The 61,088-nt window shown below is 32.1% G+C and overlaps 3 protein-coding genes across 4 annotated transcripts; all 3 read left to right on the top strand.

Annotated features, from left to right (window-relative positions):
* Window positions 1-8,033: 8,033 nt before the first annotated feature.
* LOC134707072 (uncharacterized) lies at window positions 8,034-17,901 on the top strand. The gene is made up of 8 exons (XM_063566558.1): window positions 8,034-8,214; window positions 8,634-8,810; window positions 13,729-13,847; window positions 14,233-14,359; window positions 15,512-15,622; window positions 16,942-17,013; window positions 17,193-17,271; window positions 17,766-17,901. The coding sequence occupies exons 1-8, from the start codon at window positions 8,160-8,162 to the stop codon at window positions 17,794-17,796; spliced, it is 771 nt and encodes a 256-aa protein (XP_063422628.1). The 5' UTR covers window positions 8,034-8,159; the 3' UTR covers window positions 17,797-17,901.
* Window positions 17,902-22,728: 4,827 nt separating this feature from the next.
* Window positions 22,729-32,549, top strand: LOC134705065 (uncharacterized). 2 transcript variants are annotated; one of them, XM_063563833.1, is made up of 8 exons: window positions 22,729-22,805; window positions 24,605-24,778; window positions 25,355-25,464; window positions 27,437-27,563; window positions 27,932-28,039; window positions 29,166-29,285; window positions 29,842-29,917; window positions 31,533-32,549. In XM_063563833.1, exons 1-8 carry the CDS (start codon window positions 22,802-22,804, stop codon window positions 31,546-31,548), a joined length of 735 nt encoding a protein of 244 aa, XP_063419903.1. In that variant the 5' UTR covers window positions 22,729-22,801; the 3' UTR covers window positions 31,549-32,549. The 2 variants fall into 2 exon arrangements, with proteins under 2 accessions (XP_063419903.1, XP_063419901.1); XM_063563831.1 differs by lacking the exon at window positions 22,729-22,805 and adding an exon at window positions 23,291-23,635.
* Window positions 32,550-35,511: 2,962 nt separating this feature from the next.
* LOC134707071 (uncharacterized) lies at window positions 35,512-45,173 on the top strand. The gene is made up of 8 exons (XM_063566557.1): window positions 35,512-35,775; window positions 38,792-38,965; window positions 39,627-39,736; window positions 40,913-41,039; window positions 42,325-42,429; window positions 42,714-42,836; window positions 43,599-43,674; window positions 44,280-45,173. The coding sequence occupies exons 1-8, from the start codon at window positions 35,736-35,738 to the stop codon at window positions 44,800-44,802; spliced, it is 1,278 nt and encodes a 425-aa protein (XP_063422627.1). The 5' UTR covers window positions 35,512-35,735; the 3' UTR covers window positions 44,803-45,173.
* The last annotated feature ends 15,915 nt before the right edge of the window (window positions 45,174-61,088 follow it).

Here is a 61,088-nt window from a genome sequence, read left to right as displayed (position 1 = left end):
TTAAATTTCCTTTAAAAATAATGGAGAGTTAAACTTTGTCTAATTGTTTACAGACTTTTCAAAATTTGGTCTTATTGTTTAAATACTTTTCTTTGGTCTCCAGGAAGAATAAAATGTGTAAACCTATTATTGTTAATATTATCATCATTACTGAAGTTTTCCAGCTTTAATATACTATATGGACAAGTCAAATAATTGAATTATGGTAAAAATCATTGCAAGAACATGAAAGCAGAAATGTACACATGTATTGTGTATTCTACAGTATAGTGTGGACTATTCAACCTGTAGTGCTGTACCACACAAGTAGTTCCTGTGAAATCAAAGTACTAGTAGGCTAACTGTGGAAGGTCTAAACACCATATATTTCTTAACATATAACATCTAAACACTTGTTGAAATCTAAACATGTTTAGATGCTAAACGCGTTTCAAAACGTACACAGAAAAAGTGTTTAGATAAGTGTTTACTAGGATCTAAAAACTGTTTTTACAGTGATATTTGATGATAATTTGATGCACACTGGACAAACAAGACTTATATAATTGATCTATAATTGGTCCCAGGTTGCCGAATCCTTCGATTCCTTTTAACATCAAATACTATCAGCTAATTTTATTCTTGAAGAAATTAAACATTAAATCATTATCTTATTGTAATTGCTTATAGTATTTCAAAAGTATGCGCAAAAGTCTTTAATGTGTTTTTCAAACGAATAAACCAATAGTCAGTTTGTGTCATACATGATTGTTATAATAAATGAAACCAAATGTGCTATTCTAGTTTGTTTACGTGCATATGCATGTACACGTGTTCACGATTCAAAGTATCAATTTTCATCAATCTAATTAAAATATTGATCTCTGATTACGTTATACTGATTACGTTATACTGCATATGCAGTATAACGTAATCAGAGATCAATATTTTAATTAGATTGAATTTTCATGTGAATAAAATTAACCCAATTATTATTGTTTAGCAGTTGACAGAGCTTATGAAGCCGGAACGATAGACTGATAAAAATGTCTCAAATCTGGTCGTTTTTAGCACAGATATTCAGCTAGGCCCAGCACCCGTCAGTCTACCGAAAGCAACCCCTCTGCTTTGTTTCTACTTTCTTAAGACAACAATTGGACTGATACGAAAGCCTGTCATTCTGAAATTGCGTAAATTTTGCGGAAAAATAAATTTTCTGTTTTCTGTTTCTCACTTGCCATTGGAGTCAGAAATAGAGGTTGTTAAATCCTTTAAGCAAGTGTCTTAATATCATAAAAGCTGGATCATTAAAGAAAATAATACTTTAACTAACCGTCCTTGTACAACTACGTTAAAATATAACGCTAAATTGTTTGTTGTTTTTCTTTATTTTTACAGATTAACAAAGATTATATTTAAATTGTTTTTATAAAGCAGCTATCCTTTTTTTATTTTAATTATCATCCTTACATTCATTGAGTTCCATTTCAAATATACCAGTTTAAACTTTAAATTAATCATTAATAAAATAGTATACCGTAAATGCAGAAATTCCTCACAATAAATCTCTCTTTTAAGTTTACTTTTAAATTTTTTGAATAATTTTGCTCTTAGATAAATCGATGAAATAGAAACTTGGATGTAGTTATACAATGTGTCGTTTAAATTACACAAAAGTTTACATGTACATGCATTAATAATATTGACATATATATACATGTAACTGTACACCCTGCATTCATTATCCTTTATCGTAAAGTACGATCGTGTCAAATTGCTAAGAGACCCATTAAAACAAAATTGAAAGACGTCATCCGTAACATCATCATACATGTAAACCCATGAGTGCGTCTTACAATGTCTCAGTTATATGCATTAGATATAGGCTTCTTATAACTGAATTGCTTCAGCGTCGAAGATGTGCAACGACTACATCTGATTTATTGAAGTAATGAATAAAAAATTAATATTTAATCTTTTATTTTAAGCTTGTTCTAAAAAGAGCAATTGATTTTGATAAAGCAGGAATAGCGTGACTTCCTCAAATCTTCCATATGCAGTAACTTTTACTCTTTCAGAAGATGACTTAATTTGTAGCTTCAGAATGACTTCTCAATTACGTCTATATTTCTGTCATCAAATTGTTTGCTTTCCTGTGGTAGTAGGAATTGCCGCCTTTGTCGGTTTTCTGGTTTAAATGCAAACATTCTGTTCATTATTATACATTAATAATATAAATGTTCAGTGGCGGATGCAGGAATTTTCGAAAGGGGGGGTGCTAGCCCAGGGCAAAGGGGGGGTGCAGGGGGGGGGTGCAAACATATGTCCCGATTCAAATGCATTGATCGGCCAAAATAAAGGGGGGTGCGGACCCCCGGAACCCCCCCTCTGGATCCGCCACTGATGTTGCACAGAAAACATGAACCCTACCGCCTACGTCTTATTTATAGGATGAAATATGCATGTAATAACAGCTCATATCATAATCAAGACGAATTCAATCCTAAAATACTGCATTACGGTAACAAATCCCATGAATAGCCTAGATATTTAACTCTTTAGTAAATTATAACGGTTTGTAGTCTCATCAATTCGCAGCTCATGTTCATTGTACTGTAATTTATGTGTTATGAATTTTAATACAATTTGTCTTTTTTCGTTAAACATTATGTAAATAACAGTTTTCGATACGTATTTGTGCAATACCGAAAAGGATATATAGATGAAAAATAGCATAGAAACTTGATATTTATGTTCATTGTCATTATAAAAATGTGTTTCAAAATTGATTCTTTTGTTGTGAAAAAGATTTTAAACTGATTGTTCTGATAAAAACATCATAATAGGGAACTGCCAGAAGAATGTAAATGTCTCCCGTGTGCAGTAATATAAGTTCTTCTTGATGACCTGGAGTATTTTGGTAACATTCCATCGTCAACTGCATCATCACTGACCTGTTCCATCGTCACCTACATTAACGTTGGCCTGTTTAATGGTCAACTGCATCAACTGTTTCATGTTCAATCGTCAACTGCATCATCAATGACCTGTTCAATCGTCAACTAAATCAACTCTGACATGTTCAATCGTCAACTGTATCAACTCTGACCTGTTCAATCGTCAGCTGTATCAACTCTGACCTGTTCAATCGTCAGCTGTATCAACTCTGACCTGTTCAATCGCCAAGTGCACAATCTCTGACCTGTTCAATCGTCAATTGCATCATCTTTGATCTGTTCAATGGTCAACTGCATCAACTTCGACGTGTTCCATGATCAACTTCATCAACTCTGACCTGTTACATGGACAACTGCAGTAACTCTGACCTGTTCCCTGGTCAACTGCTTCATCTCGAACGTGTTCCATGGTCAACTGCATCATCTTGGAACTTGCCCGTTACAGTTGTCTTTAAATTTAAACCAAGGACGTATATTAGTTATACGTCCTTGTTTAAACGAATGAAATCTTATGAACACGTGATGGTGGTCAGCAAACCCAAGCTTCGTGCCAAACTTAATGACACACACACATTCAGAGTTATCTCTCTTTATATATTTTGATTATACAATTTTATCTCAATGAACTGTATACAGTTGTATTGCTCGCCTTCTTTAATTACTGTATACCAGAGGTAAGCATAAGGATGATGCATGAAAATAAAACAGTTAAGTCAATTTAAAGATAACAAGGTCCTATAATGATTATACTGAAATGCAGTCGACTTTAGCGTTTGATAGTTCATTGATAACATTCTGGCGTATCACAAACAAACAACTTGTTACGTCTCATTTCATTGGCCGAAAGATTTAAATACAACAACAATGTAGTCAGTGTGCACGTGAATTGACACAGGTGACCGACAATGGAATTTACTATTTTACTACGAACGCCACGAACGTAAAAACAATGATTTGTATAGTTTTACAAACCTTTGGTCAAAATAAATAAATAAATGTTTTGTTAACTTCAATAGTGGGGTCGAAATATTATACTGATATTTTGTTTTAAGTAATATTCTAAGTTCTTTGCATGCAGCAACTCAATTATCTTGTACCCGGCATGATGAGAAATATATTAAAGGATAAAATAAAATACATGAGCCGCTTTTATACGGATGAATATATGAACCACTTCTAATTTCTTTCATACTGACGATAGGTTATAATCCTAACAATGTCGTAGTCACTTAAGTATCTCATAATTCTTATCCAATAATTAATCAGGGGTTGCACTGACATTCCTCTTTTATTATTTCCATGCTATAAAACATACACACAGTACAAAAATGTAGCTATAAGCGTACCATAAACGGAGAAAATTGTCCCCAAAAGATAGAAACAAAATAACTTTAATCGTATCATTGGTGCACCTGAATGAATTCAGTAAAGGCAGGTTGTTGTAATAAATTGAAATGTTACATCGGCGAAGATTATTTCTTATGCATGTGTGGACCTCAATAATAAATTAATACTTGTGAGAAATCGTAGTTTATAAGGAACAATTCTCTTGTTTGAATTCGGGGCCTTTTATAGCTGACTATGCGGTATGGGCTTTGCTCATTATTGAAAGCCGTACGGTGACCTATAGTTGTTAATTTCTGTGTCATTTTGGTCTCTTGTGGAGAGTTGTCTCATTGGCAATCATACCGCATCTTCTTTTTTTTTTTTTTTTTAAATATAAATGAACTGTTTTCGATTTTAAATGGATGAACATTTATCTTTCAATTTTAAACTGTAAGAATAGAGCTGTAAAACATTATTGAACTATCCGCTAAAGTATTGTATTCGTATTTAAAATGAAATACAAAACGAAACGTGTATGATAAACGAAATATCAAGAAATTAAGGATGACTAAATGCATGTACAAGAAGAAACTCACCTTTTTATCGATACATTACAATGATTTAATGAATAAACACTTTTTAAAAAACTGTTTGTTTCTATTTACATAGATATAGGAAGATGTGGTGTGAGTGCCAATGAGACAACTCCCCATCCAAATAACAATTTATAAAAGTAAACCATCATAGGTCAATGTACGGCCTTCAACACGGAGCCACTGAACAACAAGCTATAAAGGTCCCCAAAATTACTAGCGTAAAACCACTAAACGGGTAAACGGGAAAACCAACGGTCTATAAATATTTACAATATATAATTTACGTTCGTTTTTCAACCGAGAATAGCAAAACCAAATGAAGTATATCGTTGGAGTTTATAAACTACATTTAATCATCCCCTGTGCCATGATTGGCCATCTCCGTTTTTTCAGAACAGAGCATGTTTGGTTACATGTTATGAATTTACTTACAATTTCGGAATATTTTTTTTCTTCAAGTAAACGGAACTTCAGAAAAAAAATCGCTATCCTATGTCGAATACATAAAACTTGGAAAAATATATGAAAAGTGTTTGTAGAAAAGTACGGTTTTATTTTTCAAGTACAACGTTAAATCATCGAGTCCATTGAGTAAAAGAAAATGCAGGATAAGCAATTTGGGGGAGGGGGGAGTAAATGAAAAAAATATGTGATTTGAGTTTTTTTTATCCTACATTGAACTTTTAATGTCGTCCCTTGATCTAGAGGAGACATTTAAATTGAATATTTAGATGTGAAAACTGTTAAGATTTTACAATATAAAGTTTAAACTTTACTACCAATTGCAGAAAAACTATTAAACCATTAATAAATTTCACATGCACATTTATAAAAGCTAGAATTTTGATTGGAATCATGTATTAGAATGCGTCGATGGAAGCTTTAAACGACCTTGACCAGATACGTGAATATTAATCAGTCCATTCAACGTTATAGTATGTGTGTTCTATTTTCGAAGGTGTGAGGTCGAAGGTTTGAATTGACCAATGGAAACGATCGTTCCTTAGAGAGTTGATCTAATAAAGTTTGTTTGACTGATTACGTCGTACTACCTTTCGCTAAGCTAAACCGCATATGAGTATATACTTCCGTACGATAAAATTCTTTTGGAAAAGAACTAGACTAATGTATTACGTTTCTCTGTTAGAGCCTTTATATTTATATTCGTAAATGGATAATGGAATTCACAGTTTTGACACACTAACCTATTATAATTAAACTTTCAGGAACTCAATTTTCGGCTCTTCCTCGACACCATTTGGGAGTATGGTCTTGAGGAAACGATGATAGTCCGTCGGAAGGGGCCGATAAATGGCTGACCCATGTTAAGAGAGAGCCATATCTCTTGCACGTTAAAGACACTAGTAGATTTTGAAAAAGTGTAGGCTACAAGGCAGCACTCGCATCCGCAAAGTGGAAAGGGATTGATATAAGTTGCAAAACTTGTTTCCCAATTCACTTTAAATAAATATGTTTAAACTATAATTAAACTTTCAACTTTATACGTTTTCTAACTAATAGGATGTCCTTAAAAAAATGTTTCAACATTAAAGTGTATTTGGAAATGTGACCGTAGATATATCTTAGAGCATGACGGATGATGAAGGATTTTAAATAACTGTCCAGTTGACATGATTGTAACAGCAGTATATATATATGCATTGCACATTCAAAGTCAATATGATCTACCTCGGGCTGGAGAGTAAGTCTTCGGGCAGTGCACACATCAATAAGCAGATCCCACAATTTGATAAAAAGTGGAAGTAACGCAAATACAAGAGGAATGAGGTTACCAATTTACACCATTTACACCCATGTATCAAATAGTTAATTGTGCCATCTTTGAAATAATCACTTATTTCGTCACATAAACGACCAAAGACAATTCAAGTTGTTGAAACATAAAACTATAACGATTCCGACATCATCATCTTTCACTATTAAGGTGAAACTTTCATATTATTTTTTTATATCTAGCATATATTAGATATAAAATCAGAACCTTTATTGTATAAATATATGATAATCTATCTAACATATATTCAAATATTTAATGATTTACTACCAGATAAAAATCCGGAAAAGAAATAAAAACAATTTCTGGAAACGTATCTATAATACTAAAATTACGAGGTCCAATTTGTCAGCCGTCATCACGCAAAATCGACGAATCAAAGAATTCAACTTTATATATAAATAATATAGTACAAAGGTGTAGATTAAAAATTACACCACACCAGTCCCTTTTGTTTTCCACCTAATTAATATTACTAATTAATAAGAAGTTCCGGGTCGAGTCCGATACCAATACCAATAGTATATTTACCTGTTATCTATTACCTTATATGTACCTTCCGCATCTGACAGGCGCACCTCCAAACCGTGTATTCAGGATTAATATGCTATATACACGGGTCATAATCACAGGGTTGACACTACTAAATTGTCAAATTTTTACCTTTGGTAGTATTTTAAATCAGTAAGACCATGGAAGTAATATGGTAAGACATTCTAAGATAACAATACGAAAACTAAAAATCTGGATTAAAAATAAGGCGTATAGGTACAGTTTTCAATTTGTTAGCGGGTATGACGTAAAACAGCGAATCAAAGAAGTCAACTTTTTTAAAACAATGCTGTTGATTAAAAAATGCTCCATTCTAGGACCTTTTGTTTTCCAAAAAAATAATATTACCAATAATTGATAAGTTCCAGTTCGACGGGTTCAAACAGAAAGATTTGAAAGCAGAGAAAACTGTGTATCTTATTATCGGCATGACTTTATCAGATGACAATACTAATTCTAAAATAAGGCTTGCGCATAGTTATATACTTTTTTAATTCAGTCACGGCCCCGCGATATCACGGATGTGTTCTAGTAATAGCTTAACTTTCCGGAAACGTATACAGTATTGGAACTTTGAAAAATTAACGGAAATGCAATAAGCCCTTCCTAACACATAATAAAGATAGGAAAAAGTACTATCGTCACAGGTGTGTATTATATTTTTTTTTAAAGAGTTCAAAAATATCTTCGATTGTTATGACATTGAACACTTTAAATAATTCTATTAACATTATACAGAATCCTAATCTTGTTCCATCAGTACATTGTTTCTTTCATGAACCATATTGTTTAATGACTGATATTTATCAGATCCTGTGCGTTCCTGTCCTCAAGGGAAATATTTGACATTGATTGTGACAAAAACATACGTTAATGGTACGCAATTTACTTCAAAATTCACAAATTTTATTCGTTAGAGATGCAACAGATTTTGTTGCCTTATAAAATAGAAATATGGAAGGTGTCGTAAAGTGTTTTGTCTTCATGGTATTCATATTTCATACCAAAAGTGAGTTTTTTTGTTACTTTTTTTTAAACAACAACAATGGTCATTCTTATAGAATATTGGATGAATATTTAATCAATAAATGATATGTTAATTTTGTGTAATTACCTTTGGCTAATAAGATTTGTTATTCAACATACTAAATTCGGGAAATTTTAAATGTTTACATAGAATCATTCCAAATTCAAAACCGAAAATGCAAATCGGTTTAAAAAATAGCAGATAGATATCCAATGCTGAATACTATAATTATTTTTATTATTATATGAAAGCACATTGAAAAACGGAAAAGTACAAACTTAAATTAACTTGTGGATCAAATATTGTTTAATTAAACAAAATTTGTTTTTATCATTATCATAAATTATATCATTTGAACCGATGACTTGTCTGAGCACATCTTACTTATGTCATATTTTCAGATGTTCTCTCCACTGTATATTTTTCTGGAGAAATGGAAGAAACGTACCACAATAGTTCCAAGTATTGTGAAAATATGGGAGGAAAGCTCCTTGGATATGGAGAATTGCTTATTAAAATTGCAGAAACGTGTTCTTCACTGTCTAGTTGGACAGCAACTCCATGGTATAACCGTAAAAGTAAGCAAGTATAAATCGCTGATTATTTATATATATGTATAATAATATACAAATAAGTCTAGAAGATCTTGTATATAAACCAACGAGACAGCAACCCAAAGACAAAACAAACGTTAATTCAAACTGAAGAGAATTGGTTCTTCGCTGTTTTATTGAAACTTAAAAAAAATATGCCTTTTTCATTAAGATTTTACAATTTTTAGTCGTAAGTTGTGGTTATAAATTATTTAAATTTGCACGCCGTGATTTACAGGGTAAAATAACACATTTTCGAGCATATCGACAATACTTAGATATAGGAAGATGTGGTGTGAGTGCCAATGAGACAACTCTCCATCCAAGTAACAATTAAAAAAGTAAAACATTATAGGTTAAAGTACGGCCTTCAACACGGAGCCTTGGCTCACACCGAACAACAAGCTATAAAGGGCCCCAAAATTACTAGTGTAAAACCATTAAAACGGGAAAACCAACGGTCTAATCTATATAAACAAAACGAGAAACAGTCTTTAACCTGTCGAAGGACGCCCATTTACTTGTTTAATAAAAGTTACATCTGTATATGGAATAAAGGTTTGTTGCTAAATGGTCATATTCATGTCGTGTTGTGGTTGCTTGAATTCAAATAGCACAGAGGTAACGATATAAATATGCGACAGCAAAATACCGCTTTACTGAAAAAACAAAACAAAATTGTTATCCGTTGGGAGTACGTTGATGTACTGACCAAATACCACATTGTACTCGCCCTTTTTGAACACAATCAGACTGTTTGCTGTTTATACTCTTCAAGACATTGTTTCATAAATTGTCAAGAACAAAATCAAGTCATGTGTAGCTAACAAATTTCTTATCAAACACCGCATATTTTAAATATTCAAGAAAGTAAATACTTTTGAAAGATTTCCTTTTGAAATCAATAATAAAGATCTTGCAAACCTGAAAAACAAAACAAAATTAATGAAATTATACACAAAACAAAAACAAAACAAGTACTTAGTCTAGACTTAGTATTTAGAAACCAAGTATGAATGTTGGAACAAACTGTTAGTGACTTGTTTTACTTTGAAAAACCTTCTGTGGGACCAGTAAGCCGATTTTTTTTTTATTATTATACTTGTCATATTTACCCTATGTTTTTAGTAGATCTATTGCATTGAAGAAGTATTGTACTTTTGATTGCCTAGTAAACATAGATAAATAAGTTATGTTATACTTAAGGCAAAATAAGACCAAAGAATGTGAAAAATATATAGATAAATCTGACTACGGGCAAAACCTTTTAAAAACGTGTTTACTATTTAATAAATCTTTATGGTCTAAATAAATTACTGATAATGACACTAGAGTCATTTTTGGTCAATTTTCATCAGAATGATACATACTCAATTTTAAGCACTATTATAATAGCAATAACATTAACGGTACCAATTTTTCTGCACTAGAGTAGTACTTTTTACAACCAATCTCTGGATTAAATCTCTCAGACACCAAATGTTCATTTGTATGCACTTTACCGGGTAGCACGAACGGACGCCTAAAGGGTGAAAATAAAAGTTGTCCGTTGACAAAATTGTTATCCGTTGGGAGTCCGTTGATGTACTGACCGAATAAACGGACTTGTGATGAGATGATTGAAGCTATTAATTTTCTCCTTGACAATATTTATGTACGTTTCGGCAACAAAGTTTATCGACAGGTTGTAGGTATCCCCATGGGCACTAATTGTGCCCCTCTAATAGCAGGCTTGTTTTTGTACTGTAACGAATCAGTTTATGACTAAACTCAGTAAAGACCCGTCGAAATTGCATTTAATTGATAAATTCAACACTTACCGTTAATTTGATGATACTTAAGTTTGTTCATTAAATAATCAAGAATTTTCTCAATATACTGCTAAAATTTACCCCAAGGAACTTACTTTAAATAAATCAAATTTATTCGGTAATAACTGTCCTTTCCTGGATTAAGATATTTCGGTTTTAAACGGGAAACTCCACACTAAAATCTACGACAAAAGATACAATTTTTCGTTCCCTATTGTTAATTTTCCATTTTTAGATGGTGGTGTTCCTTTGGCACCATCTTACGGTGTTTATAATTTACAACTTGTTCGCTATGCCCGTGTCTGTTGTGGCGTTTTTTATTTTAACGAACGCAACCTATGTATTACTGGTAAATTATTAAACCAGGGATACCGTTACCATAAATTACGTTTTACATAGATATAAAGATTTGGTTTTGAAGTTTGGTTGTACCTGTAATAAACTTATTTCAAACGGGATAGCACATCCTTATTTTTACGGAAATGTTGTTAGCCGTGCCCGGAAATTTAGAAATGATCCATGTAAACTTGTCGTTCCTTTAAATATACTTATTCTAAAAGGTTGCCTAATCAACACTGTAATAAGATCATTGAATATTGTTTTATTGGTATAAATATTGATTTTGTTATCAGTAAATTAAAAGCTAATTAAATATTACTTGTATTTTATATACATATACATATTCATGGATCTATAATCTGTCGATACCTGTAACTTGGCATTGCACAAGGTCATGTTTTTCTCTGGCTGTTTATGACGTCTTTACACTAAATCCATTGGATGTTTGATGTGTACGGATTGATATTGTATTCTTAGATGCATGATTTTTTTTATTAGTTATTAGTGGCTTTGAACTTCCTGTCAGATAACTGCGAGTACTCGAAGATCTGTTCATTGTGTCTTTTTGTGTCGGGATGTATAAGTACCCGGCCACGTCCACTTGTAATTTTGTCCATTTGATGAGTTAAGCCTTTTTCGACTGATTTTTATAGTTCGTTCTTATGTTGTACTGTTATACCACTGTCAGGTTAGGGGAGGGTTGGGATCCCGTTAACATGTTTATCCCCGCCACATTGTGTATGTATGTGCCTGTCCCAAGTCAGGAGCCTGTAATTCAGTGGTTGTCGTTTGTTTATGTGTTACCTTTTTGTGTTTCGTTCATTTGTTTTACATAAATAAGGCCGTTAGTTTTCTCGTTTGGATTGTATACATTGTCTTATCGGGGTCTTTTATAGCTGACTATGCGGTATTAGCTTTGCTCAATGTTGAACACCGTACGGTGACCTATAGTTGTTAATGTCTGTGTCATTTTGGTCTTTTGTGGATAGTTGTTGATTGGCAATCATACCACATCTTCTTTTTTTTATATTGTTACGAATGCACAACGGACACACAACGGATATGCAACCTACGAGAAACGGAAACGTACCGGACAAAACGGATGTCGAACGCACATCCAACGGACGAGCACCGCATGAAACGGACACCTAACGGAAGCGTACCGGGAAAAAACGGATGAACAAGATATACGGAAATATTAAAGGCGACAGTAATAATACATGTTAATCGCATAAATATTCAAAATGTTTCTGTGTAACTGGTTTTTGGCTTGTTCTTCAAAATGCCGCCAAAGGGCAGTGTCTGGCCTGAATAAGAGCTGCTTGATTGTGAAGACGTGCCCTTACTCTAAGATCAATTATGAATGATAGAATTTCATGAACCTTAAGAAATCTGACTTGCCAATAATGAAGCATTTCTGACGCGAAAATTTCAATTAACACTTGTCCGTTTAAGATCCATTCATCGTCCGTTTTATCCGTTATACGTCCGGTAGAAGTCCGTTTCTCATTCATTCAACATCCGTTTTATCCGTTAAACGTCCGGTAGAAGTCTTCCAGACCACCAACGGATGTATAACGTACACGTAACTGGTACACAACAGAAACGAAACGGAAGAGAACCGTACAAAACGGACGCCTACCGGATGTTCAACGGACATTTCATCCGTTGGACGGACGTCATGCTCAAAATTTTCAACCGGACAGAACGGACGTCGACGGATAAAACGGACATGCAACGGATCTGGACGGACGTCTAACGGATAAGAACGGACGTCTAACTGATATGAACAGATTGAAAAAAAGTCATCCAATAGGCATCCGTTTGAGCTAGCCGTTAATGTGTGACCGAGACTTATTATTATATATAAAAAAAAGATGTGGTATGATTGACAATGAGACAACTTTCCACAAGAGACCAAAATAACATAAAAATTAAAAATTATAGGTCACAGTACGGCCTTTAACAATGAGCAAAGCCTATACAGCAGAGTCAGCTATAAAAGGCCCTGAAATGACAGTGTAAAACAATTCAAACGAGAAAACTAACGGCATAATTGATGTAAATAAAGGCAACAGTAGTTTACCACTGTTCGAAATTCATAAATCGATAGAAAAAAAACAAATCCGGGTTACAAACTAAAACTGAGGGAAACGTTTGTAAAAGTTGAACAAAAAACAAATATGAAACACATATTAAACAAATGACATTGTTCATAACTGTTCCTCACACTTCGTTCCACTATTAACGACAAGTAAATTGGGACATGTAGTATGTAACATATATCATGTTCACGAAGTCCCATTGGCATTCTAAACTATGAAAGAGTATAAAACGACTATAATAATCCTTTCGTAATCAAAATTTGACTATTGTTTTTCATGATCGATTGATGTGATTTTAAAGTCCAGTGGCAAATACATGTTTAGTTTATGCATATTTAGTTCGATAGCAAATTCACAACTGTTAAAAACTTGCCCGATGTGGTTTAAGTGGGTTGACTGTATAAAGGAAGGGATCCTTGTAAAACGAGGACGTGCGTTAACAAACCACTGTAAATTACGATGACGAAAAACAAAAATCTCCTGTTATTTCACAAATTTTATATTCCCTAATTATTCTATAATTATATATTATATATATAAGTCAAAATATTAAAAATAAAACCTATTGCAAAGTAAAACTCAATACAAACTGTTTTTAAATGACGGACAGTAAAGGTTACAATCTTCAATTATTGTTTTAAATTGCAGTTGGGTGTTTTATTGGAGTGAATATACTAAGAGAGACACAAGACGGAAAAGAAAATAAGCATTTGGCAATGTGTGCTGATTTCTGCGCCGATTCTAACTTTACATCTATTGGATTATGGGTAAGAATATGTTATAACAGGACGTAAACTCTTAACAAAATGTGAAAAACAATAAATACGTGTTATGAGTATATGAGCTAACTTCAGTATTATTTTGATTCGGATTTGTGATCCCATACAGAAAAAGTACATTTTTATCATCTTGAATTTTGAGTGAATTTTTTTTTGATACGTGTTCGTATCAGATACTGTCTCTGTTACAGTTTTATCTGTATACCGGAAAAAAATATCAAGTCTGTCAAAAGAGAAGTCGTAAAATTCTCATAGAATAGTCGTTGTCAAGATATATTCAAAAAAATTTATCTATTAACTCGATGTTTTAGGTATGGGTTGATTTATGTGATAGCTATATAATGACAATTTCCTTTTTTTCCCATTTAATAAGACAACAAAATGTCAATGTTATGGAGAAACCCAAATACTTGTACAATCAACATGCGACTCAACAACATGTCCAGCAAATGCAAACGAAAGATGTGCAGTTGGAGATGCTGGAGTCATTTATGAAAAAGGTAAACTACTTAGTATGTTATCTAATACTATTACTTGTGTTACTTTTATATTTTATATGTTTTGTAAGGATTTAGGTTTGTAATTTTCAAAACTTAATGAGCTGTGTTGGTTGTTCACTTTTATAGTTCTTTACTATTTGAAATACTTTTAATTGTTTGAGAGTTTTTTTCATTTTCTTTTCAATTTTCAATGAATTAATAAAGTACAAGAATATAAATCTTTATCATTAAGTTTCGGCATCCGACTTTATATGAATAAACTATAATGACCAAGATTCCTATCCATTAACTCAACACCCAATATTTCATACATAGGTCACATAATGAATATTACCTCATTACCCCAATGGTCACTCTTATAATTGTACCGTTAAAATCTTATTTTACTAGTTCGTGTGTTGAGGTACAAAACTACCGACTACATGTACATGAGTCAAAAGATATTTTCCGAAATTTGTGTATCATCCACATAGAGGAGGTCCCTATACATCTATGTTGGTGGTTTTATCTAGAAACTTTACTCTAGTAACCCAGTTAATCTTAACGTACATTTTAAGTGTATCTATAACTGGTCGGTTGCAGCCTTTGTGTTAGAATAGATTTATGTTACTTCCGATCAGTTTGGCATGTCATTGGTATTGGTATTACGTTGTTTCATATGCGTTTAGTTTATTAGTAGAAAAAATTGGCAATTATTTTAAACTTTGACTTTTGTACTCGAAAATCAGAGTGGTTTCCTCTCTTTCTTTAATTATTGTTGACAAAGAAAATTTAAATGTTGAAAGGAACTTTATGGTCATCATATAAACATGATAAACAATTAAAAGTTTAAAACTGATTGAATTATATGCTTTTTAGGAGTGTCATTAAAACAATTATCTCTGCTATTGTTCCCCTTTTCAGCAGGATTAAAAGATCGTGCCCTACTTTGTCATTTGAATTATTATATGTATACGTAGCTAGTTTTAGTATCTGCTCACTCCGGAAGACGGTTAGGGCCACTTTAAACAAAATGCTATGCTGTGTGTCGTGAAAAAAATGTCATACACACAAAAAATAAACACAATGTGGCACTAACTATCTTCACCAGTGCAGTTGATAAGTACGATAACAGTTGCATGTCTAATATGTTTTTTATGTTTTATTCCATAGTTGATAAATCTGGAGCGCTCTGTAGATATAGATCATTCAAGAAGGCTTCCGATGGAGGAATAACGCTAAAGTTTGCGCAATGTGAAGAAAAGAAACCCTTTATTTGTAAAGGTGTGTTTACACTTATCTGAAATATTTATTGATCTTATATAATTACTCGTATTCTCTAAATTAGATGTCTGCTTTTTGATGATAAATCCTATCAGACAACTTATATATCAACTTTATATTGAATCATGTTTGTCTTGTTTTAATCTTAACTCATGCATTATATTAATAATATTCAATACCATGTATTATTAAGTTGTATAATTTTGTACGTTTTACTTGTATTCTACTCTTTCTTCTATCAAAATTTAAACTATCAATGCGGTTCTTACATAGTACCAATTTGTTCAGAATAGAAGTCAATCTTAACAAATGTGGTCAGCTTCCTGCTTTACTTTGATTTGTACAGTAGTTAAATATTTTGTTTGGATATTATCCGAATGTCCTCACAAACATCTTTGATAAGTCAGAACCACAAATATTCGGCAAATCCTCCCCCCCCCCCTGTAATAGCTACATGTATGTTGCGAAACTTGTTGTCCGTTCGTTTTGTGTGTTTAAGTTTTTGATTTTACCATTTGATTAGGGACTTTCTGTTTTCAATTTTCCTCCGGGTTCGGATTTTTTTTTATTTTAATTTTTTCTAGATGCATAAAATTGAGAAAGGAAATGGTGAACATGTCAAAGCGACAACCACCCGACCATAGAGCAAACAACAGCCGAAGGCAACCAATGGGTCTTCAATGTAGCGAGAATTCCCGCACCCGTAGGTGTCCTTCAGCTGGCCCCTAAAATATGCATAATAGTACAGTGATAATGGACGTCATACTAAACTCCGAATTATACACAAGAAACTAAAATTTAAAATCATACAAGACTAACAAAGGCCAGAGGCTCCTGACTTGGGACAGGCGCAAAATTGCGGCGGGGTTAAACATGTTTATGAGATCTCAACCCTCCCCCTATACCTCTAGCCAATGTAGAAAAGTAAAAGAATAACAATACGCACATTAAAATTCAGTTCAAGAGAAGTCCGAGTCCGAAGTCAAAAGATGTAACAAAAGAAAATAAATAAAATGACAATCATACATAAATAACAACAGACTACTAGCAGTTAACTGACATGCCAGCTCCAGACCTCAATTAAACTGATTGAAAGATTATGTCTTCATCATATGGAGGTACAATCCCTGCCGTTAGGGGTTTAGTATCATACTATCATAAAATATATGAGAAGAACATAACCCGTGTCATGCCAACAACTGGTTTTTTTTACATGTATTAAAAGTTACTTCCTTTATTCAAGAGCAACACCTTACATTAATGTAACAATATAATTTGCTTTTAAGTTTTCCATTAAATATAATCTTTTACATTAACAGTTGGAGACACAGAAAATATACAATGTTCGTTTAACATGGGCGATACTGCAGGGATGTCAGCAGAAACACAAGGTAACATTATAAAAAATCATAATTCGAATACAATGATGAGTGATGTACTGGTATTGTTTTTACTTTTCCATTTTTCAGGAAACGATTTATAAGTAAAGTAAATAAATATTTATGTTTTTTAAGTTTTTCACATGCAATACCGTTTAATTGAGTTATAAATATTTTTAACTTTTTTTCAGGTGCCATTATCGGCGTAGTAGTAGCAGTTGTTGTCATAGTAGTACTTGTTATGCTGATACTACTTTTTCTTAGACACAGGTATTAACATCTATGTTTTGAACACTTTCTAATATTATTTTTTTTATTTCTGTTACGTGTGTATTTTTGAATAATTATTTTTTCTTTGTATTATCAAAGATAGTAAAATTTACTGGAATTCTATGCGAAAAATTATAGATTTAGCTAGCTATACAACCAAGTTTTCACCAATTTCTACATATGAAAATGCTTGTACAAAGTCAGGAATATGACAATTGTTTTCCATTCGTTTCGTGTGTTTGAGCATTTGATTTTTAGGAATAAAAATCATCTTAAAACCTATAAGTTACCATGATAATGTTGAAAATTTGTAATGACTGCATTTATGCGCATGCATATTTCTGATGACAAAATGCAAAATATATACATGTATGGTTAAATTGTTTACAAAATAAAGCTTTAATTATAGATACATTGTATACCAACAATAAAGACTTAGTAAGAGTATTTCCGAATACAATTATCATTCAAATGTTACTTCTTTCTTTTTTCAGGAGGAAATCTCAGAATAAATTTAGTGGATAGTAGACTTGATGATGGTTTCAATTCATGACATTTTATTACTAAATTGGATATTATCATCTGATATGTACCGAGTATAAACTTAAGAACAAAAAAAAAAAGAAACAAATTATATGAGTTTGCATCAGTCATCCACCTAGAGCACTATGACTAAACAGAGAGATCCTGATATTAAACTGCTACAATCGTTGAATCTTTTAAATTTGTATTTGATATAAAGATATAATCTATGAACTTATTTAAACATGCATGTGTATTTTATACTGTTAGTAAACTCGCTATTTCGTATAAGCACGGTACCAACTCTCACTGGTATAGTAATCTTGAGGTGGTAGAGGTGTCTGCCTCCATCTTGGATGGTAAAAAACAGAGAACCAATTTGAAAGGTCCAGACTTTCTATCAAATTAGCAAAATTTGATGCAGGAATGCAGATATTTAATGCGAATTTTTATTTAAATGAACCAATTTATAAGAATATAACTTATAACTATTAATATTTTTGCAAAATTTAATGTTGATTGTTTTTTTTTTATTTAAAAAAAAAATAATGTCATTTTAAGGGGAGGTAACTATAAAACAGTGAATGATTCTTCATGAAATTTTCCTATTTTGTATTTTCGACGGAAAAAACGTAATGTGACCATATATTTTCTTTTGATATTCTCAAAGCATTGCCTGAAAGCTATCTTAAGTATTTAACAATTCTACCATTATATTGTTTAGTTTCTAATCACAAGATGGTGTTTTTTCCTGTATAAATAATCCATACAAAATGTGTCATTTTATCACGTCCTGTAGCTTGAGAAAATGCGCGGTGACCTATCATTTATATTACATTTTTCAACATATATCAATAGATACTACGTTTTGGCAAAGTATGAACAAATTCTATTATTTTTATTTTAGACTCCCATACCACCTTGAATAGTAATGTAAGAGTAGATATACAATGTAGATAGCTTTCGTTGATGTGCCATTATCTGATAAAAATATGATAAACACATAGATTTATAAAAAAAAATACATTCTACAGTAATGTGCCCATTGATTTAACTATATTGAGAATTGGTAAAAAGAAAAATGTGATAACTTTGTGTGACTGTGTGACTGCATATTTTACACAAGGAGTTGTGGAGTATTCGTCAACGAGACAACAACACAATTGATGAAAAACCATGCATAAACAGTCTTCATCAAAATAAAGGTGTCTATAAAACATCTAGCTCTCTTGTCTGTACAGTTGGGAAATAAATCTAACAGATTTACAAGTACACGACCACGTGTCTATTTGTATTTTTGACCATCTGATGAGTTAAGCCTTTTTCAACTGATCCCGCTAACATGTTTAACCTCGCCACATTATTTATGTATGTGCCTGTCTCGAATCATCATGAGTCTGTTATTAAGTGTATGTCGTTTGTTTATGTGTTACATATTTGTTGTTCGTTCTTTTTTTGTACATAAATAAGACTGTTAGTTTTCTCGCTTGCATTGCTTTACATTGTCATTTAGTGGCCTTTTATAGCGGACTATGCTATATGGGTTTTTCTCATTGTTAAAGGTCATACAGTGACCTATAGTTGTTAATTTCTGTGTCAATTTGGTCTCTTGTGAAGAGTTGTCTCATTGGCAATCATACCATATCATCTTTTATTAATACCAACATATTAGTATTATACAAATCACTGATTTTTCTCTTTAAAGTATATTGTTTCATCTAAATGCGCTTGTTTATGTGTTCGTTAAACGTTTAATTCAGGGGTAGTTTTCACGAAGCTGTTCTAAGACATGTCATGAGATATATCTTAGAACATGTCTTATGATCCTCTTATGACTATCCTAGGATATATCTCAGACCTCGTCTCGAAGCTGTCTTAAGATGATCTTAGCAAAGATATCATTAACCTGTCACAAGTGCTTTAAATTGTCAAATATTAACATTGTTTTACGTAAAATCATGTAACTCTAGTATGTCTTTACCATAAATTATTATACGTATTGATTAATAAGCCGGATAGCCGGATAATAAGCAAAATAAACGTATACAAAATAAATGTACATCAAAATTATCTTAAAATAATACAACAATATACTGTAATATGAAATTTTTAATAAAATATTGAGAGAGAAAAAGAATAAAAAGATGACATGTTCTTGAACAAGAGAGTTGAATTCAATTAGCCACTGTATCGGTTATAAGAGATAAAAGGATAAAATCGTGCATTCTTGATAACAACACATCGAATGTTCATTGTTGACAAATCATGATAATCCGTCATTCTATGAAGATTTAAGTTATAAGCAGGAACAGTAGAATAGATAATTAGATAATAAATAGATTTGGTGTATTTACTGTCTTCTGATTGGTTAAAAGTAATAGTTTTATTTTCAATGTTGTCAATTTTTATGGTGACACGCCCACGCTGACGTTGTGTATTCATACGCCAACATGTGTGTACGTTGTTATTGTTAATATAAATAATATAAAAAGTAGGTTGAGCCTTATTTTTTATAGAAACTTATTTATAATTAATGGCAATTATTATCATTATTTAATGTAAAGAGTCAAAAAATAAATTTATGGTTCAATAAATTCAAAATAAATAATAGCCATTCATTGAATAAAAAGATAAATAGCAAAATTAATATAAAAAATGAGTATAATTTGTATAAATAAACGTTTGACTATCTTGTACGACCATCTTAAGACACCTCTCGGGAAGTCCTAACTTTATGACCAAATTTAAGAGATGTCCTTATTTAAGACCACTTTGTGAAACTCACTTAGGACTAAGATATGTCGTAAGACATAATTATCTTAAGATAACTTCAACATTTCAATTCCAGTTTTTTAACTATTTCAATGCGTGTCTTTCTCTTCAGTGCCGATTAAAGATGAATATTCAATATATACTACGATGAGACAAATGATGTACAAATGTATCACATATTTAGTATATTGACATCCCTAATCTTGTATGTTGTAAGCAAATAGATACGGGTTTTAATCAGTTGCATCACATGGACTTTTGGCATGCATGATATTCAGATTAAACCTGACAATGTCTCTTTTTCCATACTCATTCTTTGCAATCGGATACAGTCGAAATATACATGATTTCAATATGAATAAAAAAGAACTATAATGATAAACGTCAATGAGACAGCAAACCTTACAATAATAATCAAAGTATATCTAAAGATCAACACTTAGGCTTCAAGAAAAACAAATGCTTGAACAATATGCAAAGTTTTTTTTAATCCAGTATCTAAAAAAGCTGTGAATTATACATTAACAGAAAAAAAATCAAAGATCTGCCTACACACCCAATTTTCCTAATAATGAAGAACATTTAAAAACGACAAAACTGACGAGTTTTCATATTTGACACAAGCACATGTAGATCGAGTGAAGTTGACGTTCTAGTTTTTAGCAGATCTAAATCTCCCTTGTTTCATCTAAATCAGCAGATAGGTATAACATACACAACAAAATATACACAAAAAAAAGGAACAAGAAAAGCATTTAACAAAATATTTGAGAACTATAGCTACTGGTGAAGCATTGTGTTTTCAAAATCATGTTTCCAGTGGCAAGTATGTTAAAGTTGAAGGTTGAAAGTGTTTGCAAAAATGGAATCATGAAGGAACAAATGAAAAATAGTTTTGCTGAAAGGTACAATGTACAAATACTCTCCATGGAAAAGTATTGGAATAGAATAATCTTAGAGCAGTAGATCTAGAAAATAACTGTCTTCTTTGACACAGCTTGACAATAAAGACCTTGTTATCAGCTCTTTGGTCGGGTTGTTGTCTCTTTGTCATATTCCCCATTTTCAAGTTTACCTTTATTATGTCATGGCCTACATTAAATGTCTGTTCTCGTGATTCAACATGTACAGAGTTACAAGTACGGTTTTCTAAAAATGACAACATTTTAAACATCTTTTTTTTTTTTAATTTTAAGTGTTTGAAACATTTGACGTACATTTTCTATAATTATTTTCATTTATATGTTGTACTGTTAAATCAATCATTCTTAATCAGAACGATAATTGTATGTGTGAGTGTATGCGAGTGGGAGAGAAACGCTTTTTATTTTTACTTTATGTGATTACATGCTAGTTATGAGCCTGGGAATAAAATATCTTTATCTTATCTTATACTGTCCCGTCAAACCGCTGAGCTGTTGAGACCATCAAAAACTGACAGTCCATCAGCAGTGGTAGAACCTTCAATTATACGCTTATGTTTTTCTGTTATATAATTAAAATTTCATATAGATCTAGAAATTAAATAAATTTTCTACCGAGTACTCATTGTGTTCAGTCATATTTCGTATATGAAATGAAAGACAGAATATTCGGGTTTAAAATCAAATAAAGAACATGTCGTGTTTTATTCAAAGAATTTTATATTTAATCGGGAAAAGGATATATTCCAATGACAAAAATATTGCTTCTGTGAGTGATAGGACTGATAGCGAATGTTTATACAACAAAATATGTTGCTTTAATTTGCGATGATGGATTTCTGTTTTTTTTCTCTCTCCTGATTTTAACATTGAACCATATTTTAGGTAAAATTAGTCTCCACGTGCATGGTTTGCCTATCAGGTTAAATGTCTACAAAACATCTGTAAATGGAACTGATTGCTGTTTCTTTTACCTATATTAACTATCTATTTATTCATATGTAACAGAAGTTGTGAAAACGGTTTCACTTTCTTTTATAGAATCATTTTCATAACTGCGCGGAAAAGACATTTTTTGGCGCGCTCAGTCACAATCGTGTGTGTGTTGATTTAAAGTTGAACACTTAAACTTTCTGCTCGTGTATCTGGATGTAAGTTACTCTTCTATTTTATTAAATCCCAATTGAAAGGCCTCTGATAGACTGAGTGAACGCAAACTCACTGTTATCGATAGCCTGGAGGTAAATCGTTAGTATTATTACCAACCAAAGTATTTCGGTTGTCCACGCTTTTATGAAAATGATTCTAGTACGATGGGTAAGTCAAGTAAGGTTTCAAAATCTTACCACTCGTTGTCATTTTTATGCATGTGACAGGTCATCGGATACGACTTAAAATTGGGTATCATCCAACTGCACAGCGGAAATAACTACTAGGCATTCATGATTCCTAGTTTATTTCTAAAACGGAATAAGATACACCAACGGGTAATAAACACACGAATCTAAAATAAATATTATATATCAAATGAATATTGTGGTTAGCCTTTAGTTAGTTAAGAAATATTTATCCGGATCTGATAACATATACCTTTAAGACATTTAATGTTATTGTTGTTGTTGTTCTCTGCTTGTCCTTTCTTGTCACAATGCACGACATTGCAAGTTTTAATCTAATCAATCCAATCTATTTAAGATAAGACCTGAGATTCGATGTGCAAAAAAACACAGACAGGCTAGCAAGTCACGATAGATCTTTATTCTGTGAAAAATTGGCTTCAAACCACTTACAAATTTCTGCTGAATCAAAGAAGCAGTATATATATGCAACAGATAGAAAGTGACATAAAGTAAAATGTTCAATTAAATTAAGTGCAATGTTATAACTTTGACATATTTAATAGTGAACTTGCATTCTCAAAAAAATACTTTCTAATTGATAACATCTCAATTATATTGTCACAACGCAATGATCAAACAATACAGCCAAAAGGCAATTGCGCAAGATAGTTCTAACTAGTGCAAGTTGTGGACATAGTAGAATGTGTGAAATTATAGTAGTTTTTATGAAAGACTAATTCTGTTTATGGAACTTAACATTGATGATCATGATTAAATTATTAGTCCTACTTTTATTCGTACCAGAAGGTAAGCATTATGTTTGGTAATTCGAATATTTGAAGATTAATTCTGCTACAAAGACAAATCACTCGTTATATTTGATAAGTAATGGACTTAAAACTGAAAAATATTAACGAAAAAAAATATAACACTCAGAAATCCGGTCTTTATACATTTGTAACAGCCTCAAAATTTCCAGGCTCGTTATTTCATCGTAAAAACATTCCAGAGAAAAACGTAAAAGGATTGTTTTTGACAGTTGAAAAAAAATATGCAAATGAGTCTAAATAATTTATATGAAATTAGATATTTTAAAGCGTTTCGATCAACTAGTGATATAGGAAGGCGTCTTTTGGAATCAATTAAGATGTAATTACTTCGATATAGTTTTGTGCTGTAAGCGAGAAAATATGTTGTGTTAAATTGTTATTGTCATATTCGGCGAACTAAAATTGAAATGCCAGATCAAGATAACTAATAATCAGATACAGAAGTACACATCATAAACATCCACCTTCTATGTTGTTTTTTCTTTATTACATTATCCTCCTTCTGATTTGTTTTAAAAGTAAGAAGGAAGAATTTTATATATTTCTAAGGAAAATCACTAAAAATTATTTCGAATCCAAAAACTAAAACGTGTGCCAATAAGTATTTATTTATGTTCTGCGAAAGTTTCATTGAAATTTTGTTAGGGATATAAGAGGAGTATCAGAAACCAGGCGTTTATTATTCAGTGGGATTGCTTTATGGCATTATAAGTTTTCTACGGAGAACGTTTGTTTTTATTTATACATATTTGGCTTCTTAAAATTACCTTTTGAATACGCCCTTGATAAACGTTAGTCCAAGTGCACGTATCTGGATAACTTCAAATACTGAGTAGCAAAAGGTTGTTGCGCTATCTATGTCAGTTAATTTTTTGTTTTTTGGGTAAGAATTGTGATGTATTTTGTATAAACTTACAGCAGTTTTGCTTCAATACTTTTCTTGTAGAAATATTTTCAACTGTACGAGTTTATAAAAAAACGGACACGAAGAATAATGCTGAAGTTTATTGTGAGACCAATGGAGCTGTATTACTTGGTTATTCCAAAGAACTTATTGAAGCTTCCATATCTTGTTCTTTAACAGATGTATTGGTTAACAGACCATGGCTACAGAGAACAGGTAGGTTTACTCATTGTATGTACTGATCAATACACAATGGCTACCGAAAAAAAGTTTACTCATCTTAAATGTGTATGTTTTCTTTATAAATAGACCATGCCATCTACTGAGAAAAGGGTTTACAGACCTGAACTCAAGTAAAAAAATGTAGGTTTACTCGTCTTTAATCGGTTAACACACTATGGCTACTGAAACCCGATAGGTTTACCCCCTCTTATGTTTTAGTTGGCACACTATATGGCTGCTGAACACAGTTATATTTACTCATTTTATGTTAATTTTCTGTAAAAAAATGCAAGAGAAAATTCAACATGCAGATATAAACCTAAAATTGTCATCACATAATGCATGTACACATTATACTTAAGTAAACTGTTGCAACGCGTTTTAATTTGATTGAAGGTGGACAAGCTGAAGGAGAGATGTATGCATGACAAACAGATGCTTACTCTGTCCACGCACATGGTCTCGCTCGTTTTTGAGTTCATGCAATTCTCTCAATTTTTGTGTTTTACCTCGAGTTCGTTTATTTTAATCGATGTATGATTTATCTAAAATATGATCCATCTGTTGCAGGCTGTTTTATGTACAGGATGACAGCCAACAAAATGCAATTCCAAGACAATCATTTAGCCAACTGTGCTACGTTTTGTAAATCTGATACATTTACATATATAGGAGTTCAGGTACTCTATGCTACATGTACATGTATACTAGGTATTTTTTTGTTATATCCAACATGTGTAAATACAAACCAGTGAATAAGATTATAACACTTAAAACACAAGTGATTACTCATAGATCAGCAATGGGAAAATCAGAACTCGCTATAAAGTGTTTATTCTTTTTGTCAGAGAATCCTGAGTGTGTGTGTGTTAGGCCGTGTTCACACCAAACGCCGTGTAGAGTAAACATGTTTACAATTAGTTTAGTGTAGTGTACACTGGTTTCACATTACATTTGTTCACATCTATACACCTTGTTCAGCTACCTGTACATAAGATTTGTTCCCACTTGTAAACTATATGTCATTTAAATGTTCATTAGTTCATTACGTAAAACTGAATTCAAAATTCAAAATGTCGAGGTAAGGGAACAACCATTTGACTTCAAAAGGGGGGGGGGGGGGTGGAGGATGGGAATGAAAATATTCCGATCCCCCATTTGATAAAAAAAAAATATGGTCATACAGATGATAAACAAAAAAATTCTGAATCAAGAGTTTTCCCATACATTATAGTGTTAAATATTGAAAACAAAGTATTTGATCACCAGCATCGAAAAAAAGGAATACAAACGTACGCGCGAAAAAAAATCTGACTCAGATAAAAAAAAATTAACCCTCCCCCTTTTTTTAAGTTAAGTGGTTGCTACTTTATGAAAGCCATTTTTAAAATTTGCAGTAGTTTGAATATACTAGAGATGTCTCGATATCATAACGCATTAGAAAACTTTAGCTGCAACAGCGTCCTTACAGCCGAGAAAAAGGATTCAGATATTAGGGATCACTACATTTTTATCTTTTCTGTTCGTTTCAAATAGTATTTCTTCTCCAAGGAGTATTTGGTAAAGGAATAGGGTAACGTTTTTTTTATTTATTTTACGTGTTATTTAACGGATCTGAGATACTAGACAAACATATCATTTACCTCACACTTTTTTTAGTCATGCATTTATGCGTGAATCGTTTTTTGAGTAAAGACCAGTTGCGAATATTTCAAATGAATTAGGCAGCAACTATTTACTTCATTTTTTGTGGAGGGGGAGGGGGCGTGAGCTATTTATTTTTTTCAGGACAAATTTTGGTGACAAGTCGAAATCAATTTTAGAATTATATATAGTGGCAGCTGAGGGTGAAACAAACAATGTTTTTTTCAGGGCCAAAAACTAGATGCAATTTTAACTATGATAGCCCCCCCTCTCCGAAAATCAATTGGTTGCTGCCTTGTGGGTTCGGCAATGATGCTGCATTGAGTCTTGGTTAGGGGTTAATAAAGTACGTTATTTTTAACCAAAAAAAAATCTGTAAAATTTAGAAAACTAATCATTATCAAAAATATCAATTTTACTCAAAAATAGTTTCCTCCTTAAATATTTACACGATAAAACTAATGTCCTAATTGCCTAGTTTTGTGTACACTTAACCTACACAAAGCCTACATCGACTATCGACTGTGTGTAGGTAAAACATGATTGAAACTACATGTAAACATTGAGTTTTATCAATGGGAACGCAATTGTGTTTAGTTTACGTGTGAGTTACACTAACACAACACCGAATTTAGGTCAATGTGAACACGGCCTTAGTTATTGTATGTACGCTTAGAAAACAGTCGTGTAACGATTTAAGCCAACAAATACAGTTTCTACAGTTTCTTACAATGTAAAAACTTTTTTCTCTCATATTAGCAGCTAGTGCCTTTAGTTGAAGTTTTCAATGAAAACAATTAAGTTAATGGCTGTTGCTTTAAAGTTGTACAATTTAATATAAACTTTTTGGAATTTTGGATCCTCAATGCTCTTCAACTTTGTACATGTTTGGCTTTATATCTGGCGTACTAAATTAAAATTCTGGTACCTTTGATAACTATAAGCACCTTATTTACGTGTACTTTTTTATAAACCGCTTATATATCAAAATTAATTGGCATGTTGCAGGCAGACATGTGCCTGTGTTATGAATCTCTAGCTGGAATTGGTGTTCCTGCAAATTGCGATGCCGTTAATTGTCCTGGAAATAGCTTTGAACAATGTGGTATAAGCCATATGATTGTGTACAGAAAAGGTAAGCCACAATTTAGTTTAACAGATAAAACTCCCGTTTAGAACTCATTTCATTCATGTCGTTTGTCGCTATATTATTTTAAATGTAATTCTTAAGCGTACCTTCAAAAGAGGCAAAAGAAATCTTAAGATACACTAATAAGCAGGCCTTTGAGGGCTTCTGCGTAAATGGCAAAGTTTTATTATATATTTGTCTCTTTGTTTTTTATCCTGATTCTTAAGCGTACCTTCAACAGAGGAAAAGAAATCTTGATATACACTTATAAGCAGGCCTTTGAGGGCTTCTGCGTAAATGTACAAGTTTGACTTTTGTCGGCTTATGAACTTTGATCTTGGTATATTATTAATTTGTTAAATTATATTTTTCAGAAAAATTGTTACCCAAATCAGATTGTCAATACGTTAAATTTGATCAAAATAAATTTGATTTAATGAATGGAGATTGCAACATCAAGAGGGGTTTTGTTTGTAAAGAAGGTGAGCTTCGTTATAATAAGCATTTTATCAGTCATTTAGAAACAGGATAAATAGATTTCACCAATTTATTACTTAGACATAGTATTCGTTTATAGTTAAAGAAGGTGTATCGGAATTGTGACTTTATTTACAATTCGAATGTCTCCGACGAATGGAACAGTTTTAAGTGATCGTAGTACTTCGATTACCATAATTGTCCTTAAAAAAACTTTACTATGTACTACCGGCTTCAGTTCAGAAATACTTGTTAAGAACAAAGTTTTTAGAAAATTTACAAGCAACAACATATTGCTACATATATTTGCCCAGTACATTGTAATTAGATTTGCAATGAACTATAAATATATATATATAAAAAGATGTGGTATGATCGCCAACGAGACAACTCCCCACAAGAGACCAACATGACACAGCAATTAACAATTATCTCATTGTACGGCCTTCAACAATGAGCAAAGCCCATCCCGCATAGTCAGCTATAAAAGGTTTCGAAATGACAATGTAAAACAATTCAAACGAGAATACTAACGGCCTTATTTTAGTACAAAAAATGAACGAAAAACACATGTGTAACACATTAACAAACGACAACCACTGAATAATATGGCGGGGTTAAACATGTTAGCGGAATCCCAACCCTCCCCAAACATATCAGTGGTATAACACTACAACATAAGAACGAAATAAAAAATCTGTTGAAAAAGGCTGAACTCATCAGATAGATAAAATTACAAGTGGACGTGGCCGGGTACTTGAACATCCCAACAACAAAAAGACAATTATAGGTACAGGTCTCAGAGTACTCGCAGTTAACTGTCAGCTAGTTCAAGGCCAATAACTACTTATAAAAACTGCATGCATTGAAGACTAAATATAAGTATATTTCATACGTCTTACTGAAAGGAGCCTCTGGGAAATTTACAGACACTTTTTCCGATTTTACCCATAAGCAAACATAATGTAAAACATGACTTCTTTGATCAAAAGACACATCTAAAATCTTTTAAAGCAATATCAAATTTTTCATTGAACCAATCGATGGTTAAATAGACTTCCCATAGCGCCATTTTTCACATTATAGACATGAACATAAAACATAACATGATCGCTATTTGTTTTATTACAGATAATGGCGAGGAATTGATTGAATGTGTCGGTGAAACTTCTACATACCCAACAGTTCAAACAAGCTCAATAGTAAAGGCTTCGACTGAGGGTCTAAGTTCAGCAAGTAGCTCAAATCTAGGTAAAATATAAAGTAAAAAATATCTAACTGGTGAAAACAAAGTAACTATCTTCTCGGCGGTTGAAACATCTTAATACCAGATCGTCGCAGATAAGCAAGAAGAAATGACCTGTCACATATAATTTACGGAATAAACATATGCCTTATATAACTGATGCAAACTATTATATTAAGAATAATTAATACTCCAACTTTTTAGAACATAATAAAAAGATAATTTAAAATCTACTCAGTTATGTCTGTAAGTCGTAAAGCATTGTAACATTGTAACTTGATACTTTTATAGTTTGACCATCTTGATATTATAACTGATAGCTTTTACTCGATGAAGACAACATCTATTAATTTACGAATCTGTATTTCGGGTCTAAGTCAACTATCGTTATATAAAAAGCAGAAAGACACTCATACTGTTTCATCTTTACTTCATTTATATTCTAAATGGTAAGGCTAGTACGTAATATAGAAAATGATGACTTGGGTATAATACTGAATTACTATTTCTTTACTGCGCTTTCAAATAGATTTGATAATTATGCATACATTTTAATTTCAGCTCTAATCCTTGGTATAAGTCTGGTAGTGTTGGTAGTAGTAGTTATTGTATTGGTAATCATATGTTTTAGAATGAGGTGAGTAAAACTTTTGTCGGTATAGCAATGCTTGGACATTCACAAAATGTTAATGGTCAAATATAGAATCCAGGCAAGTATATGATGGAATACATACACGTTGAAAATTTCCAGTTGGTTTCATAAACTTTTTCCTCATAAAAATACGCTTAATTATAAAACATTAAAATCGCAGTATTTCACTATCGGAACCATATTGTATTAATATGATAAAAACGTCATCAATGTACGGTCTTCAGTAAGAGAATATTGTCTTTACCGGCACTCAAACTCTTAATCAAAGAAAAAGCATACATGTATCACTACATTGTATTTGATATCTATAAAGGGTACATTTACTGACATACCGCTGAATCCAATAGTAGATTAATTTAAGTTATAAAACTGTTATTGAATATACATATTTTTTTTGTGGATCAGATACAATGTATATAAAATCGAAAGATATCAACAGTAAAGAACTGAACAAAAACATATATATCAATGAAATTAAATGGGATGAAATATCGAGATATTTTTATATTTTTGAACATTTATATTTCCAAGTTATTGATCATTTTGTTTTACATACGAGTACGTCCAAGCATTTCCCTTGATGGCGCTTTGATTGATTGTCATCATTTTAAAAGTAGTTCAGCGATAGGGCACAGAAGCATGACTTTAGTCCCTTACATAAAAATTTAATGGTCCACAAACATACCAGCGCAATAGAAAACAACATTTGAGCAAACAAGCTCCCCCCCAAAATCTTAGAGGTGAAATTAAAATATGTTTTAAAAAGATCAGCAGTTTCAGATCCATAAACAAGTTGACAATTACAAAAAATAAACAAAAAGATAACACTTAAACACGTTAGTAATTTATGAGGACGGCTCAAAGTTCGATTAGTCGAATATTTGAAAGTCAAGGATGTATAAATTCGAAACAGTTGATGGGCTACATAATAAAAGAAAATAGCCAAATCATTCTTTGTAACACAACCTTTCAATTAACGTGTTGTCCTAATGTTGCATTCATTGAGATTATTAAAAAAACATTTTAATATTCCATAACGCTCAACTAAGTCATGAAGCCATTCGTGCTGAAAACTTTGAAAAAGATGACTTTAAGTTTACCAATAAGAACCTTTTGTTCTATAATCTTCTTGTAAACAACACGTTTTCTACATACTCGCGTATCAACTAGGAAATGTAATACTATACTGCAGATACAGGTGCTCTTGTCTAGCGCTACATAGAAATTATAATTCAATGGTAAAACAAAATTATACATTTTTGTTTTTGTTAAGACTAGTTCTAATACCAATCTCTTTGTCAATTTCTAAATGAGGGTAAAGATCGACAGAACATCTGTTTTTTGTTTTTCAATATTAAAGATGTGTTCTACTGTGACATTGTCATAAATTTGATTTTATTGCTTAATGAAAGGACGCCATCTACTATCCAAAATGTAGCAACATAGTCTACCAATTCTTCTAAGTCTACACGAAGTACTTAATACTAGTATTCCAATGTACATCTATTTGTGAAAATGTAGATAGACAAGTATTCTGTCTGTGTGCCATGTAAAATAGTTGCATTAGTAAAACTGATTTTTTGTTTTTATTTTCTTTCAGAAAAGTTGTTCTGTAGTGCGTCAGTGTTCACCTGAAAGTGTTTCACCACGATTCCAAACCTAAGACTGAAAATGTCACTGATATCAACATATTTCATTATCCAAACCACTGAAATAATGTATTGCACAGTTTAACATAAACATACTACGCATGTGCATCGCATACCTATCAAAATAAAGGAAACTTGGAACTTGTATGGAACCTATCATTAAAAGCTTTTGACTGTTTCGGTTCACTAAAAATTTGAAAATGATACATATTGATACTATTTGTTACATAGTATGCTGATGTTATAATACAATACATATGGGATCAGTTTCATGGTCCACCGTTGAACATAGAAAATTATAGTGAGAGGTTCAGGTTTAAGTTTTTGGTCAAGGTAGTTTTTTATGAAGTTAAAGTCACATGTTCCTTATGATATGATCTTTCTTATTTGTATTCCACTTAAAGTTTTGACCCCAATTTCACTGTCCACTGAACATGGAAAATTATAGTGCGAATGGGGCATCCGTGTACTATGGACAAATTCTTGTTTTTTTAAATTTTAAAGTAGTGGCTGACCAAGAATTCTAAATTAAAAACCTACTTCCATTTGTCTATACAGAAAACAATGACAATGGTAATAACTTGTTAACTTTAAATGTGTTTTATGAATTTGTGTCAACCATTCATCATACATTTCTTCTTCTGCTGAAACACTTCAGATTTCTCCTTAACATAGTGTTATTTTTATAAAAGGACAACAGTACTACATGTATGTACTAACCGTGTGTTGATGTGTTGAAATAAGACCCGTATACTTACCTCAAATAATATATACACGGTCGCCACGCGGTTGCTTTAATCAATCATATTTCTAGAAATGTATATTAGGTAAGACGATGTTCGTTATGTCCGATTCGTTGAAGAGTCTTATGTGAGATAAGTAAATTATTATATTTAAATAGCAAATTGTTGCCACTTACTGCATAGTCAATATATTTCCAATTCTTTATAATAAATTATAATTATTAATTTATTATTTATTGAACTCAAAATTGACTTTAGTCTTTTAATTTAACTCATATTTTCTTTATTTTACATTATGAATTGAATTGAATTATTTTGAATTAAGATTGATAATTTTCATTATGTTGTTTGATATCCATAATAAGAGAAACGCGTTAACTTTTATGAATTACAAGTGAGTTATCAGCTTATAGACCAAATGGGTGGGATTTATTTGATTATTTATTTAATATGTTTGTATTTTGTTTAACTGTTATTACATAATTACAATGTATGTCACTATAGTAAAATTTACTCGCTTACTTAATTACTTACTACATGTTACACATATAGACTTTTGTCATGGAGAAAATAAAGCAAACGAAAAGCAGGTAGTTCAACGGAAAGCATTGTATATTACAGACAGGTACATGTATGATGTGGATTGGTCAATGCTAAAACAACACACCCAATCGTATGGATTTTAAATCAAGTACATAACTGTCCAGAGACAATCACCCTATTCAAACGACACAAAACATCGTCGCTCTTGTTATTTTTTTTCAGTAAGTTTGGGGGGGGGGGGGGGGGGGGGGGTGCCAATTTCATTGTTTGACCCAGATTGTATCGAAACGACGATCACTGCTTCCCCATTTGATTCAAGTGCGCGTCAACGAGATAGATCCCTGACTGTAGAAGTTAAGGATTCTGTTAATATGACGGAACAGCTATCACAGAAGATTTGAGGTTTCTGTAGCTTTAAAACCCGAAAGAATGTGCTGGATCAGCTCCTGATTATCTGTTAGCTCCACCAAGTTACGCTACTTAGATGTTTCAACGACAAAATAGTTTTTGAGGCTCCCGTACAATAAACCCGCGTTAGCAACAGTCTGAAACCTATTGTGGATCGGTGAGTGTCACATGCTGTTCAGATGTCCGAGGGCTATATGCTGGCTATAGTACGGTATCTTATTTTTTTCAATTTGAAGTCATCTACTTCTGAATCAATGATTCAGCAACCTGCAACACATTGCCGAGGTAAGCAGCCTGCTCAGCTGATCATACTTGTCCTGAAAGCAGTCGTTGTGGAGTTCAGACAGCTGTAAACAAAACACAAAATAGTTAAAACAAACTAATCCAAGCAACACACGCACACCAAGATGACCGCCTACCAAAATGGCACCTTCTACCAGGTCCTGACTATCTGCAAAAGGAAATCGGTCTCCTTTTTAAAATAAGCCGTTTTGATATTTATTTGTATGCCCCCGACTACTATTATTGTGTTCCGGTATGTGCATCCGTTCGTTCCTTCAAGGTTGTTTTTCAAGAAGTTGAAGTCCAATCAAATTGAAACGTGATACATATCTTCACTTTAAATGACCTTTTAAAATTTATTGCCAAATTAGAGCTTTAACCCCAATTTCACGGTCCACTGAACATTGCAAATAATAGTGCCCGCTTCTGGTTAAAGTTTTGGGCAAAGTACCGTATAGCGGGTTATTTTCGCGGGTGTAATATTTCGCGATTTTCATTCAAAAAGGTATAACATATGGAATATTTTGGCGGTTTCAAAACTTCAAAAAGTTGAAATCCAACCAACTTGAAACTTAGTGCACATGTTTTCTATGATATGATCTTTCTAACTCAAAATTAGAGTGTTGAACCCAATTTTACATGTGCAGTCCACTGAACAGAGAGAAAATGATAGAGCGAGTGCGGCATCTATGTTCTTTGGACACAACCTTAATGACTTTTGATTTTCTTTCAATCAGTTTTGTTTACTTATTTGTAAAAACGTTTTAGTGGCATGTTTTATAAATACAGTATTTGTGAACATTTTGGCTCTTTACAGTTTAAACCTATCAATTAGCAAACTTATAAAAAATGGTAAAATGAATCTTTATTTAAGGACAATATTCAGTTATGCAATTTTGGCTTATTCTTTTTTTCAAAAGTTTTCTCATATAAACATTTGCTAATCAGTTCTTCTCCGACAGCTTTGTTCTTGTCGCTATAATTAAGATTTTGTCAATAAACGGCATTGTTCCCTTATGTGCTATTTTCAGCTACAGCGGTAATGTTTAAAGATAGACCAAATCTCCGATATAATTTCTAAAATAGATTCCCTGAGGAATATTTAGGTAACATTATTTTTTGTGTTTCCAGAGTAGAAAGTAAAATCACAAAAATACTGAACTCAGAGGAAAATTAAATCGGAAAGTCCCTAATCACATGGCAAAATTAAATGACAAAACACATCAAAAACTATGGTACAAGAACTGTCATAACCTGACTTGGTACAGGCATTTTCAAATGTAGAAAATGGTGAATTAAACCTCTCACTTTGTACGACAGTCTCATCAAATTCCGTTATATTTACAATAGAATAGTAGAATACATTTTGAAAAAGATTACGACTACGGACGGACGGACACCAATGGATGGCAGAAGCTGAAATAAAACCTACACCAAAAACAATGTGTATAATTATTTCAAAATGCGCAAAAAATAATTACATCGACCAATATTTTTTTTTCTTTTACTGTAGATACACTTTTTTTAACTGAGCACAATCTAGAGGGTCTATACCCGCCGCTATATCTTGAATTTGTTGGTTGTCCTGACAGTGATCTTTTACCAAAAATTTTGTATTCTAAATTACAAGTAGCCAAAGACTGGTCATTCCTTTTTTTTTACCCTGATACACAATTGCTACACTTTGAATCACACATTTTCTCGGGAATGAGTGGGGTCCACATTATTTTCTTTATGAATTATGAATTTTTATACACTTTCGGGAAATTCAAATATCGTAACACATAATTATACCTGTTCACTCACATAAAACTTGTTAAAAACACATTTTCAAAAATGTATCATATATAGCTTGATTTGCGGTTTAAATGTACATATGTCATCTTGCCAACAGTCACGGACAATATTCATCAAAAACAAATAAATTTAAAGTAACTTCATATAATATCTGATTTTATCAGCCATTTCGTTAGAAAGGAGCAGTTCGTGAATAATACAACGTTTTATACGGAATTGCCCCAAGACAATCATCGCTGATTTTTGCATTCATTTATTTTATAACCTAACGAAAAATGTAACCGTTTTCATATATCCTGAAATCGTATTGTTGTGGTTTTATTATGATTATCTCAAATTGTGTGTTCTAATGAAAAAGTTTCTGACGTTAGAAAAGAAACTATGTTGAAAGTTGTGATACTATTATGCTGTCTTACAAGGGGTAAGTTAATCTGCTTTATATTCTATCTATATATCTGTGAAAGAAGTTTAGCTCTTGTTCTAATCATGCATAGTAAAAAAAAGCATCATTATTAGTTAAACGCTCAATGTTGTCAATTTTGTCAGGAACATAGCAGTTGTTTGTTGTGTTTGAGCTTTTGGTTTTGCTATTTGATTGATGACTTTCCGTTTTGAATTTTCCTCGGAGTTTAGTATTTTTGTAATTTACATCATACCAAGAGGTTACAATTTTATTTATTTTAAAAATATGTATATATATCATCGTCATTTACGCTTAATTATTTTGTTTTCAAAAAACTTTGCCATTTATATAAACATAACTACGGTGCTATCAACATCATATGACTATGATGTTATAATTATACAGCAACTCACAGAACTCTTTTGTGAATCCCTGTTACACAATGTCAATTATATTCATTTGACGTACATACTAGGTAGATGCACATAGACATAATTATATTAATATGGTATATAGCTTTGCTGATTTGCATCGTCTTTTTAATGAAAAAGGTATTTAAATAATTTTACAAAGTAAGCAGAGCTAACACTTAACGGAGACACTCAAGGTAAAAAAAGCAAAAATTTTAAGGACTTTTAATGTTCGATCGCCTTTGCTTTTGATGTATGGTAACTTAATATCATAACCTTTATCGCAATACTTGTTCATATAAAAGCGACATCATAAGTAAGCATAGTCTGACTTTACAGTACAAAAAAGTAGATATTGTATAATTGGTATTGAGACAACAATTTAGAGAGAGGCCAAATGCTGAGGATGTGAATAACAATAATAACAGACTGGTCTTCAACAATGAGCAACAACATAAAAATCAAATAATAGATGTTTAATGACGATGGAACATGGTTTACTTTGTACATTGCTAGATTATTGTTGTTGCTGTTAAACGGGAGACTAATAAGATATATTTGACAGGAAACTTCTTTTTGAAGAGTGCAAGTTAGTTTGTAGTTCAGACTCAATATAAACAACGTGTTTAAATGAATACATGACATTACTATAGCCACAAATATCATAGAGCCTTCAAGGCAGTTTTAATCATAAGGTTGCATGAGAAATGTTTGCTGTTCTTACCATACGTCAAATCTTTATGTTCATAAAATTAAACATCTGTTAATAAAAGATGCCCACAGGAACATGTCCATGTATAAATTAGAAATATATCTATGTTTTAAATCAGTATATTTACATATAGTTAAGAACAATACAGAAAAATGCACGAACATTTTTAATGCTATCTTATCTTAATAGTTCTACTTAAAATTATATTAAATATTGATATTTTTCACAACATTTATATGAACAGATAGTTTTATGACACAAATAACAATATTATAGTTGAATTGGAGGTCAACCATGAGTTTGAGATAAAATTACTGTTAATGGTTGGAGGTCAACCAAGAGTTTGAGATAAAATTACTGTTAACGGGGTAACAGTCATATGACAGTGTAAATAATGATGTTAAAAGGTTGATGGTTGCGTTATAATAAAACTATCTTCATTGTAATGAACCAATACAAAGCCAGGGACCCCATGTCTAATAATGGCTGCCCTAATTAACTTTGAAATTTGTTAATTTCATTTTGTTATTTCAAGACAGTTTCCATACCAATCATTGATTCATTTAAGTATTTTGAATTGATAAATGATCTTTGATAGATTCTCTATGAATTCTATACAAATTGACGATTTGCAGCTTGATATAATGTATAAAACCTTTCTATGGTTGGAGACTGTGCTGACTTATAGATGGCTTTTGGTTGGTTGTGTCGTTATGTTGCTGACTTATAGATGGCGTTTGGTTGGTTGTGTCGTTATGTTGCTGACTCATTTACATAAACCCCCAATCTTTTCTTTTTTTTACTTTTTTAGCTCACCTGGCCCGAAGGGCCAAGTGAGCTTTTCTCACCACTTGACGTCCGTCGTCGTCCGTCGTCGTCGTTAACTTTTTACATTTTGAACTTCTTCTAGAGAACCACTGAATGGAATGAAACAAAACATGGCATGAATGTTTCTTATGAGGTGCTGACCAAGTGTTGTTACTTTGTAGCCGATCCATCATCCAAGATGCCGCCAGCGGGAGACTTAGTTTAACATGGGATCCTATGGGAAATGCATACAAATGACTTCTTTTAGAGAACCACTGAATGGAATGAAACCAAACATGGCATGAATTTTTCTTATGAGGTGCTGACCAAGTGTTGTTACTTTGTAGCCGAACCATCATTCAAAATGGCGGCCAGCGGAGGACTTGGTTTACCATAGGACTCTATAGGAAATGCATACAAATGACTTCTTTTAGAGAACCACTGAATGGAATGAAACCAAACGTGGCACGAATGTTCCTTATGAGAAGCTGATCAAGTGTTGTTACTTTGTAGCTGATCCGTTATTCAAGATTGCTGGCAACAGGGAATTTAGTTTAACATATATTAGGATCCTATGGGAAATACATACAAATGACATCTTTTAGAGAACCACTGAATGGAATGAAACCAAACATGGCATGAATGTTCCTTATGAGGTGCTGTTGTTACTTTGTAGCCCATCCATTATCCAAGATGGTCGCCTGTGGGACTAAGTTTAACATATGACCCTATGGGAAATGCATACAAATGACTTCTTTTAGAGAACCACTGAATGGAATGAAACCAAACATGGCATGAATGTTCCTTATGAGGTACTGACCAATGGTTGTTACTTTGTAGCCGATCCATCATCCAAGATGGCCGCCAGTGGGGTGACTTAGTTTAGCATAGGACCATATGGGAAATGCATACGAAAGTCTTCTAGAGAAACACTGAATTGAATGAAATCAAACATAGCCTGAATGTTCATTTCCTTATGAGGTTATGTTGTTACTTTTAGCCAAATTTATAAGATTTCAAAAACCCAAGTAGAATTAGGTGAGCGATTCAGGCTCTTGAGAGCCTCTAGTTATATTTGTATAAGGGTATACATGATTTTTTTCAGGAACGTTTGCTACAATCAAAGTATTTAACCTTAAGGAAACTAAAAACGATGCAGAATTGTACTGTGAAAGTATAAGTGGAGTACTGCTTAGTTATGGAACTGAATTTATAAATGCTGCTAGGTTTTGTTCTGTCACTGATGTCCTGACTAATAAACCATGGTCTCAAGATTATGGTGAGTAAATTCTTTTCTGTTTTGACAATATATAGCGTCTTATCATTTGATAACTACACTTATATAATGCATATACAGTAACTTGTGAAAGCTGCATTTTGTAGACGTAGTTAGAAGATTCTGAATATGTACTTCAGTTAGATTTCGAAATTTTGAAGTTTAGTACTTAATAACATTAACGGTACCATTTTCTCTGCACCAGATGCGCATTTCGACAATACATGTATCTATAGCTTCACCATATTTACGACTTATTATTTTAAAGTAACCACAAATAATTATTACTTTAAAATTTGAAATCAAGAAGTACCTCGAAGATTCGCAAGTTAAATTTCGAATTTAAAATATAATTACTAGTTTCACCAGACATATCATTCCTAGTTACTGACAATTAAGACTTGATAAAGATGATTATAGGAATTTTCAGATTGTATTGTTTCGTTTTGGAAAGACAAAAATTGACACCGACCAAGATCTATTGTTGTGCCTTAAAAAAAATCAATACGGTATTATATCATCTTATTCTTTTATGTTAACTTTTAATGCAATCTTTAGACTTAAGTTTTATAACTGTTTCATGCTTTTGTCCTTTTGTCGATGGTTTTATTGGTTGATTGTTTATAAGACATTGTGTTTTCATGAATACTTGTTTATATTACAGGTTGTTTTGTTGTGAAAGCAGCAGCAAAGGAAACAGTAATGACAAACAACCATTTAGCAAACTGCGTTTCATTCTGTTCAGATGCATCGTTTGACTACATTGGTGTTCAGGTAGCTATCTATATGTTGTTCTTTGTAAAATATGCTTTACTCCTCGATATTTCAAGGAATTTTGACGATACCAAATAAGTACAAACAAATAGACTGCACGTATGCATCGCAACATAAGTTTCATATTGAATCATTTTATATCGAATATGATCTTCATGACGTAATAACGATCCCGTTCCCTTTTGCACGAATGTGACCTAGTGAATATAAAAAATAAGACTGTTTACCGGGTATGTAATAACATGAGCAACACGACGGGTGCCACGTGTGAAGCAGGATCTGATTACCCTTCCGGAGCACCTAAGATCACCCCAAGTTTTTGGTTGGGTTCGTTTTGCTTAGTCTTTAGATTTTTATTTATGTCTTGTGTGCTGTTATTTGTCTGTTTGTCATTTTTCTTGTTATGCGATGGCGTTATTGTTTTTTTTATATTGGATCTGTGACTTTGTATGAAGAAACAGTCAAGAGTAATTACCTAATTTAATTACTTTGCATCAGGTTAAGATGGGAAATATTATTCGAATGTTTACTTTATTTTCGTCTTATTTTAAAGTTTATTGAAAAATTTGCTGAATTGCTTTTTTATTTCTAACTGAAAATTACACCTTTGAACATTAAAAAGTTTTATTAATTTTCAAAGGTAACACTCATCTCTCACTGTTACATGACTGATTTATCAATAATTAATGATTTGTGACGATTTCAACAATATATTTGAGCAAACACTTTGTGCATAATTAAACAGAAATTGTATTAGATATCTTGCTTATTGTCTGTTCTTTATTTTCTTTAGAAGATTCACTGTCAGAATTTGGTTTAGAAAAAAAGCACAATTATGCACCATCCCAAGTCGAGAACCTGATGTTCAGTAGCTGTCGTTTGTTGTGGTTCATGAGTGTTTCTCGTTTTTTATATGAATTATACCGTTGCTTTTCACGTTTTAATGATTTTATACTAGTCATTAATGGGACCCTTAACAGCATACTGTTCGATGTGGACCGACGCTCCGTGATGAAGACCGTACTTTGACCTATATTTAATTGTTCACTTTTACGAATTGTGACTTGAATGGAGAGTGGTCTCTATGGCACTCATACCAAGCTTCTTAAACCAGTAAACCAAGCACAGAAGTTTGTGAAAAGTCGGTAAAATATTGGTTTTCTTCTTTATTTTTAGGTAAACAAGTGCTACTGCTATTATCACCTAGTTAATGGCATGCCTGCAGATAACTGTGATGCTATAGATTGTCCTGGGAATTCTGAGGAAAAATGTGGTGTCAATCATATGACTGTGTACAGACAAGGTATGGAATAAGATAAAAAACAATGTACTAATATGTAAAATGTTACATGTATAAAGTATAAAAGCAGAAAATTGGCAAATGTCCCAATTCCTATCGTTTAACTTACGGTCAACAGGATAAAATCTCTTTAAATATGTTCTAGCGCTTTTATTAGGTACAGCACCGATACAACGGGAAAAAAAACAATTATGATTACAAAATGATAAAAAATCTTCAAAATGATAAACTCTGAAGATGCATGTATCTTTATGTCTAGTGGGCAAATGATACGTAAGAATGGTAGATATTCGTGATTTTGATGTTTATCTACAGTACTGATTAAGATGGAGCGAATGTGTTGAGGGAAGCTTGAGATTACATAAAACCGGTTTTTGTGTTAACACATATAATTTGATCATATATTTTGTTAGATAAATGACTGTAATGAAGTGTAAATATATAGGTATTAGCAAATTATGAATGAGTGCCAATGAGGCAACACTCCATCCAAGTCACAATTTGTATAAGTGTACATATTATATGTATCCAACGGTTGTACAAAGCTCTGCACTATAACAACTATCAATTATGTTTGCTGAACTAGTTTGATGCAATCGTTGTTAATTCGAAAACGAATTGGGATAAGACAAATGAAAAGGGATAGTTCAATTATTTCAGTGCTAATTATACCCACAGAAGCTAAATGTTAATTCAACAATCTACTTTCAATACTACTGGACATGGATAAGTTTTAAAATTCTGATGGTATTTTTGACAGCCAAATATTGACATAGCTTTTAAAAGTACAATATAACCCGTATATTTATCTATTAAAGTGAACTTTTTAAAACACCCAGATTGATTGATCGATTGGTTATTAATGCCAGTTTGAGCACTATTGTACTTTTTTTTGACCCGCAAGTTTTTAGTGGAGGAAACCGGAGAGAAAAATCTTTGAAAAGTGACTAATACTGGTGAATGCCTTTTGCATTGCCAAAATATCTTTCAATACGATCCAATTTCACAACTTGGTAGAAACAAGTAAAGTAAAACATTAATATCGAATTTTAAAATAAATTAAAAAGGTGGAAATCCATTAAAACTGAAAATAAGAAAAAAAACATCGGAAGTATTATTTACCGATTATTTATCGATTAGTTATCGATTATACAGAAATAGTGTTCTGTTGAATCGTACTTGTTGGTTCTTACCGCAATATGGTGATGTATTATATGTTTTATACAAGTCATGATGAATATGTACAGTCAAGTATAATACTCTATAATATTTTTTTTTTCTATTTCAGTGTCTACTTTACCACAGTTTGAATGCCAGTACTTTGCCTTTGGTGCTAATACATTCAAAATGATGAATGGAGATTGTAATATTAAAAGGAATTTCATTTGCCAAGGTCTAACAAATATATTTGTTTAATTACTAAGTTGATTTATAATATGCGTTTTCATTAGTCTCTAGCATTATTCTATTAACTAATTTGTTCGGGTTCTTTTTATTATGTGAGATATAAATTTAATATGAATAAATGATAAATAAAGCCCATTTGGAATGATGACTTTGAAATAAAAAAAAGTTTATCTTTAATAACATACAATTGTAACATTATACACGTACGTATTTTCCAGTCTGTAAACTTGTTATACGTTTATAAAATATATATTTTATTTTTTATTATAGTCGGCGACACATTGGGAACAGAATGCAGTGGGTCCAGTATAACCACGGACACACCCGATTCCTCCTCAAATGTAGCAGATATTGAGACTAAAAGTTTAGTTGCTAGCAGTGGTCCAAGTCTAGGTATGCACAGTTGTTAGACTGTATAGTTTTGAAAAGTACTTCAGATTTATATACATAATTCTCTAAGTTGAGTCACGTATTTTTCTCATTTTTGCTTAAAAAAAGAAGCTTGCACACTATTTTCTTCTTGGACAAGTTATTCATAATTATACTAGTTTTGATATCATTTTCGCCAAAAAAATATATTAGCACTATTGCGCTTACTCTTATATATAAGGCCCCTTTTGTTAAAACTATGAGTCTCCTTGCACTTTAAGGACCGATAATATAAGGACTATAGACATTTTCCGAATACCAGATTCAAATGAAAAAACATGTATGTTTTAAATTTTTTTTTGTCGGAAACTGATATGAATTGCTATATGTTCAAAAGAAGATTTTGTATGTTTGCTAATGAGATAACTTTTTACAAGAGACAAAATGACACAGAAATTAACAGCTATGGGTCACCGTACGAACTTCAACAATCAACAAAGCTCATATTTATTAAGTCAGCTATAAAAGTCTAACCTATCAGATGAATACAAATAGAAATTTACATCTAACAAAAACAAAGAGTAAACTTTGCCGATAACTTTAACATCCGAACAACAAATAAATACATTTTTGTAGTTCAAAGCCAATAACATGTAATAAAAAATCATGCATCTAAGACTAAATATAATTTTTAAAATGCTGGTATATTTTGTAATATGTTAAACATGTTCAAAAATGATTTAATATTATAATATATTGTTGTACATGAATTTTGATATTTTGCAGGTGTTATCATAGCTATTATGCTATGTATATTTCTGGCTATTGTAATTGTCCTCGCTGTTGTATTCTATAAGTTAAGGTAAGCATTGTGTAATGTTACAAGAGTAAATAAGAGACGTTATAAACATTGTGTGCATGCATATAATTACGAAAAAGATAACCCGAGCATGGTCACAGGATCAATATTCATTTAGTAATATGTAAGCTTTTTGACAATAGAAAGCTTCAATCTTTAAAGGTGCTCATTATTTACAATACCCAATGTTAATGAGCTATATATGCACGAATTTAGGACAAATAAAATTTCTTATTCATAGGAAAGTGTACTGTTTGCTATTCTGATTGAACTTAGTTGTTTCGTTGCTAACTGATCGCCGCATATCTTTATCTCCTTCGATTTAAATCATGATATACATTGAGGTATTAAATAACCATGATAACAGTATATGAACAAAGGGAACTGTGGCAAAATACATGTACGTCAATGAGACAAGTGAATTACATCTACCAATAAAAATACCCCCCAAAAAACACCAACCAAACGAACAAATAACATATACTTTCGTTACAGATTTTGTTTTGGGTGAAAAATGGAACACAAAATTTTCTTTTTAAGTAAATCAAATACGTGCACATTACAGAATATTTAGTCTTTAATATAAATACGCTTTGTTGTACTTTAAGGAAAAAACGGCGACAAAAAGAAGACAGACTCCAAATTCATATGACACACCATGATAACAATGACGACTTTATAAACGGTTTTAGAGAACAACCGGGTTACCACAATGTAGACTTAGGAATTCGTGACCCTGTACCAATTGTTGCTTTTGGAGGCGATGGTGTCGATCTTGACAGGCAACCTTCTAGAGAACCTGTCTATACGGCTGTTCACAAGAACAATAAGGACAACCGGAAGTCAAGCAACAGTGATACTCATGTCCCGGAACCAGCTTATGATGAAGTTTATCAACCATCAAGTTCAAATAATAACGTGGAGGAAAATCATAATTTTCGACATGCTCGAAGGTTTCAGAACGGAAATGTAGACGGTTCCTACGCCGGACTGCGTAAACCTGGAGAAACAAACCGAACCAATAGCATGACAAATAATACCAATCAACACGTTCAAAATGATTTATCGCAGAATAAGATGTTTCGAAACAACAAAAAAAGGCACGGGTCTTTAGATGACGACTTGTATTAAATAGTTTCTGTAAATAAATAGTAAATACTGAAAAGAATTGAATATTTACCTGACACATTATGTCACTCTACTTTTCCATTTTCAGTGATGAACACATTAATACGTAAAGTGCTATCAATTTGCAGATACCTTTTAGTTTTGTAACACAACTGTTATTTTTCATTTCATTTTATATGTCACATATTGTACCCTTTCTTAATTTGTGCATTTATATCATTTCTGATGAATGTTGGGATTAAAGTGCTTATTATACGATCAAGCAATTATATATAATATATATGGTGCAACGCTTTCGTGTTTGTACAACACATGCTTCTGGGAATATTTTCAGAGGGGACGCTCAAACTTAGAATTGAAGGAAAAGTTATGATAGGAAAACACGTAATGTGTAAAGAAATGTTAACATTGCATCCCTACAAAAAAGTTTTTTTGATGATTAACTTATACATATATTTGTTTCTATTAATAAGCTGTTTCACCAGTTTCCTAGCTACTCAATTATTCTACAGTTCAAAAATATAAACCCCTCTTCTATCTTAATACATTGAACACACAACCACTCATTATTTCGTATACATATACTTTGAAACAACCAGTAAAATAAGTACAGTATACGACTACGTCAGTTATATCAGATTTGAGTATAGACCATTATTTTCCTTCAACATAAAACTGAGAAGTTTCGACGTGTAGATATGATCCTCACGGCCATGTTAATATTACAGGACAGGTACCTCAACATAATTCCAGGCCAATCGCAAGGTATTTAACATATTTTAAATTCTGAAAAGAGGACCAACCTTCCGACGTTCTCTATCATTATCTGGTCATTAAAAAACATTCGCATATCACATTTTAGAAAATAATTGAGATATTAAGAAAATTGTTACTTATACGCCCATTTCTTGAATTAGAAACAAATTTCAAGTTCTCGCAACGGACGAAAAAACAGCCAAAAATTAAGAACGAAAATCGTCAAATAGAAAAAAAAAAAGTCAAGCGAGACAATCACCCCGTTTTATCATGTTAAAATCATTTATCGATTCACAAATACAAATGTATGATAATCTGTAGCAAACCACAATAACTGTTTTACAGGCTTTACAAGGGTGGGGCTTTTATATGATCTATTATCGCACACTAAAATTGACAATGGCCTATAACTATTAATCATGTAGAAAACAATAACAATTTCTTAAATACTAAATTTGTTATATCATGATAATTTTTGAAAACTATTATGATGATATAAATAAATGTCTGGAGATTTTCATCCAACGGGTCCTGCAGGGAATCTGAAAAAAAAAATGTTATAGAACATAATTTATAAGTTAAATTTGGGAAATTCGGAAATTGGTGCAATTAAGATTGATATCGAGTTGAGCTTAGTGGATTGTATAGCCGAGTGTTGATTATAGTAGATAGAATTGTCGAGCGTAATGGACTCGCTAGTTCAGACCTATATGTCAAATTCGTAATTTACCGTTGACAATTACAGAATAAAATTAAGACTGATCAGTGTAGTTGAAAATTTATTTCGACAGTAGCCACAAAAGCACATATAGCTTTTAAAAGATAAATTAATAATTTGCTAAATATGTCTTCATAATAATTTGTTTGCCGCTAATTCAAGCAGAGGATAAATCTGTAATGATGAATTTACATCTAATTCTAGTTGAAATATGCGAAAAGAGAACAGAAATATTGGAAACAAACTATTCATTTTTAATAAACTCGACATGCTTCAAACCATGAATTATTATGTTACTTTTTAAGCCGATAAACTGTGTGTTTGATGGTATGTTACAGATATACAAAATTATATTCATAAAAATGTATTCTGGAATTTGAAGAATATGTAAATTCGTTTCTATGTTTGTGAACTCTTCCAATTGGCCCGAATATTTTTTCACCTTGAACATGGTATATATTGAATCAACCTCGTCTGATTAATGATTTAGTGTAACCGAAATTTGATCTGAATATTCATTAAAAGTTATGTGTTGGGATACATTGGCCCCCCTTACAATGTTTTGACGTTTTTTTAATAGAAGAAGTGTCACTTTTTTTTTATCAAACTAATACAGACGGGGGTAATCTAACGTGTATTTAAATCACTATGTACATGCAAAGACACCGTACAAGGCAGTGGTGTTTTTTTTTAATTATGTTATGATCTATACTGAATTGCGAATCGATCGAGCATAATATGAAGAACATACAAATAAGTATTTCTTTTGAATATTTTTAAGTTTATATTTCCTAGTTTAGTAGCTTAAATTTTATTTTATTAAAAGGACTAATACAGGTACGATTTCATCAAGGTGTATCTGTATTGATATCGAAAGACCATTTTATTAAAAGGATAAATTCCTGTTGATAGACAAATTGTAGAAGATTGTGTAGAGAATTCAAATATAAACATATTGATAATCGACCTTCAACATCTAAAAAATACATAAACACTTTAGATATACATAACATACTCTGCTTCACATATATAACGATTTAGAGAGGAGCAAGATACGTCATCCCAGTGATAATTTTCTTGGTTCCAGATAAGGAGGCAATTCTGACCGTTTCCAAAATTATCCGGTTGCCCAGGGTACCAATCGGACACCGTGATTTTTTTCCCAGTACTTGACCATTGCCATAACCCTTCGACCACTTCATCACTTCCTCCTAACCAATAATCTAAATAATCAAATCATGCAACCAATGTTAATCCATACTTACATGTATATATGTGACTTGATATAATGTTAAAAAGCGAAGTCTTGTCATCTATTTTTTTGTGTATATATTTTAGTCAATATATTGGCATACATATTTTTTTTCTATCTCTGACTGCTAATTACGTATATACACTAAATCCATAGGATGTTTGGTACGTACTGATTTATATTTCAGCCTTAGACAAGTGCTATTTTATTAGTTTTTATTTGCTTTGAACAAGGTTTCAGTTCCAAACGTGTTCTATCAGATCTGTACTCTTGTGTGTTTTCGTTTTAAATATTTGATACATACAATTGAATAAGTATTATATATGGTGGCCGGTTAAGGCCATTTCGCGTTTTCTCCTTTCATATTATAGGACAAAAACGTGAAATCGTTAAGTCGAAAACGCGAAAACGCCAAGTCAAAAAGGCGAAAACAAAAAGATAGAATATTTCGCGTTTTCGCGTTTTCGACTTCGTACTATATATATAGAATACCAAAGGCGAACACGCAAAATTTCGTTAACCGGCCACCATAATTTTAATTGTTTTTTTTTATAGTTTGTTCTCATGCATGACTGTTACACAACTTTATTACACGATTGTCTAAATTTAATTCAATAAATGTTTCCCTTATATTCATCGATCACAAAAAGTTTCTCGAGACAAAAGTAATTGTAAAGTATAAATACTATACCATGACCATAAGATTTTGCTGTCTCACTGACTTAAGTATGCCATCAATCCAACCGAAGCCACTTCAGCAAGTCTAGCATTATGTGCTCGACACCACGCCTGTATGCATAATATAAGTCACAAATGTTTATGTATTATTTGTTTTACCTTTCAAAGATAATTAAAACTTAAGTATAAAAAATTACGATTATATGGACAGTCAGAAATCCGGTTGAAATAGAACAACAGAATCGAAGCTCTTTGTTAGAGAAGGCGATACATGCTTACTGTAATGTTTACTATAGTGACAAAAATTTTAAAAGCTAGTCGAGACAAACAAAATTACAATTTTTTCTCAACTACGAAGAGTTTTATTTTAAAATCACCATTTGTATAAGTTTTCATTTTATCTATTACATAGTTAAGCAGAACACTAAGTTATCAAATCGACACGACATTGGTATCTTTCAAGTTGGATGTAGAAATTCATAACCTCCGATATTCAAAACAAAATTACCACGGACGGAAAACATATCAATCTATTAGTTAAGTAATTTTAGTTACTCAAGAATTTAAAAAAAAATGGATAACAATTGTAACGAAAAGAGAAAATCGAGTGCACCTTTTTATGTTAAGGCGTATTTGAGTTGAATATTTTGTCTTGATATCATACAAACATTAATATTTCATACATCGTCTCACTTCAGATTCAATCATTTTTATATATCAAAGCTCACAGTGTAGATACTATTCTGTACGCTATCCGGAAGTCGCGATTTTCGAAGCGAGGATTTCAAACTGGCATAATAGAACGGTTTTGTTTTGGTGCTTTTTCTCATCATTTGTTTACTCCTATATCTATAAAGTGCTTTGCACATCTTAAATGTATGTATAACATCATAAATATGAGTAACTGTAACAAAAACATGCAGTAGAATATAAAATATTCGCGTGCATCACACCAACTTCATAGAAAAAAGTGAAATCGATTGACAATTTTGCTCTCGTAGTACAAAGCAAATAATCTTTTATTGCGAATATTTGCATCAGTTTACAGTAAAATATATACTGTTTCAAAATTCCTACCGTATTTAAGTAGAATGTTCGTATTTCAAATAAAAAAATATGCTTTCCTTGAGGATCCCAAAATAAATTACTGTACGATCAGTCTAAAACTGACTGTATTCTAGTAGCGATTTCAGATTTTTTGTCAGTATGACCAGTCGTGATTTTGAAGAAAAAAACAAAAACAAATGGAAGTTTTTAACGACCTTGACTGAAAAACAACGGCAATTTGAAGGTATATACGTGTCTATGTGATATTATGATTGTGTCCATGGAACTATAACCAGTCTATGGAAGGTGCGATACGATAAAAACTTTTCTTATATCAATGAGCGATATTGTCTTATATCAACGAGTTGCAATGTGGGAAATCTCAGACGAATGTTTACATTTTTATGAAGGAACGAAGACTTCTCGGTATAAAGTAATGATTCTTTTCTTAAAACAGGCTGACATTTAACAAGACATACGTCTGCTGTATAATTTCCATGAATTATTTTAAAGTTATACCAAGCAAGATGTATTTAAACGAGAAAATTGAATTGTTGAATAAATGAGACATAAATGCACGATTTATCATTTGTAGATGTACAAATTCAATTAATGTCATTTAGCAAATTATGAGGAATGCAATCGAGATGAATTAAATTGTTGGATAAGCCAAAATCGCCTATAAGTCAAAAATACTGCTATATTTTAAAATATCAATGCGATAATTGTCTTATATCATAGCGAAATTTTTTTAATATCAAAAATTTATGAATGCGATACTTTTCTAATATAACTGCTATAGTTTTCTAATATAGAATTAATACGATGACACGTCACAATGCATGTCAAAAGAACCGCAAACATAATTCACAAACTTATTTTATGACCGGCTTAATGTTTGATGAGCAATACCACTAAAATTTCGTTTCTGTAACAAAATTAACGCTTAAACGATCTTATCATTTTTAAAATGTTGCTTGACCCTATTGATATTTGAAAGTGTTAACAACCTGTTCAGTCCATTGTTTTGCAATCACATGCTTTAACCGACAAATTCTATTTGAAGTGATGATGCAATGGCGGAATTTGAATGCGGTTGTAAATAGTCTACTGACCTATTCGATTCTAATAAAGGTCCAGTGGCGGATCCGGAGGGGGGCGGGGGTTGAAACCCCCTTTTTTAACCGATCAATGCATTTGAATGGGGATATATGGTTGATACCCTTTATCCTGGGTTTGAAACCCCCCTTTTAGAAACGGCTGAATCTGCCCTTGAGGTCACACTCCTATAGCCTATCCACATGGGTAATATCGAAACAAAAAAAAAATCATTACTTAAAAGAAAAAAAAACATTCATTCAAACAATCCAATTCAATACAGCAATGAATATTCAAATGGTAAAATAAATATTCCAAACAAATTAAAATGTACAAATGCTGTTGTCCCGATCTTTGAAGATACCAACTGAGTAGCCTCAGACTATAAATTGAACAACTTCAGATCGAACGAAAATAAAAAATCTTGTGAAACAGAAACTGTATTTATTATCAACATGGACGCTTATTTACAAATTTAGCTATATATTTTGGACCTTGGATTATAGCTCTCCCTCTTTTATATAAGCTTTGGATTTCAAATATTTTGGCAACGAGCATCACTTCAAAGACACTGTATTGTCGAAATGCGCATCTAGTGCATGAAAATTGGGACCGTTAATGTTATTACTTCCACTGGGTCGATGTCTTTGCTGGTGGACTGTTAGTTCCCAGGGGTATCACCAGCCTAGTAGCCAGTACCTTGGTACTGGTACTGGCATGTAAATACGGATTTTTTGTGTTGTTTAAATTTTCTGTAGCAAATTTTTAGAAATTATTATAAATTATGGAATGTATCTCCCTCATGCAAAGCTCTGATTCCTTTCACGGATTTGGCTATACTTTTTGAACCTTTTGGATTATAGCTCTTCATCTTTTATATAAGATTTGGATTTCAAATATTTTGGCTACGAGCATCGCTGAAGAGACGTGTATTGTCGAAATGCGCATCTGGTGCAGGAAAATTGGTACCGTTAATGTTTTTACATCGCGACAACCGCGAGGACATTCCGCTGTATTGTTACCAGAGATTTGACCTTAGTTTTTGACTAGTAACCGATCGTATAAATACGCTTACATTTCTTAGTGCAAAATAACAATCCGTATCGCTTGTTATAAATTCATTTCTACAATGAGTGCTAAAAAAAAATGATTAGAAAACAAATAGATACGACGTAAACGCCAAACGCGCGTTTCGTCTACAAAAGACTCATCAGTGACGCTCGAATCCAAATGTGTATACGTATTTTCTATATTTTAGAAATTATTCAGGAAAGCCATAAATTGTTGGAAATTTACACATGGATGGGGCCGTGATATTTGAATTTTATCCTATTGATTTCTCCGAGCTCTTACAAGTAAAATTGAGAATGGAAATGGGGAATGTGTCAAAGAGACAACAACCCGACCATTTAAAAAAAACAACAGCAGAAGGTCACCAACAGGTCTTCAATGTAGCGAGAAATTCCCGCACCCGGAGGCGTCCTTCAGCTGGCCCCTAAACAAATATATACTAGTTCAGTGATAATGAACGCCATACTAATTTCCAAATTGTACACAAGAAACTAAAATTAAAATAATACAAGACTAACAAAGGCCAGAGGCTCCTGACTTGGGACAGGCGCAAAAATGCGGCGGGGTTAAACATGTTTGTGAGATCTCAACCCTCCCCCTATACCTCTAACCAATGTAGAAAAGTAAACGCATAACAATACGCACATTAAAATTCAGTTCAAGAGAAGTCCGAGTCTGCATTACTTCTCTTTATTATGCATCCAAATAAGAATAATAATTATTTTTTTTGTTAATTGCACTTTTTAAAACAATAAAATCGGCAAAGGGTCTGCAAATAGGTTCCAATGCATGTATATTTACGCGGAAAGTATATTGTACATAACAGCAATTATTATGTATACCTCTGAGTCTGCGCTAAGTTTAGATCTATCGAGAATTTTGTCACAGTGTTGTTCACAAATCGACGTCATACTAGAATTATAAATTTTGATCTTTCAGTGCTGTTTATTTGGTATTTTTATTGACGTAATCGTTCTTGTACCATCATAACTGTCGTTACCGTTAAAGCTTAAGAAGTGTACTAGTTTATATTGCACTGTACAAAAGATTCAGCACCCAAATGACGTTTTTGGAGGTCTAGAGAGCAGTTATTTATAAAGGGATATTTTAAAGATTTATAGATATAAGAAGATGGTGCATTTGTTCGAATGAGACAACTTTCCACAAAGTATAATGATTTGTTTCATGTAAACCATTATAGATCAAAGTAGGGCCTTAAACACGGAGCCTTGGCTCACAGCAAGCACCACGCTATATAGGAACAAAAAAAAATACTAGTGTTAAACCATTCAAACAGGAAAACCAACGGTCTAATTTGTATAAAAAAGGAGATTCAAAAGTACAGGTAAGATTTTGTCGAATCAATCTGAACGAGAACAGTATGATTCATCTTTATCACAAGTTAGTTTCATTTTTATCAATAAAGAAAGTCTTACATGCATGCATTGCGAGCATATCAGATATATATTATTTCGGTGCGTTCATTATAAAATTGCTAAAAATTAATGCTATATAGTATGTGAACAATAATTTGATAGCTATTTGATTACGATATTGTTTATTAAACCACATCGGTACTGGCATTTTTACATTTTGAAAATGGTGGATGGAACCTGGTATTATAGCGCTTAACCTCTCACGTGTATGACAGTCTCATCAAATTCTGTCATATTTACAACGTTGCGTAAACAAAACAGACATAATGGGTAAAATTGTAAAAATATGGGTACAGCAGTCAAATATTGATACTAATAAGTGCTAATATTGATATAACAAAAACACCGCTATGATATTTTAAAAGTATCGCATTGATATTTTAAAAGTATCGCATTGCTTATTTATGTATATAAGAAAAACACAGCACTTCAAATTTTACACGGACATAAACGTTAGCGTTTAGCTAACTTCTGAATGTATATTTAGACTCAATTGTTGTTTATATTTTATCAATAAGTTTAAAAGTTAGTATTTACTTAATTTTTCGTTGCCAAAAACAACATTTTCCGCATGAAATGTCTGCATGTTTACAATTGATATTAGACAATATCGCTCATTGATATTAGAAAAGTTTTTATCGATACGCTTCTTCCATAGACTGATAACGTGTAATTTCTTTCATCAGACAATACAAATATATTTCTGATGATTTTTGTAGACGGCAAATTAATTTTTGTTCCGTCAGTCTTACTTAAAATCAAATGCCTAAAAGCAATACGTGATTCGCTTGTGGACTTTGTATTAGTGTGTCGTTGCAGTTATCTGTTTAACCATTACATTTTCAAAGACTATTTACACCGTCTACCGTTGATCAATTGGTGATTACATACATCAAGCCTGTCTCTTTTAAAATGACAAAAAAAAAGATAGAGAAAGCTTTGTTAAAAAACTTTAGGTATTGAGGAAAGAATTAACGAAATTATACCCCGCCACTTCTATAGTCCATGTTTTGGAAAAAATAAACACAAGAAAAACTAAATTATAGGTGCACAGGGGCATCATTTAATAACGAATATGAGAAAGTTTTATTAATACTAGTATATGGTAAGTTTTTGAAAGTTGCGTATAGTAAGCGGGTACCACCCAATAAGGCAATGGAAAAGTCCATATCATGGAAATAAAAAACTGATGATTTTTCGAAAAACCAAAATAAGAGGTACAAAATTGAATTAAATGATAAGGAATCTGGAAAAAAAATTCATTAAGCTATGACAAGTGTCTGAAGGAAGTTGTGGATATAAAGTAGGTACGCCCAATATAAGGTTATGACAAAGTCCGTATTTACGGTATAGAAACATCAACAATATTTTTACAAAATAATCAAAATAGAAGGTCCATAGTACATTTATAGATTACAAATGGAGCAATTTTAGAAAAGTTTAACAATTGGTTTTGGAGGTCACGGTTGGATATATCTGATGGGTGCCCCCATATAATGCAATGTTCAAGTCTGTATCTTATATAAAGAGACCCCATAAAATATTTTTAATAAAATAAGAAATACATTCCTTTTATTTATATAAATAAGGCCGTTAATTTTCTCGTTTGAATTGTTTTACATTGTCATTTCGGGACTTTTTATAGCCGACTCTGTGGTATTGGATTTGCTTATTGTTGAAGGCCATACGTTGACCTATATTTGTTAATATCTGTGTCATTTTGATCTCTTGTGAACGGTTGTCTCATTGGCAATCATACCGCATCTTCTTTTTTATATTTTTTATATTTATGATACGGAATCCGAGAAAAAAATAATTAATAGTTATACCAGTGACGGATTCAAGAAAATTGGGATCCGGCGGTTTAAAACTCTTTTTTTTAACTTTCAATGCATTTGTACGGGAACATATATTTGGAATCCTCTTTTCTCCTGGATTGGACCCCCTCTCCATTTAAAAATGTTTGGAAACCCCAATGTATATTAAGTGGTTTATGAGGAGATGCGCTTGCAAAACCGGCGAAACATATGTTGTACCGGTCCAACGGACGAACGGAAAGACGGACTTCATTATCACTATAAACCATCGCTTTACAAAGTGGTGTACAATTGATTGTGAAAGAGACAGATCTACATCCAAAACAAAGTGAAGGAACTGTGATCAATTATAGGCTACAGTACGGCCTCGAATGTTTGTAAATTCATGCATTTTTATATAGTAACAATTAAATCTATGTGTTTGTACAATTTTAAGTATAACGGAGGACATTTTTGAAACTTCTATAAACAAACAAACCTTCTTCTTATTTCAGCCACATTCAAACATCCTTATACTTAATGTAGTAAGTCGAGTACACCCTATCAAGCTAAAGCATGTTTGAAAAGTTTACAGGATGTGAATTTATTAAAATATATTTGTGTTATTTAGAAAAATGCCATCTTCTAATGTATCGTAAATAACTTTGAAATCACTACTAGAATACAGTGAAATAACGACTGATCATACAGTTTCAAAATATACAAGCGAGACTGATCGTACAGTGAGAAATTCAAACAAGTGTAATTTTCTTATTTCTGGCTTCAAAGATCTGGCTGAAACTTTTACCACCACTTAAAATACACTTTATCTAGTAAATTAAGTCTGTATTTTACGTTAATTTGTACAGTAAGAGTGCAAAAAGATTGTTTTTAGATTCACCAACTGATTTTCCTTAGTGATGCACTTGAAAATCTCTTAATTAAGGCAAAGATACGAATAATGAATGTGCTAAATTTATTTATAAACCATTTGTGAGTATCGATGTCAGCTGAACTAATCATTAAGTAATGTACAGATGAACATCTTACCGTTTAATATAGTATATCCGACAAATTTAAAATGTGATCCAAAAAGTTCTCGCTTCGAAAATCGCGACTTCCGGAAAGCGTACAGAATAGTATCTACACTGTGAAGCTACAGGTTGACTTTATAACATAAAAAAATCACAGTACTAAAAGACGAAATATATGGGTCCAGTAAAATACCTAACTAATGAATTACAAAAAACATAGTAGGTGTGTTCGAATAGCTATTGTTTTACTGAAAGTACTTCACGACAGTCTGTCACGTTGGATGATGAAAATGCATATCTTCGAAAAATTTAAAACAAATTGTGTGTGATAACTAGGGTTTATACTCTTTAACCACTAAAATAATTTAGTCTGCCCTTCCACGAAATATTTAATTAGGTGGTTTTTTTTTAAATGTTTACGAATTTTCGAAAATTCCACATGACAACCTATCAAACAATAGTTTTTTAAGTTGAACAAATGCAGACAAGATCATTAACTGATGCTCATTAGCTAGTTGATATATTTGTCTTTTAAAATACAACTGACATATAAGGATCGTAATGGTGCAATGTGGATAAATTTATCGGTTACCGAGAGCAAAATTGGCAGCGCTTCATTCCTACAATGGCTTCCATTTCTACGATTGTAAAAATGAACTGGCGTAATGGGGAGATAATTTTGACGAAGTAGAATCCTGACTGTGGATAAAATATGAAAAGAAAACGTTATAAATGTAATGCGTCCGAAGCGATTTTTATTTACCTTCACCAGGAACTCCAATAGCCGAATATTTGAAATCCAATAATGTAAAAGAAAAGGTACAGTTGAAGAGCTTTATGAACAAATAAAACCCAAACAATAGCCAACTCTATTGAAGTCAAAAGTAAAAGCACAAAAGTACTGAACTCTGAGGAAAATTCAAAACGGAAAGTCCCTAATCAAATGGCAAAATCAAAAGCGCAAACACATCAAACGAATGGATAACAACTTTTTTTTCAAATTTAATAAATTTATTGTTCCACAATATTTGTTTTCTTATATCTGTAAATGTTTCTGTTTTTTTTTTATTAGACCTCCACCAGTTAATTTCCAACATTTAATAATATTTTTATAAAAATCTGGTATATTTTCAATGCTTTCTTATCGCCACTGTTTGTTTGAAACCCTTACCAGTTTGACCCAAAATTATAAAAATAGTGTTGAGGTATAATTGTCCAACCTCCTTCACAATCATTTACAACCGTTCGCTTGTGAAACCGGTGTCAGACAAGGAGAAAATCTGTCACCGTTTTTATTTTCTTTATACTTGAATGACCTAGAAGACTATCTCATCTCAGAAAATGTTTTAGGCATGAACACAATTAGTAAAGATATAGAAGAAAAACTTGGAACTTTAATGAAATTATTCATAATTCTCTACGCAGATGACACTGTAATCCTGGCAGAATCACCTGACCAAATGCAACATGCACTTAACAAATTTATAAAGTATTGCGAAACCTGGAAGATGCGAGTAAATATTGATAAAACTAAGATCTTAATTTTTTCAAAAGGAAGAACAACAAACCCTCAACTTTTCCGATTCAACAATCATCTTATTGAAACTGTAAAACTCTTTAACTGCCTAGGAATTATCTTCAGCAAAACAGGCAGCTTTAAACAATGCAAACAAAATTTAAAGGACAAAGCAATAAGTGCAATGTATGAAATTTTAAGGAAGGGAAGAATTCACAATTTATCAATTAAATGCCACGTAGACTTATTTGACATACTGGTAAAACCTATTCTGCTTTATGGATGCGAAATATGGGGTAACGAAAACATAGATATACTAGAAAGAGTTCAAACTAAATTTTTTAAGCTACTTTTACATCTTAAGCCATTTACTCAAAACGACTTCATTTACGGAGAATTGGGTCGGTATCCCCTAGAAATAGATATTAAAACTAGAATTTTATCTTATTGGACAAAGTTGATTACCGGTAAAGAAAGTAAACTCGCTGCTGTCATGTTTAGATACCTTTTAAAGTTATCACAAGAAACAACATTTCGATCGCGAACATTAGACAAGATGAAAAGTATTCTAGACAACTGTGGATTCTCTTACTTATGGTCATTCCAAAACACATCACCTAACATTAAATCTACAATTAAACAAAGACTAGAAGATCAGTTTAAACAGTCATGGACAGGAAAGGTAAACGATTCGCCGAAAGCCCTGAATTATCGCCTGTACAAGACATCACACAATTTCGAACACTACCTTAACGTACTTGATGATAAAGATATAATAACAATGTCGCGGTTTAGGACAATGAACCATAAACTGCCGATTGAAAATGGCAGATGGCAAAACATTCCCCGAGAACAGAGAAAGTGTCCGTTATGCAGAGTTGCGATAGGTGATGAATACCACTATGTAATGGAATGCAGCAGTCTCCTGACAGATAGAACACTACATATTGACAATAAATACCTAACGAACTGTAATGTTATAAAATTTAATACTATTATGAACCAAAAACAGAAATCGAAACTCCGAAAATTGTGCCAATTTATTAGAATTATAAATGACAAACTGGATTCTCTCTGATGTTAACCTGTCGGCTATACTGATCATACCGTTGTAAAAAAACTCATATTTAATGCTTCCTCAACAAATGTACTTATATGTAATGTAATGTAAACTAATGTGTTTTTCTGTATACCTTTGTCCAACTTAGGTGATACCAGAATAAATGATATAATATACTAATCTTTTTACCTACATAGCTTTTAAAGCAGTGAAATAACTTCTGGTATCTATCATATTCAAACCTCTTTCACATTCCTGACTTGGAAAAGACATTTTCTTATGCAAAATTCGTGAATTGAACCTGGTGTTATAGCTAGCTAAACCTCTTCTTCTATGGTAGTCGCATCAAATTCCATTATATTGACAACGATGTGTGAACAACATTGCCTAATACAGTCGGATCTTGAGTTTCAGTCTTCTTAATGTCAAAGTTTGTGAACTTTAGGAAGGTTTGTTGTAAATATTACATTGTAAAGTATTGTGTCCGATGTGTTTGAACTGTTTAGTTATAGTATCTTCGTCGAAAAAACACATTTTTTGGTATTTTCATTAACGTAGATTTTCATATGTGCAGACGACTTACATTTGCATTGTACCAGTTCATAGTATTTGTGCTAAACAGAAGACAGGAACTATCATAATGAAACCATCCCAGAGGGCACTCGGCATTAACTATGGAGTGTAATGATCCTAAAAATGAATTGAACATTATCATAATTGGTTTATTCTAAATACTATAACGCATGGGTTCGGTAGCTTTTATCAATATATTTGATTTATTCTTTCATTGATCATATTATCATTGCTGTTTGTATCTTATATGTATTATAAAATTTACTCACAGGTACTTTACAATTCATTAGAAGATATAGATATAAGATGTGATATGAGTGTCACTGAGACAACTCGCAATCCAAGTCACATATCATAATTATTTTCATATCTGATAATCAAAAACGTGTGATATTTAATGTTTGAATTGTACCATTTTTGTTTCAGAATGAAAGGTTTACGATTTTGTATGCAATTACTTTAAAATCATAAATTATAACAACTGATTTTTACAGTAGCTTAATTGTCAAAAATGGGGCTTAGACCCAAGACAGATAAAAGACAAATGAATGTTAAAAACGTGAAATAAACTTACCTAATAGTAAACAAAGAATAAGTGCATGCAAACAGCTCAAGTTCATTTTATTTCTTCGTTCTCAATTGTTTGTCCATGTACAGAAACTTTACTTTATTCATATAACATTTACTGCTTTATCTTGAAGTTAGTACGTACAAATCTTATCATTATTATCTACAAGCATGGCATACAAACGTTTTGTTAACGACATATTCGAACAATGAAAAGTAATCACAAAGAGTAACAAATCATATAATAAGATATCGAATATTACAAATATGTGTGTTACAAAAGAGTCAATTCAATATCACTTTGTAAATATGTAACTATTATTAATAATATAAATTACAATGAAGGTACTGCATACGTTCTTAAAATTCCTTTATCATGTTTACGCATGTCTGTTTTTACTATTTTTTTATTTAATAAATCGCTTCCTTGCAACACTTTGTCATGTTCTCGCATGTCTATTGATGAGTCTTTTGTGGACGAAACGCAAGCCTGGAGTAAATATTAAATTTCAATCCTGGTATATCTATGCTTAGTAAATTGACAACCACTGGGTCGGTGCCACTGCTGGTTGAGTTTTAATTCCCCGAGGTTATCATCAGACCAGTAGTCAACAATTCTGTGTTGACTTGAGTTATCATTGATATGTCCGTAATTATTATAAATTAACTGTTAAAACAAAACGTTGGATGTTTGAAATATCAAGGCTTTTCTACCTCAGGCAAAGATTTCCTTAGCTGTATTTTACAAAACTGTTAGGAATTTTTGGTCATCAATGATCTTCAACTTCGTACTTTATTTGGCCTTTTTAACATTTTTTCATTCGAGCGTCAATGATGAGTATTTTAAAGACGAAACGCGCGTCTATCGTATATTTAAAATTGCATCCTGGTATTTATGATGAGTTTATTTACAACCACTTTAATTGGTCGATGACACTGTTGGTGGAGTTTTAATTCCCAGAGGGTATCAGCAGAGCCCATGGCCAGTAGTCAGCACTTCTGTGTTGACTTTACATATTATTGATATGTTCGTAATCACAAATAAACTGTTAACAAAACGTTCGATTTTTGAAATACTAAGGCTTTTCTATCTCAGGAGTACATTACCTTAGTTGCATTTGGTAATACTTAAAAGAACGTTTGGTCCTCAATGCTCTTAAACTTCTTACTTTATTAGGCCTTTTTTACATTTTTTGATTCGAGCATCACTGATGAGTTTATCTATTCGCATCAAATTAACAAGTTATTGACATATTAGAGCTGACCTTTTACAATCATTATGAGACATTTTAAAATATTTTTGTCATTTTCAAGTGAGTGCTATTTGTTTAAAGATGCTGATTTTGTACCGAAAAAGTAAAAATTTGTAAAAGTTAACTATAATAGGTCAAAGTTCGGTCTTCAACACGGAGCCTTGGCTCACACCGAACAGCAAGATATAAAGGGCCCCAAAAATGACTAGATTTTAAACCACTTAAGTTTAACCCTCCTAAATCCTATAACACACTGTAATGCATGGACAGAGGCAAAACATGCCAAACGAAAGTGATTGACCTTTCTGACAATCATTTTGGCGTTGGATGCAGGTAATCATTGCCTTCGACTGTGACACATCCACTAATAAGGGTCAAACTAGGCTTTCAGTGCATACCACATAAATTGAACTTTGAAAATGACGTCATCTGTT

Source organism: Mytilus trossulus, chromosome 2 (genome assembly GCF_036588685.1).
Source record: "Mytilus trossulus isolate FHL-02 chromosome 2, PNRI_Mtr1.1.1.hap1, whole genome shotgun sequence".
NCBI classification, from domain to species: domain Eukaryota; kingdom Metazoa; phylum Mollusca; class Bivalvia; order Mytilida; family Mytilidae; genus Mytilus; species Mytilus trossulus.
This window is presented reverse-complemented; position numbering and strand designations above follow the sequence as displayed.

Excerpts from the sequence above, each read along its gene's own strand:
- LOC134707072 (XM_063566558.1), top strand. The coding sequence starts at position 8,160 with ATGGAAGGTGTCGTAAAGTGTTTTGTCTTCATGGTATTCATATTTCAT. Across the intron at positions 13,848-14,232 it reads TTACATCTATTGGATTATGG|ACAACAAAATGTCAATGTTA; the intron begins GTAAGAATATGT and ends CCATTTAATAAG. Across the intron at positions 17,014-17,192 it reads GATGTCAGCAGAAACACAAG|GTGCCATTATCGGCGTAGTA; the intron begins GTAACATTATAA and ends ACTTTTTTTCAG.
- LOC134705065 (XM_063563831.1), top strand. The coding sequence starts at position 23,590 with ATGATCATGATTAAATTATTAGTCCTACTTTTATTCGTACCAGAAG. Across the intron at positions 24,779-25,354 it reads ACCATGGCTACAGAGAACAG|GCTGTTTTATGTACAGGATG; the intron begins GTAGGTTTACTC and ends CATCTGTTGCAG. Across the intron at positions 29,286-29,841 it reads AGCAAGTAGCTCAAATCTAG|CTCTAATCCTTGGTATAAGT; the intron begins GTAAAATATAAA and ends TTTTAATTTCAG.
- LOC134707071 (XM_063566557.1), top strand. The coding sequence starts at position 35,736 with ATGTTGAAAGTTGTGATACTATTATGCTGTCTTACAAGGG. Across the intron at positions 38,966-39,626 it reads ACCATGGTCTCAAGATTATG|GTTGTTTTGTTGTGAAAGCA; the intron begins GTGAGTAAATTC and ends TTTATATTACAG. Across the intron at positions 41,040-42,324 it reads TATGACTGTGTACAGACAAG|TGTCTACTTTACCACAGTTT; the intron begins GTATGGAATAAG and ends TTTCTATTTCAG.